The following is a 72,089-nucleotide window of genomic DNA, read 5'->3' as shown; positions in this document are numbered from 1 at the left end:
ATGTATGCCCATGATGCAGGCTTCATATTCAGCTGTATTGTTCGTGCAAAAGAAGTGCAACCTAGCTATAGCAGGATAGTGCAGACCAGAGGGTGAGATCAAGATTACCCCAATTCCTACACCTTTGGCGTTTACGGCCCCATCAAAGAACATCTTCCAAACATGAGCGTTTTCCGAGACTGCTTCTATGGTGTTTATATCTTCATCTGGAAAATAAGTACTCAATGGTTGGTATTCCTCATCAACCAGGTTCTCGGCCAAATGATCTGCTAACGCCTGGGCTTTCATTGTCGTGCGAGTGACATAGACTATGTCAAATTCCGTAAGCAAGATTTGCAACTTGGCCAGTCTGCCAGTAGGCATTGGTTTCTGAAATATGTACTTCAAAGGATCCAACCTGCTTATGAGGTAAGTAGTGTGAGCTTGGAGATAATGTCTCAATTTTTGAGCGACCCACGTCAAAGCACAACACGTTCTTTCCAGCAAAGTGTACTTGGCCTCGTAGCCGGTGAATTTCTTGCTCAAGTAATAGATCGCCTGTTCTTTCTTTCCGGTTATGTCATGTTGCCCGAGGACACAACCGAAAGAATTTTCCAAGACTGTCAGATACAAGAACAGGGGTCTCTCTGGCTCTGGCGGGACCAAAATTGGGGGATTTGAAAGATATTCTTTGATCTTGTCAAAAGCTTCTTGACACTCAGCCGTCCATTTGATCGCTGCATCCTTCCTCAATAGCTTGAATATGGGCTCACATGTGCTAGTCAGCTGGGCAATGAATCGACTGATATAGTTTAACCTGCCCAATAGACTCATCACGTCTTTCTTCGTTCTTGGAGGAGGTAGATCTCGGATAGATTTTATCTTTGTTGGATCTAACTCGATACCTCTCCTGCTTACTATGAAACCCAAAAGCTTGCTTGATGGGACTCCGAAGGCGCATTTAGCCGGGTTCAGCTTCAAGTCATACTTTCTCAGTCTCTCGAAGAATTTCCTCAAGTCTTGGATATGATCGTCCTGAGTCCTGGACTTGACTATCACGTTGTTCACATACACCTCTATCTCTTGATGCATCATGTCATGAAAAATGGCAGTCATGGCTCTCATGTAAGTTGCCCCAGCATTCTTCAGACCGAATGGCATAACCCGATAACAGTAAGTACCCCAAGGTGTAGTGAAGGCAGTTTTCTCGGCGTCTTCTTCATCCATCAACACCTGATGATATCCAGCGTAACAATCTACGAAAGACTGTATCTCATGTTTGGCGCAATTATCAATAAGGATGTAGATGTTGGGCAATGTGAAATTGTCTTTGGGACTCGCCCTATTCAAATCTCGATAATCCACACATACCCGAGTCTTCCCATCTTTTTTCGGCACTGGAACTACATTCGCCAACCACGTGGTGTACTGGACTACCCGAATTACTCATGTTTTCAACTGCTTGGTGATTTCTTCTTTAATTTTATCACGGACGGTTTTGAATTTTCTCTACTTTTGTTGAACTGGAGGACAATCAGGGTGAATTGGCAATTTATGCACCATTAGATCAACACCTAATCCTGGCATGTCATCGTATAACCAAGCAAACACATCTTTGAATTCAAAAAGGAGTTGAATTATCGCGTCTCGCATTTTCTTGTCCGTGTGAATGCTTATTTTGGTCTCTCGGATTTCTTCAGGAGTTCCCAAATTAACCGGTTCAGTGTCATTCATATTCGGCTTAGGTTTATTCTCAAAGTGTTCCAATTCTCGATTTATTTCCCTAAAAGCCTCTTCTTCGTCATATTCCGGTTCTTGGTTCATTATTTCACAATTAAACAGCTCGTTGTGATTTGGGTGTGAAGTCCTCAAGCATGTCATATTATTTAAAGCCGCATTATTATAACTGAAAGGAAAAAAAATAAAGGAAAAATAGCAAAAATCAAAATAAAGGAAAAAATGAGGAAATACTGATTTTTATTCCTTGGAATTTGGAAGATAACAAGGTTTATAATTCAGGAATTCAAAACAAGAAACTAAAGGAAAAACATCCGAGTTACATCCTAGGATAACTCGTGATGCAGGAAAGGTGGCACGACAGGTCTACCCGGACTCCTGCCTAGTTGGGAACGGCGTGGCCTCCCAATTCCGAAGCTTGGCATTTGGCCCCACATATAGCATTTCAGCGGTGCTTGTGCCTTCTCCTGGTTGAACCATGTGAGTTTCATAGAGCATTCCTCTCATTGCCCCACATATCTCTTCGATCTCTTCGGCCGTAAAAACCTCGTCGTCCTCTTCTTCGATGTATTTCGGTCCGACGAAAGTCTCGTATAAAGGTGGCAATGGTCGAGGCAGATTCCAACCCTCATTTTTCCTCTTCCTTGCCCACTCTTCATCTTATGGAGTGGGTTGAAAACCTATCCCAAAAAGTTTCCTAGTGGAAGGCAAGGTGAAGGGTTCCGTTAATCCTTGCAGCGTTCGTCCAAGCCCTTTCCCTGGCCTGAATCCATGTCGGATCATTTCTTTAGCCACCATGATTGAGGCGTTGGACAGGAAAGGTTGGGGTCAAGGTCTTCCTTCTTCATACTTCTCCGCTAGCACAACTTCGAAAGCCTGATAAACCGTGTGCTCGCTCCCTTCCCTTGCTTCAAGATATGGGATGGATGGGTCCCGATAAATAGATTGTTCGTCTTCTCCGTGGACCACAATTTCCCGATCTTCGTATTCAAACTTCACCATTTGGTGAAGAGTGGAAGGTACAGCCCCTGCCGCATGAATCCAAGGTCTGCCGAGGAGAAAATTGTAAGATGTATCCATATCAAGCACCTGGAAAGTTATTTCGAACTCCACCGGTCCTATAGTCAACACCAAGTCTATTTCCCCGAGGGTGTCCCTCTTGACGCCATCAAAAGCCCTTATGCAGACATTATTGGGGCGAATTCTTCTAGTCCCAATTTCCATTCTCTGCAGTGTGGAGAGCGGACAAATGTCAACACCTGAACCCCCATCCAACATTACCCGCTTGACGTAGTAGTCTTCGCACTTAACTATCAGATGTAAAGCTTTGTTGTGAGCCGCTCCCTCTGGAGGTAAGTCGTTCTTGCTGAAAAAAACCTGATTAACTGCGAAGAACCTTTCCGTCATTCGTTCTAGTTGTTCAACGGAAGTCTCAGACGGTATGTACGCTTCTTTTAGGGTTTTGAGCAAGATCTTCTGGTGTTCGGCCGACCTCATCAGCAGAGATAGCATAGACACTTTCTCGGGGCACTTGCGTAACTGATCCACCACATCATAGTCGGGCATTTTCATCTTTTGGAAGAAAACTTCCGCTTCTTCAACGCTTACAGGCTTCTTGGATGGGAAGCGTTTCCGTGTGGCGTTGTTTAACTCTTGAGTGTTTGAATATCTTCCAATGAAAGTATTCTCCGGAAGTTCCCCCGTGACTTCTCTGCCTTTGTACGTAACCAATGTTCTTTGATAGTTCCATGGTACTGCGGACGGGTCTGTCATTGGCTTCTGTGGTACGCGTCCGATAACCACTGGCTCATTCAGCCGAGGTGGTTGAATCGTCCCCCGGACCATATAGGCCCCTTTCGGTACGTACATTGGTTTTGCCCTTTTGACTTTGAATCTCTGCGGCTTCTCTGCTCGACCTCGTGAAACGTAAAGAACTTCATTCCTCGCAGGCACCATCGTTACTGTCTTTGTCTCGACCTTCTCTTCGAGCTCAACCTTGACAGTACTAGTCTTCTTTTCCCCTTTCTCTAGCTTCGGGGTGGTTTTAGGCTTTTTCCCTACATCGACGATGGCGATTATAGCTTTTAAGGCAGGATCAAACTCTTTGTCCTCACAAATCATTCCAATCAACGGCCCGTTATTGTGAGCGGGCAACGGATTGTTAGTCACATTTGGGACCTCCTTGTTCCTCAGTACTATCTTCCCCTGCTCTATTAAGTTCTCAACCGCCCTTCTCAAAGTCCAACAATCAGTTGTATCGTGCCCTTCTGCTCCTGAATGATAAGAACACCTAATATCGGCTTTGTAAGTAGGTGATGCCAGGTTGTGCCTTGTCTGAGGGACTGGCTGCAGGAAACCCATCTGGACTAGCTTTGGGAACAAGGTAGAATACGGTTCACCAATGGGTGTGAAAGTCCATCTTCTGGGTGGTTCTTGAGGGTTGAAGTTATTTTGAGGTGGTTGTGGATTATAGTGGTTCCGGTGAGGAGGCTGATTTCTAGGAGGTGGAGCTTGGCCTCGATTGGCTTGCTGTGGTGGATGGACATAGGGCTGGGTATTCATGACCATGTAGGGTTGAGGAGCATAGGTCACATTTTGGTGGGGGTAGTAATGTTGTGGGGTTCTTCCTGGAAAACGGGGCTTGGGATTACGATATTCCCTCGCTTCTGATGCTGCCATGGACGTTTCTTCCTTTTTCTTTCCTCTTGCCATTCCTCCGGGCCCGCTTTGGACGGCTTGGGAGGTTGCCCTTATGGCTACCTGACTTAAGATTCTACCCGTTTTCAAACCATTCTCTACCATCTCCCCGATCTTGATTGCTTCCACGAAAGGCTTTCCCATGGCTGACATCATATTCTGGAAATAGTCTGATTCTTGAGCCTGGAGGAAATAGTGACCATTTCTATCTCGTCCATGGGAGGTTTCACCCTTGATGCCTGCTCGCGCCATTTAATAGCATATTCTTTGAAACTTTCCGAGGGTTTCTTCTTCAAGTTTGACAGAGAATTTCTGTCCGGTGCGATGTCAATATATACTGAAATTGTCTCACAAAATCTCTGGCGAGATCATCCCATATATGTCATTGAGATATGTCTTGGTCTATATACCACTCTGAGGCTATTCCTACCAGACTTTCCCCGAAGTATGCCATCAACAATTCTTCTTTGCCGCCGGCTCCCGCAATTGGTTGCAATACTTCTTGAGATGAGCAATGGGGTCGCCGTGCCCGTCATACTTTTCAAACTTTGGTGTTTTGAAACCCGCGGGTAGGTGCACGTGAGGTAACATGCATAGATCGGTATAGGAAACACTCTTTTGACCGCTTAAACCTTGCATGTTTTTCAAACTCTGCTCGAGGCTCCTCATTCTTTTTGCCATCTCATCTTGTTCAGAAGCTTTGGGGTTTTGATCTTTCCCAGGTGCAAACTCGTATTGAGGTTGTTGAGGATGAGTGCTGGTGGTGAACCGAGTTGGTTCCAGTGAGAAGGATGGTGCTTGAAATATGAATGAGGACGAGTCAAAATTCAGCCTTTGTGTAGCGGGTTGTGCCATGATTGGACAGAGCGGTGCAGTGAATATGTTTGTAGTTGCATCTGTTGTTGACATCCGGGGATAAGAATCAGAGGGTAATCCAGCAGAGTGGGCTGAAATGGCGGGGTACCCAAATGGGCTAGTTGGATAGCTTATGGGGACGTTGGAAGTCCCACTTGTCCTGGAGAACAACTCAGGGAACCCAGGGATTACACTCGGTGGCTCTTTTCCGTTATTCCAGTCATCCAACATTTCCAACATGCGGAGCCGCAGGATTCTGTTTTCTTCAGCAGTTGCTGACTCGGGAGTTAGGACGGCCGAGATTGAACTCTCCTCGGAGACAGGAATTGTCGGCAAAGGAATTTCTGAAGACATTTCTATACTTCCCTTTGATCTTGTGAAGTAAGTGTGAATACTCTCTCTCGACTTAACGACGGGCAACTGAACACTTCCTTTCGACCTCGTGAAATATGAATGTGAGGCCAAACCTCCACCAAACCAAACCACCTTTTCTAAAAACCTGGAACTTAGCAGCAAGCAAACGGTTAGTTTGAAACAAATAACAGATAGGTAATCTCACGTTGAGGCGTGATGCACCTATACAGTTAAGTGAATTTCTACATGTTTGCAACGAAGACATGCGTCATTCCGGCTTCTCTTTAGGCTTCCCTTTATTTATCATGTATATTTTTTTTTATTATTATTTTCATTATTTGCAGTTAACAATATGACCGGATCCGATGAGGATTTCCTATGTATCATGATGCCTCGTGAATCAGATCATTACGTAGTTCAAAACAGATGAGTGTAAAAGAAGCACACATTTTATTACTGAAACAATCTATTACAGATTAACTTTTTTGAAAAAGGGGAAAATAACAAGCCTAAGTACAAACTCAACAAACTAATACACCCTGAAGCGAAAATACGGACAGAAGATGCTAAGATGGAAAATACAGACTCGACCTATGAATTCATTAAGGTTTCGAGAACTAGCGCCCGCGGGACATCGTTCGGCCTCGCCGCGGTCTTAGGTGTGAGGTCCCTTTCAAGTTGTTCCAGCTCATGCATGGCCTGTTTGACATAAATCATCACTGCCGAGAGAACGGTAATGCTGGTCATGTTTTCACATCGTAGACACCTTCTGATGATGGCATGGGCAATGGTCTTAATCTTATCCCTGGTTTGCCTCTTTTCTTTGAGTAGGTGCTCTATTTGATCATTACGGGCTGTCATAATCCGAGAATCCTGGAGGCATTGATTTTGCCACTGCTGAATTTCTACTTCCATTTGGGCTAAGAGCTTGTGGCAATGTCTATTTTCAGCTCCAAGAGTTCGGGTTTGCTCAAACGCTCTGTCCACCTTTCCTTTCAGATTGGCAATGGTTTGCTCGTGATCCCTTTTCAACTGCTGCAGGTACCGGTTACGTTTTTCTGTCCTTCTTGCCTAGTGTGCTTCGAGTCCTGCTATGGTATTTTCAAGATTTTCTGACTCACTCCGGCACTCCCCAATTTCCATCCTTAAACCTTTTATCAATTGTTCATCCGAACGGCTCCTTTGCTGGTTATCAGCGTCTATACTCATCTGTTTGATCTGGGCCCTGAGCATCTCGTTTTCCTGAGTCAACATGTTCTTTTCTCCCAGATCAGTAGCAACTTGCACGTTGTGCTCATATTTCAGACCTTCAACCTGTTGCCTTAACTTGCTGATTTCGGCACGATAGCCTCTTTCTTTTGCTAACCAATCCCACTGCCTTTGCGACGACTCGGCGAAATTCATGATGTGGGGTCTTTTAGCCGGCCTTTCGTGTTCAAGTTTTCTTATGTACCACGCAAGGTAACCTGGCGCCATTTCACCTTTGGCCCGATCTTGCACACAAGTATCCGCTTTCAAATATTGACATTCATTCCAGATCTGGCGGATTTTTGCTTCAGGAAATTGTCCGTCAGGGCTAATCTCAATTGTTTGAGCACTAAGATCTTCCTCGTGTGGCACTATCTGGCATCTCCCGAGTTGTCTCAAAACTCGGCAGGGCACGTAAGGTTGAATGCTCTTAAGTCCCATTAGTAGAAAGTGAGTTCTAGCTGCTGGCATATACATGACCTCATCAACAGGCAACCATCCCAGTGTCCACTGTATTTGGCTGGGAGTGAGAGTCTGAAAGAATGAAGTCCATGCCATAACTCATTTGGGCAGACTGATCTTTTTGGTTCTCGTGTAAAACTCTTCTATGCAAGTTTTCTTCGAGGAACCATGGCTCAAAAGCTTGGAACGATGGCAGAGATGTTCAGTCATCCATATTTGTAGCATCAAGTTACACCCTTCGAAGAAATTCCCCCCGACTTTGCAGGCTGTGAGAGCTCGAAAGATATCAGATACCACCATAGGCGCGAGAGTACTATCATTCTGAGTGAGCAAAGTACTGACGACCCCGGATATTCTCAGATCAATATTTCCGTCTTTCCTCGGAAATACCAAAAGCCCAAAAACGTTATCATGGAAGCCACCCATTTGTGCTCATCCCACTTCTGACGACTACCTTTGCTGCATAGCTTGTTAATCGGATTTTTGAATCCTCCTACATGACCATACCTGTCGTATATGAAGCATGGATTACAAAAACCGGCGGCCAAATCTGGGTTATGGACCGTCCTGGGTATTTTTAGTGAGTCTAGAAATCGATGCACCGTGGCAGCTCTTGGGGCAACCAGGTATTTTTGCTTTAATGGAAGTTCAGCATTTCCGATGTACCCAGCCATTTCCTCCAGAGTCGGGGTGAGTTCAAAATCGGAGAAGTGGAAAACATTGTGCGCTGGTTCCCAATAGGTGACCAAAGCTCTTATGATATCTCCTCGAGGCTGGATTTCCAATAAACCCGTGAGACCTTTCAGATATTTCTTGACCTCACCTTGCCCTTAAGCACCTAGATCATTCCACCATAGCCGTAACTTGACAGGGATTTTAGTCATTATCGAAAAGTGTTCATTTTGCATTGTTCTCATCCTGCACATTTATTAAGGTGACTTTAAGCAAAAATGATTTGACTCAAAAAATATTTTGACTATATTTTAAAAAAGAAGATCCGATTTTCAAGCACGGCCTTTCAACACTTCGGGGATGAAGATTTTAAATCTGTGAGGGTCAACCGATCAAAAACTCTGAAAGATGACCGAAAGTGGCCGTTTATGCAAAATCAACCTTCCACCGTCCCTTTCGGGAACATTTGGCTATTTTTGACTAAAACAATCACTTGATTTATTTATGACTCTTCTTTATAGTAATGAACCAACATGGGGAACACGGCCTCACAGAGCCTCGGGGACGAGGATCCCAAGGCCGTTGGGCAATTTGGTCAGAAAAAATAAAAATGACCAATAATGGTCGTTTGTGCAAAGTCAGCCTTCCGGCGTCCCTTTCGGGAACATTCGGCTATCCTTGACAAAACGGCATTACCCGACTCATTCATGACGAAATTAAAATTCTAACATTTTGGCTATTTTTAAAAGGGGAGGTTGGACCCGATGAGGGTTTCCTACGTATCTCGCACCCTGTGAGAATCAAACCGGCGTAGTTCGGGCTGATCAGAAATAGGGGAAACAAACTAAATCCTTTTTTTTTGAATAAAATCTTTTAAAGAAAAGGAGGAAAACTATTTTCTGGATTTATATATATATATATATATATATATATATATATATATATATATATTGTTTTTTTTATTTTTGAAACGAGACGAAGACTAAGGAAATATTTTGAATTTTAAACTTCTTTTCACTTTTTTTTTTGAAATTTCGAAAATCTTTTAAAGAGATACTACAAATGAAACAATATATTTTTTTTGAATTTTGAATTTTCCCCCTTTTTTTTTTACTTTTAAATAAATACTTTTTTTTTTGGATTTTGAAAGTGATTAAAAGAAATTTTTTTTATATGTTTTTTATATATATAAATCAAACTAAAAGACAAATTTTGTTTTCATTTTTTTTTCTTCTTTTTTTTTTAGAAAATTCCGGCGAGGTTTTGATACTACTTGGACATTGGTTTAATTTTTCCAAAAAATAAGTAATTATCTCCCTACGCTGCTATTTTTTTTTAAAGTTTTTTTTTTTAGAAACCGGTCAGCATGCAAAACTGAAGCAAATAAATGCGCAAAACAAACGGGATGCAGCAGGATGGTCTTTTCATTTCCGGTTGCCTGTCCTAGACGGACCCAACCCCTGTGTTGAGTCCCCTATGTCAAATGCAACATGATGCAAATAAGCGTTCCTACTAGGGATCCGGCATGAGGTTTTGTTATACTAGGTTTATAACCTGGGTATATGTTCTAGACTGTGTACCCGAGCGGACAACTCGAGTCGAGGAGGGGGCTACGTACCGGGGACCCGCGAGATCGTCCGGCTTTGTAACTTGTCCGACCTCTTTCTTATTTCAGGTATTGACACTAACAGAATAGGGAGTCTCGACCAGCGAGCTTCTCCCCGGAGGTAAGAAGAGAAGGGTTTCGGCACAGTTTATATACAGTTCAGATAATATCAAAGCGGTAAAAGACAACATTTAGCACGTTATGCAAAAACATGTAATAAAGATCAGATAATAAAGCCAAATATAACAATTATTCTAAGCTCGAATTCTTGAACCCTGAACCAAAGGTTCTGGGTTAATCCCCAACGGAGTCGCCAGAGCTGTCACACCTCCTTTTGCGCGCCCGCCCCGGAGGGTAAAATGCGCGAGGGAGTTTTTCCATATTTAAGTTACAATATTCGAAATGGGATTATTTATTTAATTCAGAGTCGCCACTTGGGAAAGGTTTGGCTTTTGGTGTCCCAAGTCACCGGTTTATCTTGAATCCCAATTCGAGGAAAATATTCGACTTTCCAAATGAAGTCTGCGAACCAGAAATTCTAAGTAAGGAATTCTGTTGACCCGAGGGAAGGTGTTAGGCACCCCCGAATCCCGTGGTTCTAGCACGGTCGCTTAAATTGTTATAATGGCTAAATATCTGATTTAAATACATGTTATGACTTATGTGCTTTTATTAAGTTTAAAACCGCTTTTATTATTATTATTTATTTTTTATAGAATTGCAACGTCGTGAAAATGCATCTCGAACCACGTCACAATCAATGCACCCGTGGTTGTTAACGCATTCCGACTCCGTTGAGATTTGGATTTGGGTCACATAAATGCGCACCCGAACTTAAGAAGCTATTTTAATTAAAATCTCGCCTAAAGAGTCTAACGTGTAATTATCTTCGGGGAAGGTAGTGAAATTCACTAAACAGTCCATCCCAAATTCTAAATATTTTATTTTTGACCAATCGTTGAGGGCCCCGCAATTTGCATTTTTATTTAGCGAGGCTCGTCTCATTTTGAAAGGATAAACCTACAGCGACTACATCTTCTATTATGTTTGTCTCTAAAAATGGAAGAAAGGAAATACATGCTAATTAAATTACATGCTCGGCCAACTCCGGCCTCTTATTAATTATCGGATTAATTATTTATGAGGCGGGGAATTGTTTCATGCCTTATTCCATGAGCGAACATGCTTTTAATTTAATAAAGAAAATTGCGTATAAGATTAATAAAATGCTAAACTCACGCTAAACATTCTTCAAGTTTGAATTTAAACTAACTTATTTAAACTAGATTAATAGAATTAACTACTAGAGGATTCTACTAATGGGATTCGACCCTTGTCCTATAAACTGCCTAATGGAATCCGATTTTGACAGAGTTAACTCAAATGATTAAAAGCTATATTGCGTTTAGCGAGGTTAGTAGTAGTCTACCCTATACATACAAAATATAACTAGAAATGAAGTCTAGTTATCGATATACCAACTACTCATGCATTCCACAAATTGCATGATTATATCATACGTACAACCAAACAACTGTAAATCATAATACTTAAACAGACTAAGTTTCAATTAAGTACAAAACTACTTACTGTATTTTTCTATTGAGTTACAACCTAAAGAATTACACAAATCTACTAGCATTTTATAAGACTATAGGTACAGCACCAAATGATTGAAAATTCTTCGCGTCTTTCATTTCATACTCATTGTTACTGCTACACCAGTGTGAAATTCGAGTGTGTACCTGGATGTTGAAGCACAACGAGAAGAAAGAGAAAGTAGAAAAATCAGCAGCAACAGCAGTAGTAACGAACAGTAGCAAATAGCCAAGAATCCAGTTGCAATTTCAGCATAAATCAAACAGCAAATAACAACAACCAACCAACCGCAAATGACTAAAGCCCAGGAAATCAAAATATGGCCCAGAAACACACAGATTGCAGAGGAGAAAACTATTAATATTCGGATGAGTCCAAACAACTTCAAACACTGGACAGGATTCCTATTTCAAAATATGCTTATGTTCTTTTATTAGGTGCTGGAGTTGAAATTTAGTTTAGCACCTGAATTTGAAGACTGACCCCTCCTTTTGAAACCCAAGCAAAACTGAATTTAAAGCCCCCCCCCCTATTCTCACTCCAACTCCTCCCTTTTCTATTCTGACCCCTTCTCCTTTTTATCCTTATGGAAAGGAAGAAAAACTGTCTTTAAAGACAGGCTGCCCAGGGCTTAAAATAAGCCTTAAAGGCTGTCATCTCCACTTAGGATTGTCTAGGCATGGGGTTACTTCTACTTTAAACTGCTGAAATTCAGAAAAGCAGTGGATACCCTTCTGTACAACAGGTTCCACTACCATTCTCATGTGCATCTTCATTCTTTTATTATTAAACTCACCTGACTTCTCATCTGTAAAGATGTCAGCCAAGGTGTATTTGCACTAGATTATTCTAATGGTTCAACCATACTCCAAACTGGCAGTCCACTTAACTTAAGGTCTAAAATTTCATTAAAATTACAGCTATTACCAATCCTTAAGTGGTTCTTGATTCAAATTGAACAAACTACAAGCAGCTACACTCAATTGGATACAAACAAAGCTTCAGCAGAAAACAAACAACACGAGTCAAATTACTACCATTCCAAACTAGAACTAATTGACGACATATATCGAATCGACTACGCGAATTACAACCACACAATTAATAGCAGAAAACCAAACTTGAACAAGCACAGATTATGATTTTATGTTGATAGGCACGGGGATTTGTGGGAAACTTAACTGATGACGGAACTTATTCGACTCGATTACACAAATTGTAATTATACGTAATAAACACACAGAAACCAATTCGATCAAATAAAGATCTGGGTGAGATGGGCAGAATAGTTTACACAATAAAACAGATCAAACTTACATTCAAACATATGAACAAACAATAACAAAACAAACAACATGGAATTAACAAAGAAAAGAAGGAGAAATACCTTAAAGGGTTAAAAATCATACTACCCTGTCTCGGATTTTGAATCGAACCTCTTTTGGGATTGAACGGACTTTAATCGAAGTGTTCTCAACTGAGAACACTTCGATTAAAGTCTATTAGACCCCAACCTTCTTGTTTAAACGGACAAAAACTCGGATTCTGGATTTCTAGGGTTCTTAGGGCTTATTTGGGATTCAGGTTTTTCTGGCTAGATTCGGACCAAACCAAGCTTGGTTTGGTCACGAGGGAGGTCAGGGGAGTACCTGGCATGGATTTGGGGGGTTTGGCATGGGTTGGGGTCCGGCTCAAATCTTCAAATGAAGATTCGAGACGGTGAGGGAAGATTCGAGACCCGCGGCTTGTGGATCTATGTTCAGGGGGTCGAGGTGCCCTAGGGGTGTTAGTCTGAGGTTCACCGGCGTTGTTGCCGCCGGGTTTACGGTGAGGGGAAAGGGGGGCGGCGCTAGGGTTCTAAGGGGTTTGGGTTTGGTGAGGGAGACGACTCGAGGGAGGGGGGTCAAGCTTAGGGCGTGGGGTGAGAGGGGGAAGCTTATATAGGGACGGGGAAGTCGGATCCTGGTCGTTGGATCAAGAATGATCAATGGCCAAGATCTTTCACTTGGTGAAACGACATCGTGTGATTTAAATGAGATTGGGTCGGTCTTTGGGGTTAAGTAGGTCGGGTATCAGGTGTGGGTATGGGGACGTAATCTTGGTCGTTGATCAATCTGAGATCGACGGCCGAGATCAAGTATGATCAAAACGACGCCGTTTGGATGTTCTCTGAGGTTGGCTGATCTGGACCGGGCAAAGACAGTGCTTTTGGGCCTGATTTTGGGTCCAATTCAAATGGCCCAATTCCGATTTCATCTAATTTTAACTCATTTCTTTTACTTCTTTTAATTTCTAATTTAAATAAAATTCCTAACTAAATTGTAAAATCAAAAATAAAAAATATACAAATATTACTTAAACAACAATTATCACTCACATTAAACATTTAATTAAAATAAAATCACTCAATGACAACAAATAGAATAAAAGATGCATATTTTGTGATTTTTCCTTTCAAAACCAAATTATGGTTTGATTAATTCCTAATAGTAGAACGATATCCTAAACTCACACGCGACACATATTTTTTTGTATTTTTATTCGACAAAACTAAACAATCACAAACAAAACTACAAATAACTGCCAAAAGTGCCACGTAAACTCCAAAAAAATTGTACAACAAAACCAATTGTTTTATTTTTCGATTTCTTTTGGAGTAATTGTCGCGTAAACAAAAATCACATGCTCACACTATTCAGTTTCTATATAAGTTATGACTTCCGCTTTTATTTAATTGTCTCATTTTGTTTATATTGTTGCGAATGTTATCAGAAATGTTTTAATACTTGGCTGGCCTAGCTCCAATAGTAGGCGTCATCATGACTCCTGATGGCGGGAAATCCGGGTCGTGACAGTAGTTGGGAATTCAAGGAAGGTTATTTGGTTCTCTTATTCAACTCCTAGTTACGACTGTTCCCGGGAAAGCTCAAGTCAAAATGGAGTGGACCTTTTGAGGTGGTGCTTGTAACTCTGTTTGGTGCTCTTGACATGAAAAACAAAAATGGTAAAATCTTCAAAGTTAATGGTTACAGAGTGAAGCACTATCTTGGCAAGTTTGATGACAGCCACGGGGTGGCAATGATCCATCTCAAATGATTGATGGTAACCTACACCGTGCCACGACGTTAAATCAGGTGCTTCTTGGGAGGCAATCCATATGTTTTTCTTCCTTTTGATTTTCTTCTTAGTGTAGGATTTGTTTTGGACTAACTAGTTGCGAGATGTGTGTAGGAATGTTTGATGCAGTGCAGGACAAAGTTGGAAAATCGTGGCATAGTCTATAGTTGGACAGCTGATAGCGCTCCATTTTTCGCAGTCAGTAGAGGTTAGTTCGCGGAGGCGTAATTTAGCAGCGGACGCAGCCTTGAAAAGTCTAAAATGAGACCTCTCTGAAGTTTCATTCGCGTTTGCGGAGGATTTTTTGTAGTCAGCGGTGCCATTCTGCGGTCGCGCCCCATTTTCCGCTCTCAGCAATGGTGCCAAACAAGAATCCCTTTTGTGATGAAAAAGTGCGGTCTGCGGTGATATTCCGCAACTGCGCCAGGTAAGATCGGTGGGTCCCAGGTTACTTCGTATAAATAAAAGGTCAAGAGACCTTTTACCCTTTTCGATCTCTGACTTCTCAAGCTAATTTTTTACTGTTCCACCAAGCCCTAATCCGCACAAACATCAAATTAAAGTTCATGCTCGTCACTCATTACTCATCACACAATTGGTACTCTCATTTCATAATTGTTCTTTAGTTTGTACTTGTTTTTATTTTATTTGTTAGTTTTTACTTATTTTTCTTTTCTTTTAATTTTAACTTAGGGTTCATTAGTGTTAATTAAATGTTGCTTAAATAGATAGGGTTGATTAATTAATACCTAAGTGGGGTTAACAGTGTATATGTTAACCGCTAATGGCAAGCAAATTGAAACCCTAGATTCTCAGGTCATTTTTGAATTCCGCGGCCGCGGATGTTTTTTCGCGGTCAGCGTTCATGAAAAAATTTGATTTTGGAAGTCATGGATATCGCAGTCAGCAGTGGGAAATTCCGCTAACAGCAGCCTCAGTGGTCAGCGGGACTGTAGAATCAGAGGATGGGTAGTCTGATCCCCATACCTCCCCGGCCCTTTTTCTGCTCTCAGCGGTATTCATTGTGCTACTGCGATTCTTTATCCGGTGTCAGCGATTCTGCATTTTTTTTAAAAAAATATCAATTGTTCATCAGCTTTTCTTTAATGCTTCTTCTACAACCATTACTAACAATCTTCCATTGATTATGTATGCAGACAATGGTTAAATCTAGAGGAGGCAGTGAGAAACAAAAGGGGAAAGTAGAGTCCTCCCGGGGTAGGGGACGAGGACAAATCAAGTTACCCCTAGCAGTTCGGCAATCAATTGGGAAAATGCAAAAAGATATTAGAGTTGTAGACAGAGATGCATCCCACTCTGAGGGGAGTGATTATGTTTCCTCCTGGGAGGCCTCAAAGGGTGAGTTTGTGCCCACTCATATATCAGACTTCCCGGGGATATTCGACTGAGATATGTGCCTACACCCCCAGCCTCTCCTACTTCTTTTTCTTCTTCTGAGTCATTTGATGGCTCAACGGAGAGTAGTGAGTCCTCAGTATCAGCCTCCACTACACCTTCTTCACCTAGACAGGACCCTATATAAGTAGATGCTAAGACATCGGATGACGGAAGAGGGGGGATAACCAGACTGGAGGTCTGGAACAGACAAGAAACCCAGAGGTGTGGCAGTAGAGGTTTGTCAGTGAGCAGGCCTATCACAAATTCAGGGAGTGGTGGCCTCAAAGTTCACTCATACATGAGCGTCAGTTTACAGAGTGGGATCTTCTTCCCCACAACCCCAATGTAAAGTGGCACTTTGATGAAAGAGTGGGGTGGAAATACTTCTCAAGCGGGCTGCTGGATGCTAATGAGCACCTAGTCAAGGAATTCTATGCCAATGTCGCCCACATCAAAAAGGGCACATTCGTGACTAAGGTGCGGAACCTGAAGATCAAGTTTGATGGAAAGACTCTGAACGACTATATTGGTTTCAATGATGAAGATGAGTCGTTATACTTAGAGAAGGTGGCTATGGATGAGGCCCATGGTTGGCATTAATTCTTGCTCTCCCAGATACTACTACAGCTTGGTTGGCAGCGGGGGTTCCTATCTACAGGAACACCCTAAACTTCGAGGAAAAGGGCTGGGAGACATTTGTGTGCAACAGATTAGACCCCACTACTCATGACAATGACATGACGGTTTTCCGTGAGATTATAGTGGCAGCTATTATGGCGGGGAACCCGATCAATGTTGGGAATATCATGTCCAGGGTGATCACCAGAGTGGTCAACAAGGGTGAGAGATCCTACCCCTTTCCGAACTTCCTCACCATGTACTTGGAAGATCAGGAGGTTGAGAAAAGGGATTTCGATACAAGGTGAAACCCAAGAAGCCCTTCTCATGGTACAGCCTTCAGGGTCTAGGCAACCCCAAATCCAAGGGCAAAATGACTACTTCTACTAGCCAGTCTGAAGAGCCAGCAGTGGTGGTCACTACTTCTGAGCCTCCTACTGCCATACCAGATCCTTCCTCCGGACCATCTACTTCCAGGCCTTCCTCAGTTCCTTCCTCGTCCGCATACCCTTTGACTGCACATAGGTTGAACAAAACCTCTCTAGCATCAACAACTGGATACAGGCAGCAACTTCTAAGCTATCTGTACTATCCAGTTCAGTGGCAGCACAGTCAGTTCCCGCACAGCCCCAGGTGCCAGCTTCAGTGGAGGAATCTCTTAAGGAGCTTCTGGATAACAGAAGAAGATCCTGGACAACCAGAAGAAGCTCCTGGACAACCAGAAGCTCATCATGGATGCTCTTGCAATACAAGGAAAATCAATTAAGGAGCTGAGCAAGCAAACGAAGAAGCTGAAAAAGACTCGGGCCTCAAAGGAGTCAGTGTAGCTATTGAGATGAGAGGTGGAGAAGATAAAGTCAGCTGGTGACATACCATTGGAGCTATTATTGGAGGATCCACTGCCAGCAGCTCAGACAGAGGTACAGGAACAGGAGGCTGAGGGGGAGCCTAGGAGGAGGAGACTGTTTCCCTAGGATGATGAGTTGGAGATCGAGCTGGAGGACCTTGAGTGAGGTTCCTTAGGCCAGACACAGGACCCCAAGGGAGGTGATCCAGGGACCTAGCCACAGAACCCCATGCAGACAGAGGACCCATAGGGAGTTTTCTTTACTCTCTAACCCCTTTTTTGATCTTATTTTTGCTATTTAGCATTGAGGGCAATGCTAGTTATTATTTGAGGGGGTGGTCTTATTCTATTTTGATGATTTGATAATTGGATTGTAATTATGATACTAACTTTTCTTTATTGTTATTTTGTACTTTTGGTATGTATATAACTTTACCATTTACTTTTTTTTTTACTTTTTGTTATTTTTCGATTTTGGTATGTATATAAAGTTACTTTTCCATGTATATATTCATTCCCTCTTATGTATATTCGTCTCAATCCCCTATTGTGCATATTCAGTTTACTTTCCGTATTTTACTTCATAACTTCTTTTGCAATTTTCATTAATAGCATAGCTTGTTATTTCATTTAGTAGCTTCTTTTTCAGTTCGTAGCTTCTTATTTTTACAAGTTTTCGTAATCAATAAGCCTTTGATTTTCTTAATGCCACAATTCTTTTCAAAGGTGGAGTTTGTGTGAACTGGTGTCTCTTCCCGATGATGGATGGAATGACAACCTTCTTAAGGGTTTAAGTCCGTTTTTCTTTTCGTTTTTATGTATAGTAGCTAGTGAACAATAGTACCTCAAGCAAAGCTTCACTTGGTCATAACATATTTACCTTTGACGTTATGGTTAAAAACAAATTTGTGTGTATATGATGGTGATAGTTTTGACCTTGAGACTCTTGTGTTGACTAAACAATCATCGAGTGATTTCTTAGAACCATTTGTGTTGCTCAAATCCTAGCTAAGGTTGTTGTGGGCCCTCGACTCTATCTCTTTAGCAATCCTATAGCTTGTGTGGTGAGGTTTTGATTTGCAAGTCCAAGTCCCGCACCAATAAGTCTAGAACTTGCCCTGAATGTTTGTCTAGGTGAAATCCTAAGTGCAGCTCAACTAGAGAAGTGATTATAGGCTCTCCTTGATACAAATTGAGACTTAAAAACATCCATAGCCCACCAAAAATGATATCCCTAGTCAACCCCGTTGATCCATAGCCCTTATTCTTTTAAAAACCATGGTACAATCCTTTATCCGTTCTAAAATGATCCTCTCTTGGCACCCGATCTTTCCTTAGCACAAATTGGCAAAAGTATAAGTTTGGGGAAAGAGACGGGGAATGCAAAATGATATAATCCACAAAAGGAATAAAAAGGAAGGAAAAAGAAAAATAAAAAAAAAGCTAAAAAGTCAAAAAGAAAGCGAACAATATAGAAGAAATGAAGGGATTCAATAAAAGCAAAGATGAAAGGCTTGGAAAGACTAGAAATGAGAAAAAAGATTGACATGAACAAGAAAGAATGACAGTATGTCTCTCTAGCCCCTAAGGAAGAACTAAATGACTCAAAGAGTCAAGAAAATATAAGCCAAAATGAAGAAAAATGAAGTGTTTAAGGAAAGATTAAACCTTCATAGACCAATATATCCTACCTTGAACCAAAGGCCCTCATTACATTCCCGCAAAAGCTCTATGTGATCTTGAGTTGAGTGAGCATACATTAGTGGTGACTCGCATAAGGGGCAAGCTTATGGTACTTAGAGCCGGACTTGTGACCTTCCTATGAGAGAGAGGAGTATGTTTTCCACAATCCTCGTTCTGAGTGCTACAATTTAAAAATGAGGGTTTCATATGGAGAGTCGAGGAGTATGAGTTTGGGTTCCACAATGACCAATGTAGTAGAAAGAGTTTCCTTGATGAGTTGAGTCAACTCTTGATGCTTTTGTGTAGCACGAAGGCCATGGTGCTAAAACGGTTGTGTATTGTTAATAATGCATTTAAGTTGAGGGTAATTGTTAGTCTCAATTGATTCTTGATGAGGTTACTTTAGGACAAATGAAATTTTCCTTTCTTTTATCTTGAGGAGGTGGGAGTTATTTTGTTTGCTTGAGGACAAGCAAAAGCTTAAGTTTGGGGGAGTTGATAACTAGGGATTCTAGCCTATTTTATGCTCCTTTTTTGCTTAAGTTTTGGATTAAAAGTATGTACAAGTATTTCCGAAAGCTAACTTATTGTGCTTTTTTGTAGTGTTTGGTCAAAAACAGACAAGAAAGTCAAAATCAGCTCACAAAGGAGTGTAACCTGCACAAGTTCAAAGCTGAGTCAAAAGGGCGCTCACAGCGAAGAAATAGAAGCGGGTGCGGAGGGTCCACTGCTGAAGCGGTCTTAACTACGCTCTTAGAGGTAGCAAGGTTCAGAGAGGTAGTTTTTAGGCGTAACAGTCACCACCGCCCGCAGTGAAATTGCGCGGCAGCGGTATCATCTAATGCGGTCGCGGTCCAGTTCTCGCCCTCAGCGGAATTAAGATTCAGAGAACTAAGTTTGGAGCTCAAATTGAAAAATGCGGTCCGCGTACATATTTCGCGGCTGCGGTTGAAGGAGCGCTGAGGAGGTTGATTTTCTGCTCCCTACGGACTCAAAGTTCAAACCAAGCTCAAAAGAGAAGAACTGTGGTCCGCGCTTGATTTTGCACGGCCGCGGAAGTCCAAGCTCTGAGGCAACCCATTTTCCGCTGTCAGCGGAATCTCTGTGGGGAAAATTTTATTCGAAAAACTTAGTTGTGTATAAATAGTTCATTTTTAGATTTTTAGGGTATCTATTGTTTGGTGGAGCACGTGAACAGCCGCTTTTACATTTTGAGTAATTTTATAACATCTTTAGCAATTAATCTTAGATTTTACTCTTGTAATTACTTTTTATGGCTTATATTTCATCTCCATCTTTGATTTCTTCTTTCAATATGAGTAGTTAAACCCATTAGTTAGGGTTGTGACCCAACTCTAGTATGGGTATTTAATGAGTCTTCAATTTTAGGGACTTAAATATTTATGGATTAATGATATTTAGTTTGATTCATGCTTTAATTGTTGAATTAGTGATTGCAAACACTGATTTGTACCTTTTTGACTTAGGCTCTTCTTGAGAAAGAGAGACTAAGTCTAGGAAATTCAGGCTAACAAGGAATTGGGGTGTATTCAAGAGATTGATAGCCCCAGTTAAAGGGCTAAACCTAGAGATAGTAATATCCGACTTGAGCCAATTTTGCTTGCATTGCTTAAATACCCAATTGGACTTGAGAAAGCCAATAGGGTAAAGTCACTCAAGCTACCGAGAGGTATAGAGTGAGTAACTATGTGCAATGGTTATATCATGATCCCAATCACAATAAGTTTGCCCTAAGTTTTAGACCTCACCGAGGTGTAAGTCACTTCTCTAGTCCCTTTTTACCAATTGAGAAAACCTTACAAAAATATTATACTTAGCTTATTTTCATTCTTCATTAGTGTTCAAAGTAGAATAGTAACCAAAACAAAGCATGATTGGAAGTGCAGTTAAGAACATCGCACATAGCTATATTAGATAGAAACCCAATCCCAAACCAATATTAGTTCTCTGTGGATTCGATCCCGACCTTTCGGGTAAAAGCTACATCGACCATTCTTGCCATTCTATAGTGGTATAGGGTTGGAACCGATCACCGTGCCATCTATAGCTATTATTCATTGTTACATGGGTAAAGCGAGAGTAAAAGCACGAGGGTGATGTCGTTCCATTTCATTCTGCTTATGTCATCATTTTATGGTAAGGTTGAGAGTAAAAGCATGATGGGTGATGTCGTGCCATCTTTATTCTGTATGTTTATCCATTTTTATTAGTTGATGATTTATTTGACTATCTGGTGTTGTCATTCCTGTTGTAGTTATCGTATCTTGTTCCCCTTTCGCATATCCCCTCCCAACCATACATATTAAATATCTATTTTGTTGTTGTATCCATGTTCGTAGAGGTTTAATTATGTGAGTGTCTTGTTATAGCCTCGTCACTATCTCGTCGAGGTTAGGCTCGACACCCACGGAGTACATTGGGTCGGTTGTACTCATACTACACTATGCACTTCTTGTGCAAATTTTGGTACTGGTTCCAACTGTACCTGAGGTGCACTAACTCGGATTATCACATTCGGAGACTTGAGGTAGATCTGCTGACGATCTTTCATCTTTTACTGTTTATTTCATTCGAAATGGTTGTATTTATTTCAGACTCTATTTGTAGAACTTCTAGTAGCTCGTGCACTTGTGACACCAGATGTCGGGGTTGTACTTAGATATTTTGGTTGATATACTTTTTTGCGTTTTATTCCAGTTTTATTTCAGTTTAGTTGGTTTTAATTAGTTGAATTATTTAAAAATGGCTTAGGATTTACTCTAAATTAAGTTGGAAACAGTCTCTCTACTTCTTCGGGGTAGGGTAAGGTATGCATACACAATACCCTCTGTAGATCTCACTAGTGGGATTCTACTGGGTCGTTGTTGCTGTTGTTGTTGTTGTTGGCTTGCCTAGTGAGTGAAATGTTAGGCGCCATCACGATTCCGAAGATGGGAATTTCGGAACGTGACAATGAATGTCAACTTCACCTATCAAAATAATAGAGATATAGCCAACAGATTTAAGGAATTCTCCATTACGTGTGGATTCTTTTTATTTTTAATTTTATGAAAAACGTCAAAATGATTCAACATAAATATTTCCTTCTTTTTTTATTTTTTTGCAATTTAATTAGTTTCCTCAATTGATTCTTTAAAATGCCCTTATTATTTTCTTTCACCTCATTAAATATATAGACCTTTTTGTCTTTCTACCAAAAGATCTCCCAATTCCCTTTCTTCTCTACTATTCCCTTTGATACAAAACTCTTCAGATCCCTGTAGGTTCCATTGTCGGCGAACAACAAGGATATAAGACTTCTTTGAAATTCGCTAGTCATAAATTTTAAATACATATTTTGTTTCCGGTTATTTTCTTATAATTACTAATAATTTAGATTCCAAGATTTTTGAGATCCAAATTTAGATCTATAGAACTTTGGTATTCAAGGAGAAGATCAATTTTTTTAAAATCAAAGATATTGTTTGGATTCGTTTATTTCCATTCCAAGTGTACTAATTTCAAGTTGTGGATAAAAAGGAATTTTCTTTTCAATCATTTATTTTGGTTTACCTCATACTAGAAATGAGAGTTGCAATCTTTAGCATTTGGGTGTTATTATTTGTTAGAAATAAAATAGAGATGGATTTGGGAATATGTTGTGGAATAATGAGGATAAGGCTATGGTTTTATTGGTATAAATTAAGTTCGAATATATAGAACTGATTGTAAGGTGACACGTCATGACACGTGGACTGGTCAAAGGATGACAATTGGCAGAGAAAAATTAAAGAGGCACGAGTTTCAACAGGCACGGCAGAAGTTCAAGAAAAAGCAGAAAGGATAGATGCTCGAACTTCTTGATGTTCGAGGGTCGTATTAAGACAATGAATCTGATAGCAAAAAAGGGGTATAGATACATATAAATTAATATGCATTAGTTACGGAAAACGTTAGGGAATCTGTATTGAATCGAATATGATTAACAATTATAACGTTACATTAAATGTCATTAATTATCAATAATGGCTCTATTATGATGGAAACAAAACGTATTACCTAGAGATAGCTATAAAAAGAGAGGACTGATCATTTGTAAAGGACGCGAAATACTATTGGAATATATTGATTTACTTTGCTTTATATTCAGCTGTTATTTATCAATTATTCTAATTTCCATTTGATTATCAGTAGCCCGAGTTCTTCTAAAATAAGCTTTGGCCGAAATATCGATTTTTGGTTAAACAAATTGGTTCCGTTACCGGGAATCTGATAATCGTTTGCTTTCTTAAATCAATTCTTTCATCAAAAAACTTACCATGTCGAATGCCAACGACAATAACCAACATAATTTACCACTCCAAGATCCACAACATCAAGTGAATGATGCGGATGATAGGACCCCACCACCATCGCCGCGTGATTCACAGCGACAGTCTCGAGAGGGGACTCCAGATGGCTCTGAAGCAAATAACGGAATTGCGAACCAAAACGGATCTGAGGCAAATCAAAATGACACAGTTGCGAACGAACAAGCACTCGATGATGCTATGAAGAAACTAATTGCTCAATAAGTCAATAATGCTCTCCGGGCTTTTACCAGCCAGTTGCTAGTTGTGCCACCAACACCAACTCTGAATCACAATAATTTGGAAATCCCGCGTTCTGGGCTCATTAATTCAGGCACTGGTGGAACTCCCAGTGAGTCTCGTGATGGCGAACCAGGTAACATAGTTAATTCTGATTTACAAAACTTAGTTTTGACCTTGCAGAAACAGCTCAAGGAGCAAAGCGATCGCATAGAGTAAATACCTGGAGTACCACCTGTAATCAAAGGAACAGATATGGATAAATATTCACAACAACCATGGAAGCCTAGTGCTACTCCTATATCGATTCCAAAGAAGTTCAAGATGCCTGATATTCCAAAATATGATGGCACAACTGATCCATGAGACCACGTGACTGCGTTCACAACTGGTGTGAAAGGCAACGACTTAACCAAACAAGAAATTGAATCAGTATTTGTCAAGAAATTCGGTGAAACGCTCACCAAGGGAGCATTGACATGGTATTCTCTCTTACCCGAAAATTCTATAAATTCTTTTGCTGAGCTTGCAGATTCATTTATTAAAGTGTATTCGGGATCTCAAAAAATTGAAAAAAAAAATGGAAGATATTTTCAAAATACAGCAAGGAAATTCCGAGATACTTAGAGAATTTGTAGATAGATTCCAGCGTGAAAGGATGGCGTTACCACGCGTACCTGATAACTGGGCAGCTATGGTTTTTGCCAGTAATTTGAATGGGAAAAGCTCAGAAGCCATGAGACGACTCAAGGAAAGTCTACATGAATTTCCAGCAACAACCTGGAATGATGTTTACAACAGATACAACATGAAGCTAAGGATAGAAGAAGATACCATCTCCCGGTCTCAAAAGGAGAAGAAGGTGAGTTCGAGACGTGCTGAAACCGAAAAAAGGTCCGGTAAAAACAGATACGAACCCTACATGGGCCCAACAGGAAAAGACTCACGTTTAAAGCAGCACAATTCAAGGTATGATCATAGATCGAGAAATAGAGAGTCGGGTTCATCATCGAGGTTTGGAAACGATCGAAATACACGAGAGACGCGAGATGATGATAGAAGCTTGAAGGCAAGATTTGGCGGTTATAATTTTTATGTCAGCACTTCAGAGTTAGTAGCAGTATTAAGAAGAATGGGTGATAAGGTGCGTGGCCAAAGGAAATGAGATCAAATCCAAATAGGTGTAATCCTTTGGTGCGAGTTTCACAGCGATCATGGTCATAAAACGACAGATTGTAGATTGCTACAAGGTGAAGTAGACCATTTATTAAAGCAAGGGTATCTTACCGAACTATTTAGTGAAAAAGGTAAGCAAGCATACATGAAGAACAGGCAGGAGCCCCCTAAACCTCCTTCTTCGAAAAGGACCGTGAATGTTATAATCGGGGGAGAAGAAATCAACGGCGTAACATATACGGCGGCCAAGAAAATTTCAAAAGTTATAGTTACACACGGGAAGCGGGTACGACATGTTTTGGAGGAAGAAAGTATTACATTTGATGATGTAAATGTGGACAGCATGTTAACCCCACACAATGATGCTCTGATAATATCTCTACATGTACATGATACTAATGTGAAACGAGTTTTGATTGATCCAGGTAGTTCCGTGAACATCATTTTGCTAAGAGTATTAAACGAGATGCAAGCTGAAGATAAGCTAGTACCTAAGGCACACACTTTATCTGGTTTTGACAATTCAAGTATTGTAACAAAAGGGGAAGTAATACTTACAAAATTCGCATAAGGGGTTGTCAAAGATACGAAATTTCAGGTGGTTGAGATGGAAATGGCTTACAATATAATTCTCGGGAGACCGTGGATTCACGAGATGGATGATGTGCCGTCTACCTTACATCAAGTTATTAAATTTTCATCACCATGAGGAATACGTCAAATCCGTGGGGATCAACATACATCCAGGAGCATCAACTCTGTAGCAGATTCAAGTACAAAAAACAAAGAAAAGTAGCAATTACAGAATCCAGTTAGGGTACTACGACACAAGCCTCAATTGAACATGGGCGAACAGATGTGAACTCAAGGCCCGATTCCATTCAAGAACCAGAAGAAAATGAAAATATCAAAACAACGATTGAAGAGTTGGAGGCAATAGAACTATTCACACAATGGCCAGAAAGGAAAGTCTACATTGGGGCCAACTTAAGCCACAAAATGAAAGGTAAGTTGATTGAATTTTTTGAAAACTAACATGGATTGCTTTGCTTGATCCGATTCTGATATGATAGGAATACCCCCGGAAGTAATGACCCACAAGTTAAATGAAGATCCATCGTATCCACCTATCAAACAAAAGAAGAGAAAGCAGGGGTCTTTCAAAAATCAGGTGATTCAAGATGACGTCCAACAACTTTTAAAAATTTGGTCTATCCGCGAGGTAAAGTATCCTAATTGGTTAGATAATATTGTAGTAGTACCAAAAACGAATGGCAAATGACGAGTTTGTGTAGACTACACCGACCTTAACAAAACTTGTCCTAAAGATTCTTTCCCGTTACCACATATAGATCAATTGATTGATGCTACTGCAGGACATGAATTGTTAAGTTTTTTAGATGCATATTTAGGGTATAATCAGATCAAAATGGATCCCCTATATGAGGAAACAAATTCATTTATAACAGATAGGGGGACTTACTGTTACAAAGTAATGCCCTTTGGCCTCAAAAACGTTGGTGCCACGTATCAAAGGTTGGTGACCAAAATATTCCAGGAACATTTAGGAAAAACTATGGAAGTCTACATAGATGATATGCTTGTCAAATCTCAACAATCAGGGGATCATATACCGCACTTGTCTAATACATTTCAGATCTTACAAAAATTAATTCAATATGAAGCTAAATCCCGAGAAATGAGCATTTGGTGTTTCATTAGGTAAGTTTTTGTGTTTTCTTGTTTCTAACCGTGGTATTGAAGTAAATCCCGCGCAGATTAAAGCCATTGAAGAAAATTCCTGACATGCTTACAAGAAAAAAAGAGGTGCGGAGACTAACGGGAAGAATTGCAGCCCTGGGATGATTTATTTCCAAGTCATCAGAAAAATGCTTTAAATTCTTTTCAGCTCTTAAAAAGCAAGATCAGTTCGAATGGTCAGAGGAGTGTCAACAAGCACTCAAAAACTTGAAGCCATACCTGTCAAATCCATCGTTGCTCGCAAAACCAAAAGATGGGGAAAGGTTGCTTATCTATCTAGTTGCTTCAGAAGAAGCGGTGAGTGTTGTTCTAGTTTATGAAGACCAAGGTAAACAGTCTCCAATTTATTATGTTAGCAAATCATTATTATATGCAGAGACACGGTATTCTCAGCCAGAAAAACTTGCACTTGCATTAATCATGGCATCTAGAAAGCTAAGGCCTTATTTTCAATTCCACCCTATTTCCATAGTAACTGCTTATCCACTGCATAATATATTACACAAACATGAGTTATCAGGTAGGTTAGCTAAGTGGGCCATATAATTGAGTGAATACGATAACACATATCAGCCCAGAACCGCAATAAAATCTCAGGTGTTAGCAAATTTTTTGACTGATTTTAGCCAAGGGATGCAATTAGAAGCAAAAAAATAACTACAGGTGTTCAACGGGTCTAATCCAGGAACTTGGACCTTATTCACTGATGGCTCATCAAATGTAAAGGGGGCAGGTCTAGGAATTGTTTTGATACCACCTACGGGTAAAACCATACGACAAGCCATAAAATGTCATCCTATAACTAACAATGAGGCAGAGTGTGAAGCTATGATTGCAGATTTAGAACTGTCACGCAAACTTGGCATCGATCAGATCGTAATCAAAAGCGATTCGCAGCTCATCGTTAATCAAATGCTGGGGACTTATACAGCCAGGGAAGCACGAATGTAACAATACTTAGAGAAGGCACGTGATCTGGTTAGGCAATTCCAAACCTGAAAAGTTGTGCAGATACCAAGAGAGGAAAATATCAAGGCAGACGCCCTAGCCAATCTCGCATCTGTGGCAGACGTGACGAGTAATGAAAATGCTTCTGTAATCCATTTGTTTCATTCAGAACTCGATTATGACAAAAATGAGGTAAATTTCAATAACTTAACCTGGGATTAGACGAACGAGATTGGCACTTTTTTGCAGTATGGAACCGTCCCTGAAGATAAGAAAAAGGCTCACGCGCTTCGTAAAAAGGCTGCTCGGTACTATTTAAAGCAAGGAAATCTTTATTGTAAAATGTTCGGTGGTCCTTTAGCAAGATGCATCGGGCCTTCTCAAATAGAGTATGTAATGAGAGAAATACACGAAGGGCATTGTGGAAATCACGCAGGAGGAAGATCATTAGTAAAAACCATGATTAAAGCAGGCTATTATTGGCCTAAAATGGAAGAAGAAGCGGAAAATTTCCTGGCTAAATGTGATAAGTGCCAAAGATACAGTAACAATATGCATAGACCTGCAGAGTTGTTATATACGGTCGTTGCACCATGGCCTTTTATGAAATGGGGGATGGATATTGTGGGTCCACTACCACAAGCAAAAGGTAAGGTAAAATTTCTGCTAGTACTCACTGATTACTTTACTAAATGGGTAGAAGCAGGTGCTTTTGAACAAGGTACGAGAAAAAGAGGTCAGAGATTTCATTTGGCGAAATATTATATGTCGATTCGGTGTACCAAAGGAAATTGTATGTGATAATGGCCCGCAATTTATAGGCGCACAAATCACATAATTTTTTCAAAGTTGGTATATCAAAAGGGTTACCTCAACGCCTTACAATCTGGTGGGTAATGGATAAGCTAAATCAAAAAATAAAGTCATTATCAACAATTTGAAGAAACAATTGGAAGAATCCAAAGGCAATTGGCCAGAGTTGCTACCTGGTGTTTTATGGGTGTACCGCACAACAGCAAAAATAAGTACGGGTGAAACACCATTCTCACTGGTATACGGTGTTGAGGCCTTAATTCCAGTTGAGATAGGGGAGCCAAGCACGAGGTATACACAAGCGAATGAGGAATCCAATGAAGAAGAAATGCGAATAAACCTAGATCTACTTGAAGGAAAAAGGGAAGCTGCATTAATAAGAATGGCAGCGCAAAAACAAGTCATGAAACGATATTATAATCGGAAAGCTCACCTAAGATACTTCAAGATTGGGGACTTCGTACTCAAGAAGGTTTTTCAATCCACGAGAGCCGCTAATGCGGGAAAATTAAGTCCAACTTGGGAAGGACGTTACAAGATTCACGATATCGCAGGAAAAGGAGCATACGAGCTGGAAACAATGGATGGCAAGATATTACCTTCACATTGGAATGTCGTTCACCTAAAGAGATACTATTTCTACAGAGTACCCGCGGGCAGGTATCCTCATTTAAAAATTCTATTCTTGAATTGTTGAAATTTTACTAACGATTTTAGCTGATAGGAAAAAAGCTAACCCGTACTAAATGATGAATCACAACCTGCAAGGCACTGGAAGAATATAAATTTCCGGTCTAGGGTTACAACTATTCTGATAGAAATTCAAACGGGTTAAGCAGTCTTCATCTATAATCGCACATCCGAGTCCGGTATATTTTTTTCCTTTTCAGGAAAAGGACCAAATGAGAGGAGTAATCAAGTGCTCGAGACTTCATACTTCAAAGCTCAAACACTTGGGGGACTATATAATATACATAGGACATATGTGTAAAGAAGGCAAAGAATATTGAGAAATAATCAAAGTTCAAGTCAAAGGCCGAAAAGTCTACTCATTGAATGAATCAAGTGCAGAGCAAATTTACGAGCCAATAACATAAAGCCAAAGAAAACCTTATCATATATAGGTTAAAGGCAATGTATAGAAATGGGTTATAAATAAAAACTTTGTGTTTTAATTTCCTTTTTTGAAATCTGTTGTAAAGAAAACAGTTACGAAAAAGTTATAGAAGTTATTTAAATGCATGTAAGGTGTTATTTAAACTTGACAAAGTTCAAATAAAAACTTTATCAAAGTTATTTCAAGAAACATGTGTGTTCCTATTTCTTTTGTCATACATTTACACCATTATGAAGTAGAGACGTCTTCTTCATTAAGTGTCGAATATAAAAGGGCCCTCTTTTATAAAATTCATGTTTGATCTAAACATTCATGAAGTTAAGAAAGCATTTTATGGAATAAAAGTGCAAATTATTTAACAAGTTCTAGAATATAAAGGCAAGAATGAGCAAAACAGAAGCTCAGAAAAACTAAGTCAAAATGGAAAACTTTTTAATGTTGAAAAGTTTAGACTAAGTATAAACTTAGTCATAAACTATTGGTCATTTATACAAAATGCCCCGAAAAGGTCTGGGGACTTGTTGTTTTCAAAAAACTAAACCCCCAAATGGGACCAAGGGTTATAACCACATTCCACCAAAAAAAAGAAAAAAAAAGAAGTCACATTCCTTAAAACTTGTCACTGAGGAATTGAAGAAGGAGCCAAAGCAGGGTCACCAGCAGCAGTAGAGTCAAGTTGGCTTGAAGGAGTTGGAACATTCACCGTACCCATATAATCTTCAATATGTTCAGAAATATCAGCCATGGGAGAGGGAAAGTTTTGGCCTTGCTGAGTCTTTTCAATAGTTTCTTTTATCTTAGCTAATTCAGCCTCCAAGTTAAAGCCCTCCTGGCTAGCTTCTACAAAGGTATCATGGCGAGTATTTAAAAATGCCCAACTCACTTCAATTGCGGTCTTGTCCTCAAGAATCTCGTAATCTTTCTCCCACTAATCAATTTCACTTTTGAGCTTTTTATTCTCAGCCAAGGAAGAATCGTAAGAAGTTTGAAGAGAAGCACGTGAACTTTCTAAGGAACGGACCTTATCAGAAGACTTACGGAGGTCTTCTTGAGTCTGAGTCAAAGTTTGCACAGTTCACCGGCATACACTTCTTTCTCACTTAACAAAGCCTTCAACTCTCTGATCTCTTCACTAGCCTTGGAGAGTTGCTCGGAAAAAGATGTTTCAAGGAGATTCTTGTCTTTGCCAGCCTGGTTTGAGGAAGCCTTTTCAACTGCCAACTCTGAATTTAAAACCTTCAACTGCTGCTCTAAGGTGCACTTGCTCTCTTCTACCACTTCCATATCAATTTGAAGGCTTTCATAAAGCATGGATCTCGCGACTGAAGCCTGGTAATCGTGCATTAACTGCTCCGTGTGGGAAACCTTCTTCATCATTTCTGTACCAACAAAGTTGATCTAAAAAAAGAGAGGAAGGGTAAGAACATTAATAAAAGAAAGGAATAATAAAGCATTAGAAGGAATACCTTTAATGATGACTGCACTATGTCATTCATCCAAGTCAAAGAGTTTGACTCTCAAGCTTGGATCTCTCGATTGGACCAATCAGGGGTTTCAACCACACATTAGCCCGACCTGATTTTCTCAAAATATTACCATTAGCAGGAACCTAGATGATAACTTGTTTCATAGCTCCACTTCCACTTGAGGAACCAACCTCAGTGTGATGACCAATTGTAGGAGGAACTGTGGAAGGAGTCAAAACAGCTTGGGGCGAAGCAGCAACGGCAACAGTTACAACTGGAAGAGAAGATATCACAGGAGTAGACATGGAAAATGAGGCAAGGGGCACTTCATCAGAAATTGGACCCAAACTTTCATTACCAAACCCATGAGCAAAAAGCTGATCAATAGAATCACAAGCAGTCGCGGGAATATCGTCATCGGAAATCACCAAGGTTGCTTCAACAGGCTCGGTTAGAGGAACAGAATGGGGGGGGATGCTTTATCATCTGAAATAATACATCTTCTAGCTCGTGGCTTTTTTATCAAAGAACCCCCATCTTGTTCTTCCTCTTCTTCAGAGTCTTGGTCAGTAGAAGCTTTCCTTTTCGATGAAGAACCCAAAATTATTTCTTGGGCTCTTTCTAAAGAAATTCTGGAAGCTACGACGGCCTCAGCGCTTATGCCTCGAATGGGAAATCCTAACAAAAAGAAGGATCAAAATAATTCTAAGGAAAGAAGTGAACGGAAATACAAAGGATATAAAGAAAAAATCACTTACCGTGAGTTTTCACTTTCCAACCAAACCGATGAGAAAGTTTTTTCCAGGATCTACCTTCCATCGGAGCAACACTTAACAGCTTTCCTACCCAACCACAAAAATTGAAAATCTCATCAACAGTTCCTATGGTTGCTGAAAAGAAGAGGAAGTTAAAATGACAACCATCAAAATTGAGAAAAAGGTATAGGAAAGTTACAAAAAAGAAAACTCACGTGAAAAATTCCACTTCTCAAGAAATGGCACATTCTCTTCACCCACTAAACCAACAGTGGGGGCAGCAACAAACCTGGCATACCATCCACGGTCCTTATCATCCTCTGGGCTGACCAGAACTCTTTTACTTCTCGCTACTAAAGTAAAAATTCCTTGGCGAAAGACTTTGGGAGAATAAAGATGGATTAAATGGAAAAAAGTATAAAAGGCATGCCAGCCATGTTGGCCAAATGCCTCAAACAAGCAACAGTCCTCCACACGATGGGGCCAATTTGTCCTAAGCAAACATCGAAATAGCGACAGAATTCGATGATAACAGGGTCAATAGGAGGCTTGAAATTTAATGTGAAAGGGTATGTATATACGAAAGAAACCCAGTCAAGTAAGAAGTGATTCTTTGGTTCACATTGGGGATTATGATAGGGAAATCATGACTTCACTAGCAATCTCTACGAACCATAGAAATCAAACCTTCAGTGATCTGAGTCGGGTAAATGTCAGCACGATCTAATGAAGACATAGAAGAAACTTGGTTTCTGATGGACTCTCTATCATTGTAAAAAGATAGTTCAGCAGGAACAATTTCATCTACTAAAGGTTCACGAAGAGGTTCAGTGGGTTCTTTATTTTTAGATGAAGATCTTTGAGAAAGAGAACATCTGGTTCTAGAAGGTGGACTAGAACTCGTTGAAGGAATAGAAGGGCCTCGTGAAGATGAAGATCCTAGACTACGAAGTCTTTCTCCTGTCCTACTTCTAACAAGAGCAAGAGGAAGGTTATCAACGATGAGGACTCTCTGAGGGTTAGGATTTGAAGAAGACATAGTAGTACGAGGAAGAAGAAAACAACAATTGAATATTCTAAACCTTTTGTGAAAAAGACAAAGGTGAAAAGTTATATTTATAGTCAGAAGCAACCGTCAAAGGAAAAGGTGCAATGATGGAAACGTCATAATGAGAACTGTCGTTTCGTAATTGGTGAAGCCGTAAAAAAGCCTTAAAAGACGCTGAAAAATTGCAGAACCAACCAGGAGATGCCACGTGTCCCGGACATTAAATTGAAGTAACAGATGAAACGTCAGTTCCAGAGAAGAATTAATGGCGGCAAATATTCCACTTTAATGAGATCCACTTCCCAAATATTCTATTGATGAATAAATGGCAAGTTGAGGACTATCTGTATTGGGAAAAACTAAGTTCGAATATATAACTGATTGTAAGGTGACATGTCATGACACGTGGACTGGTCAAAGGATAACAATTGGCAGAGAATAATTAAAGAGGCACGAGCTTCAATAGGCACGGGCAGAGGTTCAAGAAAAAGCAGAAAGGATAGATGCTCGAACCTCTTGATGTTCGAGGGTCGTATTAAGAGAATGAATCTGATAGCAAAAAAGGGGTATAGATACATATAAATTAATAGGCATTAATTACGAAAAATGTTAGAGAATCTGTATTGAATCAAATATGTTTATCAATTATAACGTTACATTAAATGCCATTAATTATCAATAATGGCTCTATTATGATAGAAACAAAACGTATTACCTAGAGATAGCTATAAAAGGAGAGGACTGATCATTTGTAAAGGACACGAAATATTATTGGAATATATTGATTTGCTTTGCTTTATATTCAGCTATTATTTATTAATTATTCTAATTTATATTTGATTATCAGTAGCCCGAGTTCTTCTAAAATAAGCTTTGGCTGAAATATCGATTTTTGGTTAAACAATGGTGCCAGCTGGACTAGGAAGAAAAGCTTTAGATTGCTTAATGTCCCGTTCCGTTTCATACAATGTTCTTTAGTGGCAATAGAAATTAATGAGAATCTGCTGAGAGGGCTTTGATATGTATCTAGCGAGAGTTGTAGAAAAAATGGTGGAATTTTTGGTGAAAAGACAAAAGAGTCCTTACATTTAATGAGGTAGTAGAAAATATTAAGGGTATTTTAGAGAATCAAAAGATGTACACAATGCTAACCTACTATAATTATGTAGTAGGTGATTATAATAGTTTAGCAAAACCCATATATATATTTCCATGGTCAAAGTTGGAAAAATAGAGAATGTATTGTCTTCCCCCTCCCCCTCTCTCTTCAATTCATTGGTTACACAGGTTCCCAGTTAATAATTCTATCAATAATTGGTATGGTATAGTTGCCAAGTCGGACCAATTATAATGATGGAAACAAGTCAAGGTATATACAGCTTTTGTTTTCTTATTTTATTTTCTATTTTTCTAACCAAGTTGGTCTGAGGAGCTGTTTTTTACCTTAGATTGGACGATTATGAAGATTTTTATCTATTTAGTCCCAAGTGATAAAATTGAGCTGAAAACATCTAACACTTCCTTTCTCTCTCCTTCCCTCAATCGAAAAGAAAAACAACCGACAGTTCATTCATGCTAACCTGTAATAGTCATCTCAGATTTACTCTTAAAGATTGCTAAAAGTTACTCAACTAAAACTAGCATTCAGTAATTCAATAAAAAAACGAATGTCCCAAATGTACCTTATCATAACTACTATGCAGAGGAGTGGAGCTACTACTAAAACAAGCTATAAGCTCCTCAGTAAATTTAAAATTCATAAACTTCAATTTGACCTATCCTCGGTAAATTTAAAATTCATAAACTTCAATTTGACCTATGCTTGTAACGTCAAAAGACACCGTCAACTAGTGTCTGGTCATATTAGTTGTTAGCAATGTCACTTTTTATTGTGCAACTGATCCATAACGCAAATAGTAGATGTCTCTTTAGATGGAGGTATGATGCTCTATCTATAAATATCTCTAACTCTTAACACATTGTCTATTTCTTTTCCTTGTTTGCCCTTTTTCGGCATTAAGACATATAGTACATAGTGTTGCATTATTATTATTATTTCTAGCTTGGAAGAGAGATGGCTGCTTATAGTTATGCACTTCAAGTGAACAAATGCTCTTTGCAAAGGCCTTCACTTCCACACAAAATTGAGCATTTCAGTAACCCACTCTCAACTAGTTTCAAGGTAAACTATCCTCTTGGTTCAACATTTTTTGTGACGTTCTTTCTGGATAAGCTTTATTCATCATACAAACTAGTATTCCTTTTTGTCAATAATATTACTACTCTCTCCATTCCGTTTTATGTGATTCAATTTGACTGGTATAAAAATTAAGATTTTAAAAAAACCTTGTATCTAAATTAAGCTATAAATATTTGCATGACTACAAATCATCTCATTAAAAGTAAAACAAAAAATTATGTATTTTAATAATATTTAGAGCACCATAATTTAGTGCTATATAAAAAATTATAGCCAAAATAATTAATTTCAAACTATGTATTTTAATAACTTTTTAGATGTCTTGACTATTTATTTCAATTGTATAAATCTTTATTTTCAGGTCAAATTCAAAAAAAAAAATAACTAAAACTTTATTATTTTTAGCCAAATGATTAAATAATGTAGTTCTATCCAAGTTTTATTGTAAATTTTATTCGAAAAAAATTATCTAAAAAAGTAACATACTTAAAAAGATAAAAATATATTTTATTTTTTACAAAAGATGCTACATATACAAAAAAAATCCACGTGGCAGGTGAGTGCACTCACACTCTTTACCACATCAGCGTCCAGGGGGTAATGGCTCTCAAAAGGCCAAGTTGGAGGATAATTAAGATCACGAATAATTTAAGATTATAACTAATAATTCGTGACAAGTTTAGGGGGTGTTAAAGGTATATTGGCAAAGAAAAATGAATCATACTATTGAATAGAAATAATACTAGTACTATGTCTTTGACACATTTTCGAGGACATTAATTAAGTGAAAAAACATTAAAGCAACTTGGTTACTCTGACTAACTTATTTCACTAGTCACGTATCACACTGCATAGCTATTATTATAGGTTAGCCAATATGGGGCCATGACTATTCCTGCTCGGCATGTACTGTCCAGATTCTCTGTTAGTCATTAGTGCCACTGTGCTCAGCTAGATCTCCGAGCTCTCGGCCCACTCCTCAACCAAGTTAAGGCGATGCAAAAGAGCTGTCTTTATTGTGCTGGAGTGCTTACACATTTTTTTCTTACTCTTTCACTCTAATTTCAAAATTGTAACTTATGGTCTGTTTGGCCCAGTTCTCCAAGTAAAAAGCATTTTTTTTAATTCTAAAATTGTACTTTTTTCTAAAATTGTAGTGTTAGGCCAAGCTTTTAGAGGGAAAAAGTACTTTTGAGTCGAAGCAGAAGCAGTTTTGAAGAACCAGAAAAAAATAGTTTTGCTCTAAGAGTGTTTTTTTGAAAAACACTTTTCAAAAAATACATTTAGAGGCACTTTTTAAAAACTTGGTCAAACACTAATTGTTGCTCAGAAGTGCTTTTCAAATAAATTAGCCAAACACAAATTGTTTCTCACCAAAAGTACTTTTGAAAAAAGCATTTTTGAGAAAAAACACTTCTCAAAATAAGCTGATTTTTGCAATTTGGCCAAATATACTATCTGTTAGGATCGAAATGAATCAGGTGTCATGCGGAAGCTAGTAAAGTAAACCTTGAACAACGATAAGTCCGACAACAAAAGAGAAATCTACCAAAAGAGACGCAAACATATAACGTGGTTCGGTCAATTAACCTACATCCACGACGGAGATGAGCAATCCACTGTATAAAAGAGAGTACAAAATATAGAGAGAACAACCTCACGAAGAGGCAAACACAAGTGACACAATAACACTTGTCTCGTAAAGTTCTCCGCCTAAACACGACTCTCAAACCCCATATGGCCACATTATGGATGCTGCTGAATGAGAAGGACGGATCTTCAATTGATAGAACTTCAAATATTTTCCTACAAGAAAATGGATTAGCCAAATATGAAAGAATTATATTTTCCTTCTAGGAAAAGAAAAACTCAATTATAGTAAATATATTGTCCTTTCCATCATTAAATAGGAAAACTAATTATAATAAAAAAAACCAGAACAACACCTAACACTATCAATCCGGTTAATTACATATCCAATTAGTTCTGATCCATGCAAAAAATTCGACATTCCATTTTCTAAAACTAACACTATTATGTCATTTGACATACAATAATTTTTTATGCTTATTACTTATGAATTTGCACCCTTGAGTCCGTGGATTTTATTAACTACATACTACTCTTATATATGTAACAGGTTAGAAAAATTACAAATAGGTAGATGTGTATATTTAGATAAAACGTATGCAGGGGCGAATATACACCTTCGCCAAATGGCTCGTCCAAACTCAGTATTTTCAACATAGAGTATGATGTATATGTGAAAATCTACTAAAATTTCAATAAATATTTGATATGAACTTATTATTTTAGAAATATAACAAATTAAATACCAAAAACCTCAAAACGCAAGTTAAAATTATGTCGATCGGTCCTTGAAAGTATGCATTTGTATGTCAAACGGTGGTATGCATATACTGTAATAAAGTTTACAGTCCCTGCTCACTTCACCTCGGACCTAATAAACAAAAAAAAGAGTGAATACGTCCACAACCAAATCCCCCTAACTACTGACTTCACCTCCGCGTTTTGCTTTCTATGGACACAAAAAAGACCATGAATATGTATGTAGTACAAGAAGAATTAATTCAAATAGTCTGTATACCTAACCACTTAAATTAAAAATAAACCACGGGTGCATAATATGTGTATAATAATGTATGATCAGTGTACAATATATATATATATATATTGGTTATAGGAAAAATAAACAGTAAATCCGATTGGCTATTTGTACGAAGATTCCGTTGTATAATTAGCTAAGATGGGTCATTGTTCTCAAATCCTTTTCTGGGTTATTGTTATCAAATTGACCACCTAATTTGCTAAAGACAAGCTCATAACTTGCATCATTTGGACATGAACAGCCATTATTGAGGGACTTGGATCAGTTTCCAAATATTTCCGTGGACGTTACAAAAGCTATCAAGGAGACTTCTTGCAAATTATTGGACGCTTTTGTTGACTTCATATTTGAATTCGCTGACCAACCATTACTCCCGTCTCAGGTAATTTTCCAATGCCAATATCCGCTGTTAAAAAAAGAAGAAGACAATTGCAACTGTAGCTTCCAGTCATGACTCATGTGCTTCTTTTTTCATGTTACAGATAGATTTCTTTTTGCATTTCAACATATGAGCATTTTTTTACATGATATAAAAAAATATTTGTTTTATTTAAACAAAAAAAATATTTTCTTTTCATTGAAAAAGTATTTTCTTTTATTTCAACAAAATGGATATTTTCTTTTCAGGATGTAGAAAAAGTATTTTCTTTTATTTCAATAAAATGAGTACTTTATTTTCATTCTGTAGAAAGTGTACATTTTTTTACAACAACAATAAAAAAGAGTATTTTCTTTTTAGTTATGGAACACAAATTTTAACGTTATTTTGGGTTAAAAAATAAAGTAACGCATTAGTTTATTTGGGTTTGTGTGAATTTTAGAAGAATAATTAAATTCTTTGAAGAAAATAGATTTTTGAAAACGTTGGGTAGTTGGGGGTGGTTGCGAGCAAGGAAATATGAGGACTTTGAGGGAGGAGGGGATGAGGAGAGTAGCATACAAAAATATTTCCTTAAAATAATATTTTCTACTCTTTAATCAAACACTAGAAAATATTTTTTGGAAAAAAAAATTTATTCACCAAACAAACAATGAAAAATAAATCATAAAACCACTCATTTTTCATGAAAATATTTTTCGTGAAAAATATTTTGCTTCGTACTAAACAAATCCTGTATCTTCTAACTTTGTTTCTTAGCACAGGAGGGATTTTTGAACCACTAATATATGCAATTAATTTTCACAGCGTAATTTTGCACCAGTGGAAGAGATCGGAGAATCTACATTGTCAGTAACTAGAGTTGAAGGAACGATTCCGGATGATTTTCCAGAGGGTGTTTACATAAGAAATGGTACGTAGTCCTCGGATTCATTCTGTGTTGAAACCATCCATATATATATATATATATCTTTGTACGGATTGACAATATGCCATTTAGGGAAAAAGTAATAAAAAAGGAAAAAGATGAAAAAAGAAAGTTTAATCCCAGACTTCTGCTGTAGCAGCTATAGACTTTTGATTTTCATCACTCATAATCATTGAAATGCCTCATTGACCGTAAGTAAAGGGTTCATTAGCAAAATCTGGCTTCTTGCTTGAGCATAGAAGTCATTCAATCCCATAAGAAATTGATACAACTTTTGTCTCTTCATAAAGGCAACATAATCTCTAGATTTCTCACAGTCATAGGACGCTGGTACTAATGCCTCAAATTCATCCCAGAGGTCCTTCATTTTAGTATAATAGACTAAAACAGAGGAAATGCCCTGGTATAATGTTGCAATCTCTTTGTGCAAATTGAAAAACCTAGAGCCTTCTACCTTATTAAATTTCTCTCTTGGATCTTCCCAAACAGCTTGTGCACTAGCTCTAAATTGTTCGGAAAAAAATAATATTCTGCCCAGGAATAATATCCACGATAAATAATAATATACAAGAGAGTAACAAAGGCACCAAATCTTTTGGAGTAAAATACAATACCTGAGCGGAGCAATATTACCATTATAATATTACAACTTAGTAGTGTCAAGAGACTACTACAACTTCGAAAGAAATAACACTCTTTATTTTAAACACTACAATATTACTCACACTCACTATTTATCTCACAGACTACAATATGTGGATTACTCTCTCTAACTTCAGTTACTTCTCTCTCGTTTTGTTGTGTTTACAATGAGAAATGCAGCTGCTATTTATAGCAGTAGATGGCCACCCAAGGAACCAATCAGGTTGTTTGGTTTGTGTTGCAACGCCCAAAATCGATTCCAAATTGGTTTTACAAATTGTTCTGCAGAGCCCACCATTTGCCTTTCTTTCAACCAATCGCTATTTTTTCTTTTTATTTTTCAGTTATTATTTGAGGACTGAACCCCACAAATCTCTCCCTTAATTTTGATTTTTTTCTTCATTTCATGTCTTGATCTCAATCTCTGAAAATCTTCAAACTTGAGAGGTTTGGTAAAAAATATTTGCAACTTGATCATGAGACTTCACATATTTGAGCTCGACTTTCTTATTGGCAATGCATTATGATGAAGTGATACATTGTATCTATATGCTTGCTTCGATCATGATACACTGGATTCTTGGCAAGTGCATGTTCGGATTTATTGTCAATACAAATCTCTGTAGCTTTAATTTGTGGTAAATTGAGCTCTTTCAATAATCTTCTCAGCCAATTAGCATGACAGGTACAAGATGTTGCTGCTATATATTCAGTTCCACAAGTCGAGAGAGTAACAATTGATTTTTTCTTTGAACTCTAAGAAATAACAGAATCGCCCAAGAAAAATACAAAACCAGATGTACTTTTTCTATCATCAATATCTCCCACATAATCACTATCACAAAATCCCATAAGATTGAAATCACTAGAAGAAGAATAAAATAACCCAAAATCAATCGTACCTTTTAGGTAGCGAAGAATTCTTCTAGCGACTTTTAAGTGAGTGGAGCTAGGAGCTTCCATGAAGCGGCTTACTACTCCAACTGCAAAGAGTATATCTGGCCTGGTACAAGTCAAGTACCTTAAACTACCCACAAAACTTTTGAAAAATGTGGGATCCATCTTTTCTCCTTCATCAAACTTGGACAATTTTGTTCCACTTTCCACCGGTGTGTTCACGGGGTTGCAATCGAGCATGTTGAACTTCTTCAATATCTCTTTTGTATAGCTTTCTTGAGAGATGAAAATTTCACCATCTGCTTTACTTCTAGGCCCAAGTAATATGACGTGAGCCCTACATCTGTCATCTCGAACTCACAGGACATATCTTTCTTAAAAGCTTTAAACAAACTTGGGTTATTACCCGTGAAAATAAGATTATCAACATAAAGACAAATAAGTAAGATATCTCCATTAATATGAACTTTAAGGTAAAGAGCATATTCATAGAGACAACGAGTAAACTCATTGTCGTGAAAATACTTGTTGATGCAACTATTCCATGCTTGTGGGGCTTGCTTTAATCCATATAAAGCTTTCTTCAACCGCAACATTTTATCTTCATAGTTTTTGACCACGAAGCCCAATGATTGTTCAACATAGACTTCTTCTTCAAGATAATCATTCAAGAAGGCTGACTTGACATCTAGTTGATGATTCTTCCACTTCATTTGTGCCACCAAAAAGATCAGCAAACGAATCATCTTTATACGGGCAACAGGTGCATAGACTTCTTCATAGTAAATACCTTGTCTTTGCTTGTAGCCTTTATCCATAAGTCGTGACTTGTATCTCTCCACATCTCCATCAGTATTCTTCTTTATCTTGTATGCCCATTTCACTCCAATTGCTCGATGACCCTTGGGAAGAGTTGTAACTACCAAGTGTTGTTCTTCTCTATTTACTCAATCTCCTCCTCCATTGCTTGCCTCCACCTTTTAATTGTAAAAGCTTCATCAAAGTTCATTGGTTTACCATCAGCAAAGAGACAACATAAAAAATCAAAATTAGTAACTTCTTATGTGTCCTCATAGAGCTCTTGAATACTCCTTGTCCTTTGCGGCTGTTCATTTGAACTTTATTGAGAAGAGGGAAATGCAACATTGATTGGAGAAGGAGGTGAAGTTGTATCCTGCACAAGTTCCACGGTCTCTGGTTCTTCTTCATCACCAAAGTATGGAAGAAAATCATATGAAAGTTCTTCCTGAGCTTCCCAATCCCATGCCAATTCTTCATCAAATTCAACATCGTGACTTACTACCACCTTGCCACTATTTGGGTTGTATAACTTGTAGCCTTTTGAACTCGTATCATAGCCAACAAACACATGCTTGACACTTCGATTGTCAAGTTTTGCTCTCCCTTGATGTGGCACATGAGCATAGGCTATGCTCCCAAAGATTCTCAGGTGCTTGACACTTGGATTTCTTCCACTCCATGCATCTTGAGGGGTTTGATCTCTAACATTTCTTCTTGGAGACCTGTTGTTCAAATAAATTGCACAAGAAACAGCTTCGCCCCAAAATTCCTTGGGCATACTTTAGCTTTCAGCATACATCTAGCCATATTAAGAATTGTTCAATTCTTTCTCTCTACAACTCCATTTTATTGGGGTGAATAAGGTACCGTTAGAGGGCGATGAATTTCATGAGACTGAAAGAAGTCATTAAATTCTTTTGAAGTGAATTTGCCTCCTCTATCAGACATTAAAGCTTTAATTTCATAGACACTTTATTTCTCTACAAGTACTTTAAAATTTTTAAAAGCAGCAAAAGCTTCAGATTTTTGGTTCAAGAAATAAACCCAAGTCTTTCTACTAAAGTCATCAATGAAAAGCAGAAAGTATTTACTTTTACCAAAGGAAGGTGGATTGATTAGTCCACACACATCACTGTGAATAAGCTAGAGAGGCTTGGTTGATCTTGACATGGCCTCTTTTGGAAAACTCCTCCTTGCATATTTTTCAAGAAGACAAGCTTCACACAATTGATTGGATGGTTGATTGATGGTATCAAATGCACCATGTTCTTTTCTCCCATTGTTTTGAGTGCTTCAAAATTCAAGTGCCCAAATCGTGTGTGCCAATACAATGATTCATCTTGCACATTAGCCTTCAAACACTTTGCATCAATTGTCTTAAGATTCAAGAAAATAATCTATTCTTTTCCATATGCACTTCAGCAATTAGAACTCCACTTTAATCTCTAAGCCAAAGATGCATATTTTTCATGTGGATGTCATATTATTTTTCAAGAAGTTGACCCAAACTCAAAATATTACCTTTTAATTTTGGGACATAATAAACATCTTGAATTAACTTGTGGTCACCATTTTTACAGGAGATCAGAATCGTACATATCCTTTCGATTTGAATTTTTGAGGTATCTCCAAAGGACACATTACCTCTCACCATTTTATTTATCTCCACAAACTTTTCTTTGCATCCACACATATGATTGTTTGCACCATTGTCCAAATACCACGAGCTACAATCATCCATATCTTCTTCCTTGAGTGTCATCAACAACGTTGATTCAACTTCTTCTTTATTGTCGTAAACAAGGTTAGTTTTTTCTTCAATATTTCTACGATATTCCCAAGAGTAATGGCCAAATTCTTGACAATTATGACACTCAATTTTTTATTTGCCATACCTTTGTCCATTATTTTCTTGGTAGTAGTCACGTCCTCTTCCTCCTCTTTGTCCACGAGCACGACCTCTGAATGTTTGGTGGATTTTAACTTCATTGTTTAAGTTGTTACTATTACTTCTTCCTCTTTCATGACCACCACTGCCTCGTCCTCGTCCGTTTCCTCCATAGCTCTTTTCACCTCCATAATCCTTGAAGGATGCTTGAGTTTTAAGAAGTTGCTCCAATGGTACTTCTTGTATCCTCTTGACCTTTTCTTCGTGGGCCTGTAAAGAACCCTCCAATTTCTCCACAATCATTGAGTCTAAATATTTAGACTCCTTAATAGCACACACTATAAAATCAAATTTAGGTGTTAAAGTGCGAAAGATCTTTTCTACCACACGGACATCTTCTATGCCATCCCCGTATCTTCTTAATTGATTTACAACAACCTTCACTTTTGTACAATAATCCGAAATGCATTCGGATTCTTTCATTTTTAAAACTTCAAAATCAGCCCTTAGAGTTTGAAGTTTTACCTTCCTCACCTTGTCAACTCTTTGAAGAGAATTTTGTAAAATCTTCCAAGCTTACTTTGAGGTAGTAGCATCTGCCACCTTCTCAAACATGGCATCATCCAGATATTGGTGGATGAGCGTGAGGGCTTGTTGATCCTTCTTCCTTGTCTTTTCCAAGACATCTTTTTCATTTTGAGGCAAAGCTTCCTCATCATCGAATTTTGCATACCCTCTGTCTACGATTTCTCACACATCTTGGGAGCCAAGAATGGCTTTCATACGTAGACACCATTTCTTATAATTATCTTTTATGAGACGGAAGTACTGAAAAGATAGTGGACCAATTATTCACCATGGCTCTAATACCACGTTGTTGGAAAAAAAATAATATCCCGCACAGGAATAATATCCACGATATATAACAATAACACAAGAGAGTAACAAAGATATCAAATCTTTTGACGGGGTAAAATACAATACTCGAGCGAAGCAATATTACCACTATAATATTACAACATAGTAGTGCCAAGAGACTACTACAACTTCGAAAGAAATAACACTTTTTATTTTAAACACCTCACTATAATATTACTCACACTCACTATTTATCTCACAGACTACAATCTATGGATTACTCTCTTTAGCTTCAGTTGCTTCTCTCTCATTTTGGTGTTTACAATGAGAAATGCAGCTGCTATTTATAGCAGTAGATGGCCACCCAAGGAACCAATCAGGTTGTTTGGTTCGTTGCAAGTTGTAAGATGGCAACGCCCAAAACCAATTCCAAATTGGTTTTGCAAATTGTTCTGCAAAGCCCACCATTTGCCTTTCTTTCAACCAATCACTATTTCTTCTTCTTCTTTTTTCACTTATTATTTGAGGACTGGACCCCACACAAACACCACTCCTCCAACAAGTTGTGGAGTTACTACATTCATTAGCCATGAAAGTACAATTGCATTGCACATCTCTCATTGTTCCCATAGATTTTCACGAAATTTCTCCTTTTTCCATGTTCCTTCTACAAGTCCTAACTTATTCCTCGCAAAGCTATCCTCATAGAACGATTCCATATAGTATAGTTATTCATACCTATTAGTTCAAACGAGATCAGTTGAGCTCCACTCGTATCGGAAGATCGAAGACACAACGGGTGATTGTGAGGCAAATCGACTCCAAATTCTTCGTTAGCTTGAGTACTACCACCAACACTTGCATCTACACATGTAGCAATATTAGTCAAAATATTTTCAACATCGTCTCCCATGGCTACTGCTTCAATTGACGAGAACTTCGTTGTTTGATTGATTGTATGAACTCACAAATTTCACTAAATAGCAATGCGGATCAATAAACGAGACTAGAATTTTCCAAACTAGTTGCTCTGATACCATGTTAAATCTATGGATCTGATGGAGCAAACCCTAGCTAGAAGAGCGGAAGAAAGAAGATTAGCAAAGAAGGAAGAAATGAGAAAAGTGATATTCTGTTATTAACCACCCAAACACTGTACAATCGACTCCTATTTATACCCTTTACAAACTAGTATTTAATCTCTAATTAACGATCATTAAATAGTCTAAACTATCTGTAATATTACCACATCAAGTAAACCCTTTCATAATACAACATTTTACAAAAAAGTAATTACTAAGCGTCTGGACAATATTTGAGTTAAGATTGGAAAAGTATTTGAAGAAGAATTTTAAAAAAAAAAAATTGGAAATTGAAACTTAATTTGTTTGGACATAAACTTCACTTGATTTTTTTTGTGCGCGTGAAAGCTTAGTTAAATATTTTGGGAGGGAAACCCAGTGTTTCAATAACTCGCTTGAAAGATCAAATACAACTCAGTATTTACAAATACTTATAACAATGGTTCACTTATATATATATATATGGTGTGGAGCATTATTGCAGGCCCAAACCCTCTGTTTGGAGGGCTAAAATCGACAAGATCTATATTTGGTGAATCAGACCATATGTGGGTTGAAGGAGAAGGAATGCTTCACGCGTTGTACTTGAAGAAAAATGGAAGAATTAGGGGCAGCTGGAATATATTGTACAAGAACAAACATGTCCAAACAGATACTTACAAAATGGAAAAGGATAGAAAAAAACCAGGTTTTCTTCCTGCTATTGAAGGCGATTCTCCTGCTGTCTTACTGGCGTACCTTCTAAATGTGGTATGTACTAGTAATACTCCAGCAAAAAACCTACGTATACTAAGTTTAGGGCAATTGGGAACAATATTGTAATGTTTGCCAACAAAATCAAGTTGTTGCCTTTTGTTAAAATTTACCACCAATGTTAATTATGGTTGTTGGTAAAAAGTTGTTTCAAACAATACGCCAATATTTTTCAAGGGAGTTAAGTCATATGAACTAATAAACTCGCACTAGAAGAGGTACTTTTATACGTCAAATAAGTTGTGATACATCTACACATTTTAAGGAGAACTGGTTAGATTAGGGTTTACGTTATAATTAAATAAGATATCCATGTCATGTAAATTAAATTTCGTCCTGGTGTTGGATTAATTTTTACTTAAGTACAGGTTCATAACCAATGACAAATTAGCCCAACTCTTTTGTTATCATTTTAGTAGGTTCTCCTGACCCAGCTCATTTTTCTACTTTGCATAGTATCACAGCATAGACTCCTCCAAATGCTTCAGAACCCATTGTATTTCACTCTGCAAGCATATATATGATACTAAATTTAGAAATTTATATGATGGCAAGAGATGATTTGAGCAGTAACGTCTTTGATTTGCAGTTGAGGTTTGGCGTGATAGACAAATACCTGAGCAATACTAATGTATTTGAACATGCAAAGAAATATTACTCAATTGCTGAGAACCATATGCCTCAAGAGATCGACATACATTCCCTAGAAACACTGGAAAATTGGAATGTTATAAGTGGATCTTGGACCAGACCATTCACAAGCCACCCCAAGGTATACATTGATGCAAAGACAAAAACATATATAAGTCATTTATACAATAAAATACAATAACATACTTCTTAAAAGATATCTATTACGTATCCCTACTTAATCCTTTTTTGTTGTGGATTTCTTACATTAATACGCAGAAAGCACCTGGCACAGGAGAACTTGTTGTAATAGGTATTGATGCACAAAAGCCTTATTTTGAACTTGGTGTGATTTCAGGTACCTTATCTCCCTATATATGTTTTTCTTCATATTTAATTGGATTTAATTTGTTAAGAATCAAGATTTCGAACGAAGACCTATGTTTTAAATCTTCGTCAACCCCCTTTCAGCTGATGGAAAGAAAATGGTTCACAAAGCGGATCTCATGTTCGATAGGTGTACAGTTTGCCATGAAATAGGAGTCACACAAAGGTAAAATTATTTGCTAATTTTAAAATTATATGATAGTAATTTTTTACTTATCCATAGCTAACTTGGTATCCTATGATCTCAAACATGTAGATACAATGTGATCATGAATTTCCCACTAACTATTGACATAAGTCGACTTGTTCTGGGAGGCTCGTAAGTGTAAATGTTTTTTTCTTTTCACTCGAGATTTACATTGATTTAATGACAAGCCTAGTTTATTAATTACATCTGCTATATATTGTGATTATATATGTAGGTTAATGAGGTTTGAAGAAAACGGATACGCAAGAATTGGTATAATGCCACGCTATGGGGATGCCAATTCCATCAAATGGTTTGAAGTCGAACCTTGTTGTGTATTTCACATCATTAACTGCTTCGAAGATAATGATGAGGTACTTAAATATTTTTATCTTGATTCAAGATGTTTTACCAAGTCTAACTTCTATACTTTTAATATGATTTTCAACACTATCAGGTCACTTGAAAGTAGTTACTTACATGTAACTACCCACAAAAGTAAAATTAGTAACCTAAAAAATATGTCATTTAACTTTGTACATGATGTTAAATTATGATAGTGTAAAAATTGCATTAGGCTGTTAGTGTATAGGAGTTAAATCTTGTTCTATTTTATTTTACGTGAACCAACTACAATATTTAATCGAAATGCTCTTTTGCAAAGGTGGTGGTGAGAGCATGTAGAGCTCGTCAATCAGTTATACCTGGACCTAATTCTAGAGTCAACCACTTTGAGAAATGGTTAAAGGGAAGAAGTTCCAAAGATGAAAGAATTGAATTCACCAAAGAATCAACTTTTCCTCGTGTTTGTGAATGGAGATTGAACATGAAAACTGGAGAAGTTAGAGAGAAGAAGAATCTATCTGGTGACGAGTTTGCAATGGAATTCCCTTTGATCAATGAAAAGTTCACTGGATTTAGAAATAAGTTTGCTTATCTACAAGTTGTTGAGTCAACAGAAATATCTGGCTCAGGTATAAATTTCGACAGCCTTGTTACTTTTCTTGGAAATAATTAGAGCTTGTGACTCATAATACTATAAATTTTAACAGGATTCACAAGATTTGGAGGAGTAGCCAAGCTTCATTTTGAAGAAAAAAGAATCCCTACGGTAATTATTTATGTATACTATACAATATAATATAGAGAGGACAAAAAGTGCTAGTACTTTCATATACTAATTAATCTATTTCCGTGACCAAATTTTTTGACTTTGGAATTGGGAAATATATATAGGAGGAAGAAGATGAATTGATTAAAGCTGAATATCACATGTTGCCGCAGAACACCTTTTGTTCTGGAGCTTCCTTTGTTCCAAAACCTGGAGGCGTCGACGAGGACGATGGTTCGATCATCACATTTACGCATAATGAAAATGAAAATATTTCTCAAGTATGTAAAAATTTGCTTGACGAGCTCTTTTTTTCTTTATATATTTGTGAAAATACAGTACTGGAATTGAAAGCTAATTAATCCACGCCTATTAATTTCTTTGTTGCAGGTTTATATAGTTGATGCAAAGAAATTTACGAATGAGCCAGTTGCCATAATCACATTACCAAGTAGGGTGCCATACGGATTTCATGGAGCTTTCATGCCATTAGAGTCTTAGTATTTACATCACTCAAAAGCTTGTCAGTATATATATAGTATTTTCTTTTTGTATTTTTCAAACCTATTTTAGAAACACTTTTTTTGAGCTGAGATTCTATCATAAATAACTTCTCTGCCTTACACAAGGTAAAGATAAGGTCTGCGTACACCCCCATCTTGTAAAATTCTGCTGCGTATGTTACTGTTGTTGTATGGTGTTGCGACTAAAAACACCCACGCAAGTGTACGCGATCGTCAAGTAGTAAAGTAGTGAGTAGAGTATCGTTCCCACGAAGACTTGTGATTAACTATTGACTGATTCAAACTCAATTAACTTATTGATTCAAGAGATTTTTCACAAAATATAGAAGTCACTAATTTACTACCTAAAGCTATCAAGCAATGAATTAACTAGAAATCAACCAAACAAATAGCAATTTCATATAACAATCAGTAGGAGAGAATATTCCAGGGTTACGGGTTAGCTAACAATCGTGTTGCGTTCTTGGCTTAAAATGACTAATTGATTTATCTGGGTTGTTGATTGACAGGGTTGATATTGCTCATAAGAATCTGTCGAATTCTTACTCGCCTATTCAAGCTAACTTAATGCCTATATGTCTATGGAATTAAGATTAACAAAAATGCATTTATACTTCCTGTATTTCAACCAAGCAAGACAATTAGGTATATGTCTATCCTAATTGCAAATCCGTTCCCCGATGCCCGGGTTCAAGAACTTGCTCTATTTAATTCTATATGCAATCTAGAATTCCCACTTTCCAGTTCAACTCTAGATTCGTAGATAGTATTTCACTATTAGCCACTCAGCAAAATAATTGAGAAAAAGAATTAAATAAACAACCAAATATGATAAAATCAACTTCGTCAAATTAAACTTCAAACATCAACATTCATGTTTCACCCATGACCCTAGAACAATAGGGTTCTTAGCCACGCATGCTCATAGTAACAATTTCAAGTAATTCTCAAGAATACATAAAAATCAATAAAAGAAGGAAAAAGTAAGAACTCAAGACGAATTCCGTGGTTCCCAAGCTTTGTCGTGGTTTTTTCTCCTTTCCCAATATGTTAGATGACTTAAAAGAGGTGTTTTTGGCTTATATATTGCGTACAAAAGTCGTGAGCCAAAGTTCTCCTAATCCTAGTCCGAATCTGCTTCAGGGATTAATGTTGGGATGGATGCTTCAGATCCACCTTGTCCTGCGCTTCTCAGCTTCGCATGCTAGGGTGGATGCTTCATCCACCCTTTGTTCCTCCATCTCAGCTTTGTCCAGGTTCGGATGCTATGGAGATGCTATGGGCCGACTTCACTGCTAAGGGGTGCACCAAGTAACCTTCTTCCTAAGGTTGGAATCACCTCTTCTCCTCTAGTTGGAGCATCTTTTCTTCATATTTTGCACTCCAAACACCCTAAATTATCACACACAACTCCATTAATCATAAAACCAATAATTAAACCATGTTGGGTATTTTTTACACCAAATAGCAACAAAAAGCGATTAAAATATGGGTAAAGTAACATCAAAACATATAGAAATATGTCCAACATCATATGGACTTCACGAGAAGGTTTCAGCAATGAGTACAAGAACCATTTTTGCATGAAAAAAATATGCTAGTGTAATCAATTAATTGAAAGTCCACATAAATTTTGTCTACAGCTAAGATGCTAATGACGAATCTTCCCCTAGTTAGATGCTAAGATTATAAATTGTAATTTTTGTACTAATTCTTCTTTATGTGATGTAATGAAACTTTTATTGACATTGTACCTAATAAAGCATATGTAAAGTGCGATTAAGAAATTTAGTATATATGCAGTTCCAATTATGGATGGGAATCTATTTTGGTATATACTGGTTGGTTCCGCTGGTAATTTTATTGTTTGGCTTTTAATTTCAATTATATATATACTATGCTTAATTAACTTGCGTTTAATTTAGTTTCTAATTTATATAATCAGGTAACATTCAAATTCATTTTTCAATTTAAACTATTGATTAATATGTAAATTTTCCTCTTAATGAATCAGTTGTAAGAATTTATTTTTTTCCAAAAAACATAGTCGCATCGCGGATATGAACGTTAAAATGTCAATTTAGGCTTGGATATTGAACATTTTGCTCTAGCAAATTCAGCTGAACTTAGCTCAACTCCCTTCAAATATTTTATTTATTTGATATTAATAAATAGGTAAACGTTTGCGGCTTTCCAAAGAAACAAAGACTAAACTCCACCTTGCACCCACCTCATTGTTGTCCTTTACCACTCGTATAAATGCATAGGCTAAATTCTTTTTTGGCCTTACATATGAATCCTATACTTTTGTTCCGATAAATTCATAATTACAATCACAATGATGTAGCCTTAGCCAATAAGCACTTAATAATAGGAATATGCCACATCTAGTGTAATCAATGATGTAGCCTTAGCCAATATCCATCTTGAGAACCAGAAACGATGCAGTTGTCAGACGCTATACATATCAGTAGTTGGCTGGTCTTGTGTGCTTGACTAACAAATAAAAAGATTTTCAAAAGTCACTTGATCATTAAACAAAGTAATTAAAAGAAATATGTGGTATGGTGGAATGGATGAGATCCTTTCATTCTTAATCAAATATCTCGAATTTGAGTTCATGAGATAGAGAGCACCTCCTCTTTAATAGCCCGTACGCAATACGAATCAGGATTAATCAGGTTAGTAAATTCCGGACACTAATGGATAGTGAATAAAAAAAATACTTGACAGTAACTTGATAATTTTAAATTCTGAGAAATGTCATTTCCAAAAGATGCTTTTATCCCAGGAATTGGATCCTCATTGTTTACGCCTGTCTTCTTCAAACTATAAATATCCTCTCATTTATGCCAAAAAGTTACACGGCAAGTTATTTTTTTAACAGTATTACTAAGAGGCAGTGATAGAGAGGGTTAGGAATATGGCTTTTTGTAGTTACACATTTCAAGTAAATTGCTCTTATCAAAGGCCTTCTATTCCAAGTAAAGTTCAGGACTTGAAAGTCTCAATCTCATCTGCTTTGAACGTAAACTTCCCTCTAGTCCTTGTGCAAAATTTTTACTATATATCATTCTTCAAAAGAAAATCTTATATTGCTTGGTTTTGAATTGATGAAACAGCCATTATCGAGGGACTTGCTGCATTTTCCAATTGTTGCTGCGGACATTCCAAAAGCTATCAAGGAGACTTCTTTCAAATTATTAGATGCCTTTGTGGACTTAGTATTTGAATTTGTTGACCAGCCATTACTCCCTTCTCAGGTATGTCCATTAATTAATTACCAGACTCAGTTCTTGAAGCGTCTATCATAAACAGTCTTTATACCTTCACAAGACTACCCTCTTCAGACCTCACTTGTAGAACTAAACTGCGCATGTTGTTGTTGGTTGTTGGTTCTTGAAAATTAGCTACTTGTTTCTGTTCACTAATGTAATTAATTTTTATAGAGTAATTTTGCACCAGTAGAAGAGAATGGAGAAGCTGTCCTAGTTACTACAGCGGAAGGAAAAATTCCGGATGATTTTCCAGAGGGAGTTTACATAAGAAATGGTAAGTATTCTTACATTTTCACCTCCTGTCCTCTTAATTTTCCTTTTTCCTTTTCCATGATAAGAAAGTTGTGATCAATACATTAATATTAACGATATATGCATAAAGTGTTTGATTTCTACATGGTCGTTGCTCCATGTATCTAAAATTCTATAAGCTGAAAACTGCATACTCACTTTCTGTCTCATTTGGTGTCAGTTTAAATGACAGCTCTGCAAGAAAACAAATTAGACTTTGTTTTATTAATTTGTTAAACATGCATTCTGGTTTTACTTGTTGTCTTCTGATAAATTTGACCAATGTTTGGTTCGTTTGAGGCAACAACAACAAGAACATCAAAGTTTATAACATGCTCATCAGGAGTAAATTTTGATGACTTTAGTTGTAAAAATAGAAAGTTCTTGCTAGACTCTGGTAAACTTAAATAACTCCCTTTGCAGGCTCAAATCCTCTGTTTGGAGGACTCAAATCGACCAAGTCTATATTTGGGAAATCAAGCCATGTTTGGATTGAAGGGGAAGGAATGCTTCATGCTTTGTACTTCACAAAAGAAAAAGGAAGAGGAACTTGGAATATATTCTACAATAACAAACACGTCCGAACTGACACTTTCAAAATGGAAAAAGATAGAAAGAAACCAGGTTTTCTTCCTGCTATTGAAGGAGATTCTTCTGCCATTTTAGTGGCTTACATTTTGAATGGGGTATGATACTATTCGAATAACTATTAGTATCTTAGGAACAAGAAATGAGGTGGATCGATATGATGTGAGAATCTCAGCATTGTTTGTTTTGCGTGCGTTGCAGTTGAGATTTGGCATGGAAAACAAATATCTAAGCAATACAAATATTTTTGAGCACTCAAAGAAATACTACTCTATTGCCGAAAATCATATGCCTCAAGAGATAGACATAAGTTCCCTTGAAACTCTGGGCAATTGGAATATCGATGGAGCTTGGGATCGACCATTCACTAGCCATCCAAAGGTAATTAAGTTCTTAAAAATTGTCAGTGTGTGCGCGCGTCTGTGTAAGAGTACTGTTCAACATCTTAAACTCAGTTTTATCAATTTATTTAGGATTCCTTCATTGTTAACCTTCTTGTTTTATGCAGAAAGCCCCTGGAAGTGGTGAACTTGTTATAATGGGGATATATCCAAGAAAACCTTATTTTGAGCTAGGAGTTATTTCAGGCATGTTACATGCAGTATTTCCTTTTAAAAACTTTTAAAATGGGAATTTAAACTTGTGTACAAATTTGGTAACAATTTGTAAATTAGCATAATCCTATTTTCAGCTGATGGCAAGAAAATGGTTCACAAAGTGGATCTCAAATTCAATAGGTGCAGCCTTTGCCATGAAATAGGAGTTACAAAAAAGTAATATCCTCTTTTTCTTTTTCCTTCAAGTCAAAGCTTTAGATAAAGTTTCAACCTATGATATAATTAAGCTAATGTTTTCACTAATTCTGTAATACTGATTATCCATAGGTACAATGTGATCATGGATTTTCCATTAACCATTGATATAAATCGACTCTTTAGGGGAGACTCGTGAGTACTTTAGTTCATCTGGTTCCATTAATGATGTTGCAAACTAATGAAATCGTTTTGATTACTATATCTTGCTATATCTTCTGGTTTATAGGTTAATAAAGTATGACAAAGATGGATATGCGCGGATTGGAGTAATGCCTCGCTATGGTGATGCTAATTCTGTTAAATGGTTTGAGGTTCAACCCTGCTGTGTACTTCACCTAATAAATTGTTTTGAAGACAATGATGAGGTAATTTTACTTCTGTTTACAACTAAACTTAATTCAACATCTTATATACGAGTGATTGACCAATATAACTTATATGTGATTCCATTTTGTTCGGTAAAAGGTGGTAGTAAGGGCATGCAGAGCTCATGAATCAGTATTACCAAGACAACAAAGTTTCAAAAGTTCTAAGGAGATAAGTTCCATAGAAAACAACAATGAATCTTCAGAAGAACCATTCTTTGTTCATGTTTGTGAATGGAGACTAAACATGAGAACAGGAGAAGTAAAGGAGAAAATTGCCACAACTGAGTTCTCTATGGAATTCCCTATGATCAATGAAAAGTTCGTCGGTCTAAGAAACAAATTTGGTTATCTACAAGTGGTAGATTTAGAAGCTTGCTCTATATCAGGTAACTATCATTTGCACTTCACACTCTTCTGAATTTCTTCCTTTTTTGGTTGTAATGACTATTAATTTGATATTTTGAAATTATAATCAGAAGGATTAGCTAAATATGGAGGGCTTGCCAAACTTCATTTTCAAGAATATGAGGAATTGGTTGAAGTTGAGTATCATATGTTCCCAAAGGGCACTTTTTGCAGTGGAGCAACCTTTGTTCCAAAAACTCAAGGCACTGATGAGAATGATGGTTGGGTTGTCACATTCACACACAATGAAAGTACAAATGTATCTCAAGTGAGTTATCATAAGTATAGCCGAATATAGCGAAGTCTGGTGCACAAAGCATCTCCCATTCACTCAGGGTCCAGGAAAGCACTGCACCCCAAGGGGTGTGATATAGACATACTATCTTAACGATATAATCTTTCCAAAAACTTATGTAGGCTATTAAAATTGATACTTTGCAATTGAAAGGCAATACTAATTTAAGGTGCATAATAATTCATGCAGGTCTATGTAGTAGATGCAAAGAATTTTGCAACACAACCTGTTGCCATATTCACATTACCAAGTAGAGTGCCCTATGGATTTCATGGAGCTTTCATGCCTTTATAACTCAGTGTAATTTATAACATCAGGAGGTCCAGGAGATGGTGAAATTTACTACTATGTGATACTAACAAAAATAGCTTATAGCACATATGTTAGGAGACGAGTAAAGAAGTAGACGGGTCTGAAGAAATAAAGAAGATAGTGGTAGATATTAGGTGTAATTAGTAAAGTGAAAGGACACGTGGACAGTTAGGAGCTGATGACTAAAGAGACAGGATAGACGGTCCAGATTAGTAGATGCATAATAGATCATCGGACGGTCCAAGTTGATTCTCAACCATTATAACAACTAACGAAATGGGGAGAAGGAGTTAGTTAGAATCCGGTAATTTGCCACTTCACTCTCACTACATCTTTTCAAATTCTCTCTTCTCTCTTCTTCTAGAACCTTCCTCACTTTCATTTCTGTTCTTTCAGGTACTCAAGCTCATCAATGGAGTTTAGACCTAGTCTTTAGTTTGTCATAATCATTTGGGCTTAATCTTTCAGTTCCACTGTAATTGTTGATTGAATCAATAAAAAATCCCATTTTGAGTTTCAATTCTTGTTCGATTACAATTTAATATCAAACTAACAAGTCCATTACAATTGATATCAGAGCTGCGACCTGGCCCATTCAAAATGACAGGAGCAGAAACGAGATCGAAGACCACTGATGAAACTATGAAGAAATTGGAATCGCAATTACAAAATTACATGGGAGCAAATGATTCTAAAATGGACGATATGGGTAAGAAGTTGGATAATCTCATGGGGAAACTTCTTTCTTCTCTAAGAGATGTGATAGGCGCCATCACGACCGGTATTTGGGGTCGTGACAAGTTGGTATCAGAGCCTAGGTTACATAGGTCTCGCGAGTCATGAGTCGGTTTAGTAGTGTCTCGCGGATCGGTATTGTGACGTCTGTATTTATCCTCGAGAGGCTACAGAACCTTTAGGAAAAACTTCACATTCTTGAAATTCTTGTCGTGCGAACTTGTTGATCTGAGTACTAAACTTCTGTGGTTCTATTCTCTCACAGATGGTGAGGACACGAGCTACCGGACGGGGTGGACAACCCCCAGTGCCACCAGTTGGGGCCACTAGAGGCCGAGGTCGCAGTCGAGGCTGTGGCAGGGGCAGAGCAGCACCGGCAGATCCACCAGCTGCCCTAGTTCCCGATCAGGTCCCAGTTATGGACGCTGCAGTAGCACTAATGCAGGCACCAGCTGTGCCTATCGTGATTCCAGGCCTTCAGGAGGCTTTAGCTCAGATCTTATCAGTATGTACCGGTTTAGCACAGGCGATTTCAGCTACTACGGCCGCAGCTACTTCTCAGGTAGGGGGAGGCACCCAGACTCCCGTTGCTCGCACACCTGAGCAGGTAGTGCAGGGATTACAGACACCGGGGGCACCTCCAGCCCAGCCGGTTGCACCAGTTCAGGAGTTTGTAGTACCAATTATGCCCGATGATGAGCAGCGTCGACTTGAGAGGTTTGGTAGGCTCCAGCCTCCGTCATTCAGTGGTGCAGAGGGCGAGGATGCCCAGGATTTTCTAGATAAGTGCCAGTGGATTCTTGAGACTAGTGGTGTGGCATTTACCACCTTTCAGTTTACAGGAGTTGCCTTTACTTGGTGGGAGGCGTAGGCATGTTGGTGCAGCGCCCCTTACTTGGTAACAGTTCTCTGTTCTCTTCTTAGAGAAGTATGTACCTCAGTCGCGCCGAGAAGAGTTGCGCAGGAAGTTTGAGCAGCTGCATCAGGGGGAGATGTCAGTGATACAGTATGAGATGCGGTTTTCTGAGTTGGCCCAACATGCAGTTTGGATGGTTCCCACAGATCGGGAGCAGATCAGGAGGTTTGTTGATGGCCTCACGTATCATCTGCGGATTCTCATGACTAGAGAGAGGGTGACGGGTGCCACCTTCGAGGAGGTTGTTGATATCGCCAGTGAGATCAAGACGGTTCGCCGGCAGGAGCGACAGGAGAGGGAGGCTAAGAGGCCTCGGGGATCTGGTAGTTTCAGTTGCTCCTTCGAGGGGTCAGTTCCAGCAGTGCAGAGGCCGTTCTTTCAGACAGGCCCATTCAGCTCGCCTAAATTACCGTGGGGCATCTTCGGGTCATGGTTATCATGGATCTCAGTGGGTCCAGTCATCACTCAGTGCCCTACCAGCCCAGAGCTCGTCTCGTGCTCCATCAGTCCAGGGTTCTTCCATGCCAGGTCCTTCTACTGGTCATTCTGGTGCTAGGGGTTCCCTTCAGTCCCCATTTCCAGCACTGGGGAGTTGTTATGAGTGCGGAGAGTTTGGACATATGAGGAGGCAGTGCCCTCAACTTCAGCTCCAGTTACTTCACCACCCGCCCAGCCAGCCAGGGGTGGAGGGCAGGCAGCCAGGGGTCGCCCCAGAGGGGGAGGTAGATCAGGCGGTGGTTCTATGCCATCCTAGGTAGATCAGATGTCGTTGCTTCAGATGCCATGATTTCAGGTATTGTTTCAGTCTGTCACAGAGATGCATCTGTATTATTTGATCCCGGTTCCACCTTTTCTTATGTGTCCTCATAATTTGCTCATTATTTGGGTATGCCCCAGGAGTTTCTTGCTTTACCTGTTCATGTGTCTACCTTGGTGAGCGATATTGTGGTCGTAGACCGCGTGTACCGGTCATGTATGGTGACTATTGGGGGTCTGGAGACCCGAGTGGATCTATTGCTATTGAGCATGGTGGATTTTGATGTCATTTTGGGCATGGATTGGTTATCTCCATGTCGTGTTATTCTAGAATGTCATGCTAAGACAGTCACTCTGGCTATGCCGGGTGTACCGCGGAACGAGTGGTGTGGTATGACTAATTATGTTCCTAGTAGAGTGATCTCTTTCTTGAAGGCCCAGCGTATGGTTGGGAAGGGTTGTTTTTCATATCTAGCGTTTGTGAGGGATGCCGGAGCTGAGACTCCTAGTATTGATTCTGTCCCAATTGTGAGGGATTTTCCCGATGTGTTTCCTGTAGACCTGCCGGGCATGCCACCGAACAGGGATATTGATTTTGGTATTGACCTGGTGTCGGGCACTCAGCCTATTTTTATTCTGCCGTATCGTATGGCACCAGCGGAGTTGAAAGAATTGAAGGAGCGGCTTCAAGAACTCCTAGATAAGGGGTTCATTCAGCCTAGTGTATCACCTTGGGGTGCGCCAGTTCTGTTTGTGAAGAAAAAGGATGGCACAATGAGAATATGCATTGATTATAGGCAAATGAACAAGGTAACAATTAAGAACAAGTATCCCTTGCCTCGCATTGATGATCTATTTGACCAGCTTCAGGGAGCGAGAGTGTTCTCCAAGATTGATCTCCATTCGGGTTATCATCAGTTGAAGATCAGGGATTCAGATATTCTTAAGACTGTTTTCAGGACCAGATATGGTCATTATGAGTTTCTTGTTATGTCTTCCGGGCTGACCAATTCCCCAGCAACATTCATGCATTTGATGAACAGTGTATTTTGGCCTTATCTGGATTCATTCGTTATAGTCTTTATTGATGACATTCTAGTGTACTCGCGTAGTCAGGAGGAGCACGCGGAGCATTTGAGAGTTGTATTGCAGAGATTGAGGGAGGAGAAGCTGTATGCAAAATTCTCCAAGTGTGAGTTTTGGCTTGGTTCAGTGGCTTTCTTAGGGCATGTGGTGTCCAGTGAGGGTATTCAGGTTGACTCGAAGAAGATAGAGGCGGTTCAGAGTTGGCCTAGACCATTCTCAGCCACAGAGATTCGTATCTTTCTGGGTTTGGCAGGCTATTATCGCCGGTTCGTTCATGGATTCTCGTCTATCGCATCGCCCTTGACCAAGTTGACTCAGAATTGTGCTCCATTTGTATGGTCGGGTGAATGTGAGGAGAGCTTTCAAAAGCTCAAGACAGCTTTGACCACAGCTCCAGTGTTGGTTTTGCCATCAGCTTCAGGTTCATATACCATGTATTGTGATGTTTCTAGAGTTGGGATTGGTTGTGCATTGATGCAGGAGGGTAGAGTTATTGCTTATGCTTCTCGTCAGTTGAAGCCCCATGATAAGAACTACCCCATTCATGATTTGGAGTTGGCTGCCATAGTTCATGCATTGAAGATTTGGAGGCATTACTTGTATGGCGTATCTTATGAGGTATTCATTGATCATCGCAGTCTTCAGCATTTGTTCAAGTAAAAGGATCTTAATTTGAGGCAGCGTAGATGGTTGGAGTTGCTTAAAGATTATGATATCACTATATTGAACCATCCGGGGAAGGCCAATGTGGTGGCCGATGCCTTGAGCCGAAAGGCAGTGAGTATGGGGAGTTTGGCATATATTCCAGTTGGGGAGAGACCCCTTGCAGTTGATGTTCAGGCCTTGGCCAATCGGTTTGTGAGATTGGATATTTTGGAGCCCAGTCGAGTGTTGGCTTGTGTGGTTTCTCAGTCTTCTTTATATGATCGCATCAGAGAGCACCAGTGTGATAACCCGCATTTGCTTGTCCTTAGAGACAGAGTTCAGCATGATGATGCCAGAGATGTGACCATCGGTGAGGATGGGGTGTTGAGGATGCAGGGCCGGATTTGTGTGTTCAATGTGGACGGGATTTGGGAGTTGATTATGAAGGAGGCCCATAGCTCGCGGTATTCTATTCATCCGGGTGCCGTGAAGATGTATCAGGATTTGAGGCAGCACTATTGGTGGAGAAGAATGAAGAAGGATATTATGGGATTCGTGGCTCGGTGTCTCAATTGTCAACAGGTGAAATATGAGCATCAGAGACCGGGTGGCTTACTTCAGCAAATGGTTATTCCCGAGTGGAAATGGGAGAGGATCACTATGGACTTTGTTGTTGGACTTCCACGGACTTTGAAGAAGTTCGATGCTATTTGGGTGATTGTGGATAGGCTGACCAAGTTCGCGCACTTTATTCCTGTGTGTACTACTATTCTTCAGAATGGTTGGCAGGGATTTATATCCAGGAGATTGTTCGTTTGCATGGTGTTCCGGTTTCCATCATTTCAGATAGAGGTACTCAGTTTACTTTGCAGTTTTGGAGAGCCGTGCAGAGAGAGTTGGGTACTCAGGTAGAGTTGAGCACAACTTTTCATCCTCAGATGGACGGGCAGTCTGAGCATACTATTCATATATTGGAGGACATGTTGTGTGCTTGTGTTATTGATTTCGGAGGATCATGGGATGAGTTTCTACCGCTTGCAAAGTTTGCCTATAACAACAGTTACCAGTTGAGTATTCAGATGGCTCCATACGAGGCTTTGTATGGGAGGCGGTGTAGATCTCCAGTTGGTTGGTTCGAGCCCGGCGAGGCTAGGCTATTGGGGACTGATTTGGTATAGGATGCTTTGGAGAAGGTGAAGGTGATTCAGGAGAGGCTTTGTACGGCGCAGTTGAGGCAAAAGAGTTATGCTGATAGGAAGGTTCGAGATGTGTCTTACATGGTTGGCGAGAAGGTTCTGTTGAAGGTTTTATCCATGAAGGGTTTTATGAGATTTGGGAAGAAAGGGAAATTGAGTCCTCGGTTCATTGGGCCTTTTGAGGTGCTTCGAAGGATTGGGGAGGTGGCTTATGAGCTTGCTTTTCCACCCAGCTTGTCGAGTGTGCATCCGGTATTTCATGTTTCTATGCTCCGGAAGTATATTGGGGATCCGTCTCATGTTCTAGATTTCAGTACGGTTCAGTTGGATGATGATTTGACCTATGATGTAGAGCTAGTAGCTATTTTAGGTTGTCAGGTTCGGAAGTTAAGGTCAAAGGATATAGCTTCAGTGAAAGTGCGGTGGAGAGGTCGGCCCATGGAGGAGGCTACCTGGGAGACCGAGCAGGAGATGCGGAGCAGATATCCTCGCCTATTTGAGGCTTCAGGTATGTTTCTTGATTCGTTCGAGGACGAACGTTTGTTTAAGTTGGGGAGGATGTGACGACCCGGCCAGTCGTCTCATGAGTTACCGCTCCTTTTCCCCCATTTCTGCTTCGTTATGCTTTGTTATCCGTGTTTTATGTGATCAAGTTGATTAGTTTGTGTTCGGAGAGGATTTGGTAAGAAATGAGACACTAAGTCTCTTTTAAGAAGGTTTAAGTTGGAAAAGTCAACTGGATATTGACTTATGTGTTAGAGGACTCGGATGTGAGTTCCGATGGTTTGGTTAGCTTCGGGAGATGATTTGTGACTTAGGAGCGCAATCGGAATGAGTTTTGGAGTTGTAGAGAAGATTTAGGCTTGAATTGGCGAAGTTGATGTTTTGGCGATTTCCGGTTGATAGGCGAGATTTTGATATAGGGGTCGGAAAGGAATTCTGAGAGTTGCAATAGCTTCGTTGTATCATTTAGGATGTGTGTGCAAAAATTTCAGGTCATTCGGACGAGAATTGATAGACCTTTTGATCGAAAGCATAATTTAAGAGTTCTTGGAGTTCTTAGGCTTGAATCTCATGTTAAATTGGTGATTTGATGTTGTTGTGAGCGTTCCGAAGTTTTGAACAAGTTTGAACGATGTCATGGGATGTGTTGGTACAATTGGTTTGAAGTTCCGGGAGTTACGGGTAGGTTCTGGGTAGGTTCCGGGATGTTTAAGGCCGAAAATCATGGCTGTAGCAGGTCAAGAGGGTTGCAGGCCTCGGAACACACTCGCGCGGTCTACACAAAAAGAAGTGTGGCCGCGGTATGTGCTGTGCAGACCGCACAAAATGAAGTGCGGCCGTGGTAGGTGTTGTGCGGACCGCACAATGCGGTGCGGCCGCGGTGGGGAACATTTCACTAGTCCTACTTAGGAAGCTCATATCTTTTGATTTACAAGGAATTGTGAGATGATTCAAAATCGAAGGTTGTAGACCTTAGTGTCTAGTTTCTAGAAAGGTAAAGATATCACAATTTGGACATCTGTAGCGAAAGTTATGGCCAAAATACTAAAGCATGTTACTGCAGAGAAAAACCTGTGCGGCAGCGGTCGTTTTTGTGCGAACCGCACTGGTTTTGTGCGGACCGCGATCGATTTTGTGCGGACCGCGGAGGTGTAAATCTGTGGGGTAGTCTATAAATATGAGGTTTTGGGTTTTATTTAATATTTTGACCTAGAGAGCTCGGATTTCGGCGATTTTTCGAAGGTTTTTCAAGAAATTCATCGGGATAAGTGATTCTAACTCAGATTTGGATAGAATACATGAATCTATCATTGAATTCATCATTTAATTTGTGAGTTGGGATGGAATTTGGGAAGAAAAGTTGTGGAATCTTCCAAAAATATAAAATGATGATTTGAAGGACCAAATGGTACCGGAATGGGATAATTTTGGTATGGTTAGACTCGTGAGGGTATGAGGATTCTGAAAATATAAATTTTACCCGATTCCGAGACGTGGGCCCGGGGCTCGAGTTTTGCTAATTTGGGAATTTTCGGTATTCTTTGCTTGTTTTCGCCTGGGCTTTGTTCCTTTATCATATTGTGACGTAATCGTTTTGATTTTGGATAGATTCGACGCGAGTGGAGGCCGATTTGAGGGGCAAAGGCGTCGTGGAATAGTAGTTTTACCGGGTTGAGGTAAGTAACCATTGTAAATCTGGAACTGAGGGTACAAACCCTGGTATTTTACTTGATTTGATAAAAGCAATGACGAGCGTGTGAGGGTGCACCGGTAGGGATTGTGACTTGGTCCGTCCCATAGCGATGATTAAGCCGCGTATTTGATTTGGAAATCTTATATTACTCCGTATTTCAGTCTTTTATACTGTATCATGGGTTGCATGCCATGTTTGGGGCCTTATGCCGACCTGTAGAACCCTTAGGGGCATTCTGACTGTTTTTCCTCACTTTACTAGTTAAAAACCATATCCTCAGTCATGTCTTTACCTGTTTAAATGATTAAAGCTGGTTTTATCACTTTATTCCTAAATGTGAGGATTGTTTGGGGCTAAGATCCCTACCTTCTATTATTATAACCGAGAGGCTGTAAGGTTAATGATTGAGAGAGTTTGAGAACCCAATTGTGAGGATGTTATATGTATATACTATGGGTCGGGTTGCACGCCACAGCGGTACTTTTATGGATCGGGCTGCACGCCGCAGTGATACTATATTGGATCGGGCTACACGCCGCAGCGATACATATATTGGATCGGGCTGCACGCCGCAACGATATAGCGTTTGGGCTGTAGGAGCCCCTCTAGAGTCTGCACACCCCTAGTGAGTGCAGTCGACTATATATGTGGATCGGGCTGCACGTCGCAGCGATATATGGATCGGGCTGCACACTACAGCAGTTACTATGATTTCTGTTATTATGAGGGATATATGAGCTGAGTGTCGAAAATGAGTACTAAGTGACGAGAGATGAGTCCCGAGTGACTGAGAGGCTGCCCGAGGGGCGATATTTTGAGTGATTCCTTGCCCGAGAGGCCTTATTATGCTGATTTCACTGTTTCACTCTTCTTTCAAACATAGCCTCTATTGGAAAATATTGCTAAGTATATGATTTTAACCTTTAAGCTGAAAGTGTATATTTTGTGACGAAACTGGTTTTAAACTACAAAGTTGAGCTATTATCCTGTTGTTATTTTCAGTTATTATATTTTTAACTGCTCGTCACTATCTTCAGTCTTTATTTACTTTAGTTACTTACTGAGTTGGCGCACTCACGTTACTCCCTGCACCTTGTATGCGGATTCAGGTGCCCAAGGGGCTGAGTGAGAGCTTCCTGTTGATTCAGTGTTTGACGGAGATTTCGAGGTAGCTACATGGCGTCCGCAACCCTGTTTTCTCTTCTCTATCCAGTTCATTTCGCATTTTCCTAGACTTGATGTATTAGATGTTCAGTTATGTATTAGAGGCTCTAGACTCGTGACACCAGATTGTTGGGGCTGTGTAGTATTTGTTATTTCGAATTTTCTGCATATTTCTGTCATTGTAACACTTATAAAGATTCTGCGTTTAATGCTCATGTTAGAAAAATAGCCTAATGTTGATAAACGAGTTTGTGAATTAAGGGTTGTCGGTTTGCCTAGCATTGTGATAGGCGCCATCACGACCGGTATTTGGGGTCGTGACATAGATCAAGGGAATACTTCTATGGGAAGGAATCAAGACCATAATTCTCACTCGAGATATGAGATTCCTTACTTTAATGGTGAAGATCCTTGTGCTTGGTTGAGGAAGTGTGAGCATTTCTTCCAGTACAATCATATCACTGACCCTCAATAAAAATTGGAGGAAGCAGTTCTTCATTTGAATGGGAGAGCTGAGTCTTGGTTTTTCTCCTACCACATCAGTAAAGGCAATGTTAGATAGACAGATTTCACTGCTGAAATCTGTAGCAGCTTTGCAAGTGCAGCCAACAGTAAATTTAACCTAATTGGGACCTTCAAGAATATACAGCAAACAGGTATTGTGGATGAATACTTAGAACAATTTGAAGAACTGAAGGCATGGATGTTGATAAGAAACCCTACTATTCTAGAAGAATTTTTCTTAGAATTTTTCATTGAAGGGTTGAAAGAAGAAATCAGGCAAATAGTTAAGATGTTACATACCTATTCTTTTAGCAAGGCTGTGGAGAAGGCTAGACAGAAGGAGAAGTTAATGGACTCCTTGTACAAAAAAGGGAAGATATAGTGGGGTAAGAATACAGCACCAAGGTACTCACCACAACCCAACAAAGGCACCACCAGTCCCTATAATACTCAAGGAAATAAGTTGTTTGAAACTAAGAAGGTACAAGGGTTGTGTTACAAGTGTGGGAAGAAATATTTCATAGGTCATCAATGCAAGCAGAAGCAGATCAATGCCATGATAGCAGAAGCAACACCTGAAATCGAGGAGGAAGAACTAGAAGAGATGGTGAATGATGATGACATCCTAGAGCTCCAGGAGGAGCAAGTACTAGATGAGGCAATAAGTCTCAATGCCTTGTCTGGGACTGTGGTACCCAATACCATCAAGCTGGGAGGTGAGTCTAAGAAGAACAAAATTACTGTGTTGTTAGATTATGGTAGCACACACAACTTCTTAGATCTAGAGACTGCCAAAAAGATAGGGTGACTAATTAATGATGCTAGACCTATGAGATTTACAGTAGCTAAGGGTAATCATATTACAATTTGGCACACATGTCTTAAATTTAAGTGGAGAATACAAGGGGTAGAGTTTGAAAATGTAGTCAGGTTGGTCAGACTGGGGGCAATGACTTGATTCTAGGAGGTGATTGGATGAGGGGTCATAATCCAGTGTTGCTGGATTTTGTGGAGTATTACCGGTGACACATAACGGAAAAAGGGTAGAGCTGAAAAGGATATGCCACCAAGCAGAACTACAGGGTATGACAACAAAAGTAGTGAAACAACCCCTAAGGAAAGGCCATATGGGCACACTTGCTCACAATCACAACCACGAAAGTTAAGGAGGAAGATGAGATACCTGAGAAAATCCAAGAAGTTTTGCAGGCATTTCTTGATGTCTTTGCTGAGCCAAGAGCCTTACCACCAAGCAGAAGTCATGACCATTTCATTCCCCTGAAGAATGATGCAACACCTGTGAGTATTAGACCTTACAGATACAACTATTTCCAAAAAAATAAAATAGAAAAACAATTAAATGAAGTTTTTAGTAATGATATAATTCAACCTAGCCACTCTCATTTTTCTTCACCAGTATTGTTAGTAAAGAAAAAATATGGTAGCTGGAGATTTTGCATTGATTACAGAGAATTGAATAGAATGATCATTAAAGATAAGTTTCCAATTCCCTTGGTGGATAAGTTATGTGGGTCTAATGTCTACTCTAAGATTGACCTAAGGGTTGGCTACTATCAAATAAGGATGAAAGAGGAGTATACACATAAAACTGGATTCAAAACTCATTTAGAGCATTATGAATTCAAAGTCATGCCTTTTGGGTTGACTAATGGCACAGCTACTTTCGAAAGTCTGATGAATCAAGTGTGTGTTGCTTACTGGAGAAGGTTTGTATTACTGTTTTTTTATGATATTTTGGTGTACAGTGCATCCATAAGAGAGCATGTGCAACATCTCAAAAAGGTTATGGAGGTATTAAGAAGAGAACAACTCTTTGCTAAACTGGCTAAGTGCTCTTTTGGTCAAAGTAAGGTAGAGTATCTAGGCCACGTAATCATTGGGCAAGGAGTGGCCACAGATTCCTCTAAGATTGAGGCCATGACTAATTGGCCTACTCCAAAATCTATCAAAGCATTGAGAGAATTCTTATGACTCACAGGCTACTATAGAAGGTTTGTGAGGTTCTATGGGTGATTTGCAGGCTCTTAACCAATCTACTAAAGAAGAATGCATTCAAATGGAATGAAGAAGCTGAAGCTGCATTTTAGGAGTTAAAGACAACTATGACTAAAATTCCAGTCTTAGCATTAGCAGATTTATCTAATCCTTTCATCATTGAAATTGATGCTTGTTCAAAAGAAATAGGGGTTGTTTTGATGCAAGTAAGACTCATTGCATATTTCAGCAAAGCCTTAGCCCCTAGACACCTCGCTATCAACTTATGAGAAGGAGTTCATGGCAGATTTTTCAGCAGTAGATAGGTGGAGACACTACTTACAGGGAGGTCATTTCATTATTAAAACTGACCACCATAGCTTGAAGTACCTCTTGGAGTAGAGTGTCACTACAATACTACAACAAAAGGGCCTAACTAAACTCCTAGTGTAGGATTATGAGGTACAATACAATAAAGGGACAAAAAACAGAGTGGCTGACGCCTTATCCAGAAGAGATGAGGAAAGTCCTACCCTTAATGTTAGTTCAGGAGTGGAGCCTATATGGATGGAGGAGATCACACAGAGTTATGAGCATGATTCCATAGCCTTGCAACTATTGACTGAGTTGATTGCAACCCCAGGAAGCAAGGCCAATTATACTCTAGCTCGGGGCATTATTAGGTGTGATCAGAGGATCTTCATAAGCAAAAGAGCCAATTTAAGAGAAAGAATCCTTCAATCACTACATCAGTCATCACTGGGAGGGCACTTAGGACAACTGTCATGACCCAAACCGATGGGGCACGACGGGCACCCGGTATCTACTCAACCGAGTACCAACATAATATATTCTTTTATGTCGTACTATCATAGATAACTAAGCCTAAAGGCTGTCATGAGATAAGTCAAATTCAACATGTAATACCAACTTATACATAAGATAGACAAGCCTATAAGACCAAAATAATCACTCGTACATTGAATATAGGCCGACAAGGCCATACAATTTTTTACGTACATGATATCTGTCTACAAGCCTCTAAGAATACGAAATTTTCATAAAGGTCGGGACAAAGTCCCGCCATACCAAACAATACACGTCTAAATCATACTAACAAAACCAGTAACTTCGAAGCATATGGAGCGTACCAACATCTTCTACTGAAAGTTGATAGCCTACCTGGAGGGCTCTCGGCATGTCTATCAGGACCTGTGGGCATGAAACGCAGTGTCCCCATGCAAAAGGGACGTCAGTACAAATAATGTATCGAGTATGTAAGGAATGAAAATCAATAAATAATAGACATGAGAGAAACATGGAGTAAAAGACTCAACATGTACGTTTGCATAACTTTGTGAATCATTTCATTTTTATAATGTCATGCATATGCGTATAAATGTCATACCATGCATAGGTATATGTGTTCATAACATCATCAAGCCTTTGAGGGCATCCCATCATATCATCTCGGCCATTGTGGTCAAATCATCAACGTATACCAGCTGATCAGGTGGTGGTGCGTATATAATGCCGTAACCTTTTCCCATATATATATATATATATGTGTGTGTGTGTGTGTGTGTGTGTGCGTATACACACACACATATATGACACAATCTGGTCATGGATAAATGTACATGAATGCAATGCATGAGAAGTACGTCAATAAAATCTTTCGGAGCATCATAAGACCATTATGCCTCTGACTAATATTATAAAATCAACATGTATATTTTCTGAGACCCATGAACAAATGATAGAATAATATGACACATGTTAATTCAAGAATATAGGCATCTCTAATACTTCTATGAATAGAGTCATTTATGGAAGTTGTGCATTTACTTGTTTCGTTCGTGTCGTATAGATTATGCCAAAAAGGAAGAAGGGATAGCCTTAACATACCTTAGCCTATTCTTTTGACAATCCTTCTAACACATGTCAATTGTGATAAAACATAGAACAAGTCATACGAAAAGCTCGAAGCAATCACATTGCTATGCAAAGAAAATCTTGGCCGAAACTTTTCCTTAAGCACTTATCAACAACGTTGCTATTTGGGAAGTGAACTAACGTTGGGCTTGAATTGTAAAGTTTCTTGGATTGCAAGGTTTCTATGTAAGCTTGAATTTGTAAAGTATTTGAATAACGTTGGTTACTTGGATTGTGATTGAATTGTAAAGATCTTTAAAAGAATCTCTTTCCTTAAAAGAATAAGGTGACTCATGTTCCCATATCTCTAAATTATGCCACCTATTTGTAATGACTTATGAGTCATTTTAAATTAAAAGGAGGGGCTTTCATCTCATGCTTTTTAATGCTTATCTAATATATCCCAATTAATTAGATAATGTCTCGTTACTCGGTAATTAACTAATTACCCGTATAATTAAGAATTATCTCAACTTACTTAAAATACTACTTGTTTTTAACATGCCTTATATACCTTACTATCATGTTCATGTAGTACCTTGCTTGGCACTAGTCCATAAATATCGGGTATTAATGCTCGGCCCGTATTTTATCCCAACATGCCAAACTTAGACGAAAAATTTATTTTTCTTGACTTGCTTCCCCTCTCATCTTCACGATTTACTCATCATTTGTTTAAAATATCATAATCCTTATAATCTCCAAATAATCTTTTTCCTTGGACTAATGTCAATTACCTTACGACAAATTCAACGTACAATACTACAGTAGCAATATCGTCGTAATTTAATACTGCGAAACATAACACCATCGTAATATAATGTTGCGGAACGTAATATTGACATAATATTGTGGGGCGGAACATCATTCCCCCTTTTGGAACATTTGTCCTCGAATGTTGACTGATGCTCTTATCATTATCATAACTCATTGGTCTTGCGAATACTTTAGTACTCGTCTTGCCATCTAAGAGACTGTTCTGTGAATGAATCCCAAAGGCCAGGGCATTCCCCCCTTTAAGCCTTTTTCTCACACCACGACTTGTAATCGGAACCCTTTTAATCTCGTAACTGTTGCTACTTTCTATCATGTAGCCTTTACGACTCTAACTTTGTATATGCGCCTGACTCTTCTCTTCTCTTCCAACTTTTAGCCAATCTCTAGGCTTTACTTTGTGAACATATACAAAATTATGTCAAGCTGTCCCTCTGGGCATCATTAGCTTTGCTACATCTAAGTAGGCCATACTATACCAAAATTCTTACTTTCATTTATCGTTACTGAGGTCTGCTACCGAACTCCAGGTTACTCTTGTTGCTTATCCTATATGCATAAAGCTAAATCGTTTAATGCTTCTTCATTATTGTTAATCTTAAGGCTAATGGCCCAATCTCATCTCATACTTTGTAACTTTTACCTATCCGTTGTTGATTCACCTCCATGTTGATCTATAATCATCCATTGATAACTTGAAATTTCTTACGTAATATATTGTCACTTGGGCTTACGTTGCATCATGGAATATTTGAAGTGATTTTTCTAATCCACCTAGGTGATACGATATTATACTTCCATAACCATATTTCATAACATCCCAACGTGACTCGCCTTACGTAGCTATTTTAATCATGTCCAATTCATGAAATCCCTTTTTTCGTCAGACCATTACTCAATGGAAGGCCCAAACGTTGTCCTTTATCTATCATAATCACACCTTGATTCTACAGCATTCCATCTCTTCCAAATGCTATTAGTCTTAGACTCCTTTGAGTTCATTCAGGCTATAGTGAGCTTTGTATAACTTAGACAAACTATCTGCTCTTCTTGTTTTCATGGGCTTAATACTAAGGACTTATCCGTTTTTATTACCTTCTCACTCACCCTTTCTTATCCTTACTCATGTCTTCTAGAACCTTGTCGCTTCATCATACAATAGCTTGCGACCTACAAATATCTATTTATATTACTTGAAACCTTTCGACTTGGTTGCATCATAGATTTCCTTATGTCTTTCTGAAATATCAAGAGAGACATCACATCGTCTCTAACTCTTCTTTATTCTCTTAATCGGGCTTCTCGATACCTAGACCATAGGCTGGAGGATATGCTACTGACGATGCCGCTATTATTCCTGGATATTGAATCCATGCGCTTTTAGCCTTCTATCCTAAGTATGGACTATTCACAACCTTCTGCATCAGAGTATCTCGTGCGTCGTTTACCTTTACCTTACTTATTTTAAAGTTTTGCATCATGTCTTCTATCTCCTTCATGACCTTCCTTCTATATAGGTAGAATTCACATCTACAATTTAAAGCTCTATTATAATATTTACACCTCTGGTGCCTATACAATCTGGTGGGAGTTCCATACTGAATTCTTATGAGGCTAGTATTTTCTAACCGGCTTTATCGTAGAGCCGTTATAGTATATGGTTGTTCTGTTATCTCTCTTGCACCTCAATATTAAGAGTGATTCTTCTATATTCTCAATCACTATTTCCATAATTTTCTGGATTCAATAATCGAACTCCTGATTTACTTAGTTGATATAACTCTTTAGTTTTCTTTTTCCTCTGATCAACCTTTATGTAGACTTAAGCTATCTTCCGATCTGTGGCTCATGGTATTAGTTATTACTTTTAGCCCTTCATGGCGCTATGGGATATGCATGATACAATCCTTTAACAACTTAATCCTTCGTATATGACCTGAGCTCATTTCTTTCTTTTAACGTATACCAGAATCTTCTATGGCTGTATATGTTGTATATATAAAACTCCGAACCCTTACGCGCGTTCATAACATAACCAACTCTAGATCATTGATCGAATAATTTCTTTTTTTCCATCTTAGCTTTCTTTAAACGTAAGTTATTACTTTTCCTGATCTTTCTGCCCCCTTGTTGCGTCCATACTTAGCTTATCTTAGTGCCCACATATATTGAAATTCCATACAACTCATATGATCCTGAATATCACTTCTGATTTTACTCCTTATTCATTAGCCACTGTATGTGTCAATTTCTTAGGGAGTGCATATAATGTTGTTTTGAGACTGTTGTCACACGACCATTTCCTCTTTAGGTCGTTGTGCTGAGGTTGAAGCCTTCTTCCTTATTTCCTTAGCTAGCCTTTCGTCGTAGTACTTAAGGAAGACCCTCTGACTCTTGTAAAGGTTTGAGCCTATTACATTGTATACTCGATAGACCTTCTTATGTCCTTCCTTGCCTATACTTATCCGTAGTTACTTACCTCCACGCCCTTGTTCTTGTAGGGTTGCTTCTAAACTGATATTTTAACTGCCTTTCCAATGACACTTTCTTTTATCCCCGTAACACTTATATGGTACCTTTAACTACCCCGACTCCTATTTGAATATATCTCAATTATTATAATGACATTACTGCAAGACTAAATTCTCCATGTTGGGGTTTACTACATTTATCTTGCATGATCTGCTGATTTGTTTGTAACTTCTTGTCTAGTCATGACTAGGCTCTTCCTAAATCAACTACTAACTACTCGTCGGCCTATTCTCATATCCATATTTCGTGTAATCTTTCTTGGGTTATTTTCTTTGTCTTAACTTACCTCACGTACTAGCTCCTTATCTATCAATAACATCCCGGGCAGGAATCCTTACTCTTTTTTTTCTTGACGTCGTGCTTACATAATGTTCTGGAATCATAGCATATCTGTAACATTTGAATAAGTGCAATCTCATCCATTTCTCATTTTTATCGCATTTTTCCTTTATCATTATATAGTTACTAGATCCACTTAATTCTGACTTAATACTGTAGACACCTGATTTTTGACCCTCCCCGAGAATTTTCACATTTTTAGCATAAATATGTAATCTAGGTCTAATATACTTATTTTGACTATTTTTGCTTTATTTCATTGCAAAAAGAAAAATTGCAAAAATATATATATATAAAATTTTAGTTTATGTATTTCTCATAAACTTGAAAAATACAAAAAATAGTACCTTATTTTGTACTTTATATAATTTCGAAAATTACCAAAAAAATATAGTTCTATTAATGTTTTGTAGTCATTTTAATTTTGAAAAAAAAATACAAAAAATATTACTTTATATTTTGTCTTTATATAAAAACGAAAATTACAAAAAATAGCTTTATTAATATTTTGTAGCTATTTTA

At 38.6% G+C, this 72,089-nt stretch overlaps 2 protein-coding genes across 3 annotated transcripts; both read left to right on the top strand.

The window, feature by feature from the left end:
* The first annotated feature begins 34,544 nt into the window (after window positions 1–34,544).
* On the top strand, window positions 34,545–48,635 carry LOC104249544 (carotenoid 9,10(9',10')-cleavage dioxygenase 1-like). Of its 2 annotated transcripts, none has more exons than XM_009805984.2 (13): window positions 34,545–34,727; window positions 37,616–37,756; window positions 38,561–38,666; window positions 45,334–45,599; window positions 46,192–46,374; window positions 46,512–46,590; window positions 46,704–46,785; window positions 46,876–46,938; window positions 47,042–47,180; window positions 47,471–47,780; window positions 47,859–47,917; window positions 48,091–48,198; window positions 48,308–48,635. In XM_009805984.2, exons 1-13 carry the CDS (start codon window positions 34,620–34,622, stop codon window positions 48,416–48,418), a joined length of 1,755 nt encoding a protein of 584 aa, XP_009804286.1. In that variant the 5' UTR covers window positions 34,545–34,619; the 3' UTR covers window positions 48,419–48,635. The 2 variants fall into 2 exon arrangements, with proteins under 2 accessions (XP_009804286.1, XP_009804285.1); XM_009805983.2 differs by having other exon boundaries at window positions 48,043–48,198; window positions 48,308–48,633.
* Window positions 48,636–51,364: 2,729 nt separating this feature from the next.
* On the top strand, window positions 51,365–55,092 carry LOC104249545 (carotenoid 9,10(9',10')-cleavage dioxygenase 1-like). Its single transcript, XM_009805985.2, has 12 exons — window positions 51,365–51,469; window positions 51,564–51,704; window positions 51,891–51,993; window positions 52,434–52,696; window positions 52,800–52,979; window positions 53,107–53,185; window positions 53,290–53,371; window positions 53,483–53,545; window positions 53,640–53,778; window positions 53,879–54,167; window positions 54,258–54,454; window positions 54,671–55,092. The coding sequence occupies exons 1-12, from the start codon at window positions 51,365–51,367 to the stop codon at window positions 54,773–54,775; spliced, it is 1,746 nt and encodes a 581-aa protein (XP_009804287.1). The 3' UTR covers window positions 54,776–55,092.
* Window positions 55,093–72,089: the final 16,997 nt, after the last annotated feature.

Source organism: Nicotiana sylvestris, chromosome 8 (assembly GCF_000393655.2).
Source record: "Nicotiana sylvestris chromosome 8, ASM39365v2, whole genome shotgun sequence".
NCBI lineage: Eukaryota > Viridiplantae > Streptophyta > Magnoliopsida > Solanales > Solanaceae > Nicotiana > Nicotiana sylvestris.
This window is presented reverse-complemented; position numbering and strand designations above follow the sequence as displayed.

What these genes read in the sequence shown, in the direction of transcription:
- LOC104249544 (XM_009805983.2), top strand. Translation starts at nt 34,620, where the DNA reads ATGGCTGCTTATAGTTATGCACTTCAAGTGAACAAATGCTCTTTGCAA. An exon ending in TGGCGTACCTTCTAAATGTG is followed by an intron (nt 45,600 to 46,191) that starts GTATGTACTAGT and finishes TTTGATTTGCAG; the next exon opens with TTGAGGTTTGGCGTGATAGA. An exon ending in CATTCACAAGCCACCCCAAG is followed by an intron (nt 46,375 to 46,511) that starts GTATACATTGAT and finishes ATTAATACGCAG; the next exon opens with AAAGCACCTGGCACAGGAGA.
- LOC104249545 (XM_009805985.2), top strand. Translation starts at nt 51,365, where the DNA reads ATGGCTTTTTGTAGTTACACATTTCAAGTAAATTGCTCTTATCAAAGG. An exon ending in AGCCATTACTCCCTTCTCAG is followed by an intron (nt 51,705 to 51,890) that starts GTATGTCCATTA and finishes TAATTTTTATAG; the next exon opens with AGTAATTTTGCACCAGTAGA. An exon ending in GGGAGTTTACATAAGAAATG is followed by an intron (nt 51,994 to 52,433) that starts GTAAGTATTCTT and finishes CTCCCTTTGCAG; the next exon opens with GCTCAAATCCTCTGTTTGGA.